This window comes from Camellia sinensis, chromosome 13 (genome assembly GCF_055761805.1).
Source record: "Camellia sinensis isolate YWXY chromosome 13, ASM5576180v1, whole genome shotgun sequence".
Lineage (NCBI taxonomy): Eukaryota > Viridiplantae > Streptophyta > Magnoliopsida > Ericales > Theaceae > Camellia > Camellia sinensis.
The window spans coordinates 59,251,699-59,323,787 of record NC_138973.1 but is presented as its reverse complement, the minus strand read 5'-3'; the positions used below and the strand labels follow the sequence as shown (position 1 = coordinate 59,323,787).

The 72,089-nt window shown below is 37.3% G+C and overlaps 4 protein-coding genes and 1 pseudogene across 7 annotated transcripts; 2 read left to right on the top strand and 3 right to left on the bottom strand.

Moving 5' to 3' along the window:
• Window positions 1-968, bottom strand: part of LOC114266875 (zinc finger protein ZAT3-like) — a 4,171-nt pseudogene extending 3,203 nt beyond the window's left edge.
• Window positions 969-23,955: 22,987 nt separating this feature from the next.
• Window positions 23,956-24,903, top strand: LOC145805420 (uncharacterized). The gene has a single exon (XM_082900553.1). The coding sequence runs from the start codon at window positions 23,956-23,958 to the stop codon at window positions 24,901-24,903; it is 948 nt and encodes a 315-aa protein (XP_082756679.1).
• A 36-nt stretch (window positions 24,904-24,939) lies between these two features.
• Window positions 24,940-32,091, top strand: LOC145805419 (uncharacterized). The gene is made up of 4 exons (XM_082900552.1): window positions 24,940-25,930; window positions 26,029-26,351; window positions 31,074-31,868; window positions 31,951-32,091. The coding sequence occupies exons 1-4, from the start codon at window positions 24,940-24,942 to the stop codon at window positions 32,089-32,091; spliced, it is 2,250 nt and encodes a 749-aa protein (XP_082756678.1).
• Window positions 32,092-49,615: 17,524 nt separating this feature from the next.
• LOC114266869 (protein NONRESPONDING TO OXYLIPINS 2, mitochondrial) lies at window positions 49,616-54,113 on the bottom strand. Of its 4 annotated transcripts, none has more exons than XR_003630794.2 (5): window positions 53,830-54,113; window positions 53,428-53,546; window positions 51,838-51,919; window positions 50,086-50,140; window positions 49,616-49,855 (listed from the first exon to the last, which is right to left on the bottom strand). XR_003630794.2 is itself a non-coding variant. In XM_028207798.2 (5 exons), coding segments are annotated over exons 1-5 (450 nt in total). In that variant the 5' UTR covers window positions 53,994-54,113; the 3' UTR covers window positions 49,616-49,853. The 4 variants fall into 4 exon arrangements, 2 of the variants coding, with proteins under 2 accessions (XP_028063599.2, XP_028063598.2); XM_028207798.2 differs by having other exon boundaries at window positions 53,400-53,546; XR_003630793.2 differs by lacking the exon at window positions 50,086-50,140.
• A 3,593-nt stretch (window positions 54,114-57,706) lies between these two features.
• LOC114266868 (metalloendoproteinase 4-MMP) lies at window positions 57,707-59,006 on the bottom strand. Its single transcript, XM_028207796.2, has one exon. It carries the CDS (start codon window positions 58,870-58,872, stop codon window positions 57,796-57,798), a length of 1,077 nt encoding a protein of 358 aa, XP_028063597.1. The 5' UTR covers window positions 58,873-59,006; the 3' UTR covers window positions 57,707-57,795.
• Between the last annotated feature and the right edge of the window lie 13,083 nt (window positions 59,007-72,089).

Below are 72,089 nucleotides of genomic sequence, written 5' to 3'. Positions count from 1 at the left end.
TTAAAAACCTTTTTACAAGCCTTGCATTGAAACATTCCTTTCACCACCACTTCTTTACCCTTGTCTTCCTCTTCATCCTCATTTTTTCTATTCGATAACATCACCAAACACTTGGTTAGGTCTTCTTCTTCATCCATTGAATCGAAAATTTTATCATACTTTCCCATTATCGTGGAAGGCCTGAACGATCCAACCCTAGTTGGTGACAACAATGGCATGGGAGAGACAGTCCCATCTATCGAATATTTCCCATGTTCGATAAGAGAGTTCAATGTTAGGAAACTTTTTTTACCACATTCTTCACGTGCACGGTAGGTCATGAACCGGTTTGTGGTGGTGGTTCAGAGAAGGTAGGTGCGCTTGGTGTAGTTGTTACTACTTTCGACCTTGTTTTGGAACTCGCTCATGGAAAGTCCTCCATTGTTGCAAGCATTATTGAGATCTTCAATCCCATAGGCTTTCATGTGCCCACCTAGAGCTCCACCACAAGAAAAACCCTTGTTGCAAACTTTGCATAAATGCTTGATTCTTGGTGGTTGATCAGTAACCTTTCAAATTTTTGAATGCATGGACCTTACATCCAACACTGGCTTCCTCGGTAGAGAGCAATTTGGGTGATCTTCAACTGTATGGATCTGCAGGATCCATCATGAATAGGAAATTGCAGTCCCTGAAGTTAGCCCTAAAAAAATGGAATCAAGAGACTTATGGAAATGTTGCAAAAAAATTAGAAGCCTCTGAAACTGCACTGCATGATCTTGATCTAAAAGCTGAAACTAGACCTCTGGATGTAGATGAATTGATGTTGCAAAGAGAGAAAAGGAATGAAATGTGGTCACTAAGCAGGAAGATGGAATGGGAGTGGCTCCAAAAATCTAGATTGAACTGGAATCTGAAAAGGGATAGGAACACCAGGTTTTTCCATGTCATGGCCACTAGTAAACAACCAGGAACACTATTAACTCCATCACAGTTGAGGGTATGAATCTTGAGGACCCAACTTCTATCAAGAATGAGGTTTGGTTTCACTTTGCAAACCTGTTCAAAGATGATTGGAAAATGAAGCCAACTCTGAAAGGTGAATTCAAAAGTATCAAGCTTAGTACCCACTTTCATGTTCTTGAAGCAGACTTTGCTGAAGAAAAAATTTGGGCAGCAGTAAATGATTGTAATGGGAACAAAGCCCCAGGACCAGATGGCTTTAATTTGTTATTTTTTCAGAAATTTTGGAAGGTGCTTAAAGGTGAAGTCCTCAAATTTATGCAAGAGTTTCATGCCAGTGGCAGCTTAATCCCAGGTTTGAATAGCTCATTCATTACTCTTGTCCCTAAGACGGAGAAAGCTCTATCACTAAATGAATTCAGACCTATTAGTCTAATTTGGTCCGTCTACAAAATTCTATCTAAAGTCCTAACAAATAAATTGAAGTTAGTTATGCCTTCGATAATTGGTGATTCACAATCTGCCTTTCTGGGAGGTAGAAACATCTTGGATGGAGTCCTGATTGCAAATGAAGTTGTGGATAGCTGGGTCAAATCCAAGAAAGCCGGATTGCTCTTTAAAATAAATTTCGAGAAGGCTTTCGACTTCATCAACTGGAATTTCCCCTTTTCAATGTTAACAAATTTTGGTCTGGGCGAAAAGTGGATCTCTTGGATACAGGAGTGTGTCTCTACTGCTAGAATTTCTATCCTTGTCAATGGATCTCCAACAAAAGAATTTAATCCCCAAAAAGGGCTCAAGCAAGGTGACCCCTTATCACCATTCTTATTCAATTTGGTTGTTGAGGCATTAAATACTCTCCTTCAGAGAGCTATGGACCTAATATTGATTAAAGGTGTATCTATTGGGGCCAATGATGAGGTGCATTTGTTCACCTTCAATTTGCAGATGATTTCCTCTTTTTCTGTGACGCTGAGTTATCAGAGGTGCTAAATCTGAAAAGAATTCTTAGATGCTTTGAAGTGGCTTCTGGGCTTAAAATCAACTACCACAAAAGTGTGCTTTGTGGGATTGGCATCTCCGGATCTGCCCTTCCTGAGTTCGCTGCCCTCTTGAACTGCAAGACCCAAAATTTACCAATCAAGTATTTAGGTCTGCCCTTGGGTGCAAACCCTAAAAGAAAGAAAACTTGGAAACCTGTAGTTGATAAGGTAAAACTAAGGCTAGCCGGGTGGAAAAGGAAGCTACTATCTTTTGTAGGTAGATTAACCTTGGTGAAAGCAGTGTTATCAAGTATACTTGTATACTACTTATTATTATTTAAGCTTCCTGAGGGGATTACCAAGGAGCTAGACAAAATTCAAGCCTCATTCTTATGGGGTGGGCCAGATCTGAAGCGTAAAATTCATTTAGTGAAATGGTCAGAGGTTACTAAGAGCATAAAGCAAGGTGGTCTGGGTGTTAGAAGAATCAGAGATGTGAATCTGTGTCTACTCCTAAAATGGTGGTGGAGATTTGCTACTGAACCAGAGTCCCTTTGGTATAGGGTATTATGCAGCAAATATCGGTTCCTTGGTGGAAAATGGGTTCCAAACCCAAGTTTAAACACATCATCCTCTTATATTTGAAATGGCATAGTGGCAGTAGGTGAGCAAAATCAGTCTCTATCACTATACTTTGCTAGCAACCTCCAATTAAAGGTGGGCAATGCCTGTTGTATAAGGTTCTAGTTTGACTCCTAGTGTGGAAATGTTTGCCTGAAAGAGGAGTTCCCTAGGCTCTTCAGTATATCTTCATAAAAGGAAGGTCTGCTAAAGGAATTTGTGAAAGTATCTGGCACAACTAAGAACTGGTTATTCACATTTAGGAGGCCTCTATTTATTTGGAAAAAGAATGAACTGCTCAGACTTTATGGCATTGTAGGTTCAGTGCCCTTCTTTCAGTTGGAATCCCAGGATAGTGCAATATGAAGAGCAGCCAAGCCTGGGTAATCTTTTGTGTCCAACCTTTACAATCACACCTGCAGTGTCTATAGAGGTTCTAGTTGTTTCTGTCGTCTGGCGTGGATTAAGTATCTTCCTCCTGAGGTGCAATTCTTCGGTTGGCTCGCTTGGAAGCACAAGATCAAAACCTCTGTATTCTTGCAGCGGATTGGAGTTTTGGATAGTTCTGCTTCTACACTTTGTGTTTTTTGTAAATCTCATCAGGAATCTATCGAGCATGTTCTCATCCTCTGTCCATCTGTTCGGAAAGTCTAGTCTAGTCTGCTACAATGGTGGGGTGTTTCTTGGGCTGTTCCTGATTCTGTCCATGGTCTGCTGCTCTGGTGGTCAAGGTACTTTTGTAGGAAAGTTGAACAGCGGATTTGGCGTGCAATACCCCTGGTAACACTCCGGTTGATCTGGAAACACAGAAATGATTGTTGCTTCAATGCATCTCCCCCTAATTTGCAGGACCTGCAAGAACTGATTCTCATTCGGCTGGCTTTCTGGCTTAAGGCTGCTTCTAAGGAGCTCCATTTTTTGATTTCAGATTTTCTCTACAACATTTCAGGGGTGAGACGTGGTCTGTTGCAGTCTTAACTGTCAATTCTGTGCTACTTACATCTCAGGGTGAGGGTTGGTTCGTGAAGACTGCAGTTTGATCCAGTTGGTGCTTTGTTCCTGTGTGGTGCTCTGTTCCAATTGGTGCTACTGTTGTTTCATCTTCCTTCTTCTCTTTATTTGCTCTTTTGTTAGCTGTGTGATTGGCTTCTCGCCAATCTTGGTTTTTCTTTTTGCTCTACTGGTGTATTTCTGCAATGCCTCTGCTAAATTCATCAATATAGCTTCTCTTTGTTGTTCAAAAAAAAAAAAAAAGATTCAAGTATGCATTATGTTTTGGTTTTGGTTAAGGTTCTACTATGTGTGATTCTAGGCTGATGACAAAGGTTCAAGTATGCATTATGATTTGGTTTTGGTTTTGGAGCTGCTGCAGTGGTGTATGCTGTCTGATGGTAGATTGCTGGTGGACTGATAGTATGGGCTGCTGTTTGTGGCTGAATGAACCCACAGGCTTATCTGCTTTGTGGTATGGACTTTTGTGGTTGTCTCTGTCTTGTGCTATGGGTTGTGGTGTGGTTGAATCTGCTATGGACTCATAGACTTAGGATTATCATTGGCTCATCAGATGCTTGTAGGAATGGTGGATGAATCTGTCTAGTTTTAAGCTCCGAGGAAGCATACTTGGGTGTGGTTGTATCTATCTGGGTCTGCAGCTCTCTGGATTGTTGTCTTTGGTCTGGGATGCTTACTGGGCTGCTATGCTTAGGCTGTTTAGTTATGATCTCCGGTCTGGTGTTGCTGAGATGGCTGTGGGTGGGCTGGTTGATTTCTGGCTGCTGCTGTACTCTGAGGGTGTGTGGGTGACTGTCTGAATTGGTGGATGCTTGTCTGTTGGGTGTATTTCTACTAGTGTATGATGTGTTGTTGTTCTGTTATTGAACTGGTGTATGCTGGTGTGGAGTAGTTCTTAGGCTGCTGAAGGCTACCAAACCTGAGCTAGTTTAGGTTTGGTAAAGTTGATTCTGGTATTGGTTCTGAAGAAGCCAAAGGATTGAGTTGCTACTGAAGCATTGGTGCTTAGGCTGGTCTGCTGTGTTGAAGTAGTCATGGTGTTCTGTCTAAAGGTATTGAAGTAGTCTTGGTGTTCTGTCTTCTGCTCCAGCAGAGGAGTGTTTTGTTGCTTTATTGTTTTTGTTTTGCTTTGTTCCGCTCTGCATGTTGGTTTCTCACCAACTTAAAGCTTCAAGTGTGTGCTAGCAGATGATTTGGTGTGCATCTAGGTGCCAACCTAGTTGGGATCTAAATGTTTCACTATGATGCTTTTTGCACCCTCTTCTCTATTGATGTATGTTATCATACTCGTTATGTTTTTCCATCAACAAAGTTTCTTTTTTGCTGATCAAAAAAAAGGAGGAGGAGGAGGAGGAGGAGGGATGAGAGAGAGAGAGAGTGAGTGAAGAACAATAAGGGGTGTTGTAGTATGTTATGCTTTGCATGGGTCCATTTATATATAGTGCATGTTGCAGCACCTTTTTTACTTTGTGTTGTACAAGGTAAGGAAGTCCTAGTTTTTAGTTGGAGTTTTTGTTGATTGTGGATGGGGGTAGAGAGAGAGGGGAGTTGGTTAGAGTTGTGATTGAGAGAGAGTGAATGACATGTGGAAGGTGTGTTGTTTAATGGTGAAGAGACTATTTTTATTGCATGTGATTAGTGTGACCGACACTCGACTTAATGCAGAATTGTAAATGAGTTAAGTTGAATTTTATGAATTTAGGCTAAGCTATAAGATATATAAGTTTGACTAGCTAACAATAAGTTTAAGCTTGGAATTGACTCATTAAGTATTGAAAAACTCAAGTTTTAAAAGAAAAATAAAACTTAAATTAATACTAATATGAATAAAAATAATTATGAACAATATATATTGCTTATATTACTATCGAATTTTATAAATCAAATATATAAATTTTCACAACCAAATATAAATCGGGATAAAATAAACTAATGAAGATATATTTAGCATTTTTACCGTAATTAAGTATTTATTTATATAGTTGTGTTCACAACCCTAGTTGAGTTGGGTTTGGGTCTACTCAAACTCCATTGAAATAGTAAACAAGTCTACAAATTTTGCTCAAACTATTGTTCATTTAACAAATGAGTTGAACTTAAAATCAATCTCAAATTGTTCATGAACAAATTGATTTATTTACTACTTTACCCCAACCATACGAAGGTTAGATTTTGTACTTGTTCAACATTATTGGGTCCGGATTGATTTTTTATTTTTATTTTTTTCTGGTTTTCTCCAGCCTACCCAAAAGGAATGATACTATCAAACCTATTAACGATCCAATCCCAAGGGATTGGTTTAATAGGTGCAACTTGAGACTTGAGGATGTGCTTCATCTAAGTCTTAAGTTCAACTCCCACTAGGTATTATAAACTCTTTGGGATTACGTCAGCTGGCTCTACCCGAGATTTGTTTGATCCACATGTAAGGGGCACTTTGCATGAGTCCTGAAATTGGTCAAGATACACATAAATCAGCCTAGACACCGATCACTAAAAAAACCTATTAACAACCCTTCATTTCCAAGCCTAGAATATGCAATTTCCTCTCTTTTCTTTTAGCCTTTCCATGGGTTTTATTTATTTAAAAATAAAATAAAATCCCACTTATATTTATTTTTTATGTTAAATCAAATCAAAATTAATACTTGATTTCCTCCTTTCTTTTACGTTTTCCATGGGTTTTATTAATTTAAAAGAAAAAGAAAAAATACCCCACTTAAATTTATTTTTTACGTTAAATCAAATCAAAATTAATGCTTGATTTTGATTAGGAAAGCTTTTGTCACATGTATGCTTGGTATTATTTAAGAGGAATATATTTCTTGTCCTTATTATAAGATGTAAAGAGAGTTGTAGTCCCCACTAGTGTCAAACCCTTTCAAAGTCAGTTCTTTTAACTTCCACTAGAAATTAAAAGTGTAAATTACACTCAACTCCCTAATATTTAGAAAATATAAAGTTAATATCACACTTTTAATATAATTATATTGATTTTTTTTAATTTTAATTTACATAATAATTAAATCATTTTCATTAATAATTTATTAATCATATAAATAAAAAATAATATTGTCATTTCTTATCTATTAAAGTATTTATTTCAATGTTTATGCATCATCTGCTTTAGTTTTAATTGATTTAGTTTTATTAAAAGGAAGATTAGTGCAATTATGTTAAAAGTCTTAGACTAACTATGTTTTTCTTAAAACTTGGGAGAGGTGAGTGTAATTTACCCAAATTTGGAAAAAAAAAAAAAAACATTCTCCTTGACAATCACTTACATAGTGAAATTAACTTAGATTAAAATAATGCTAGAATAATTAAACTTTTAAACCAAATTTACTTATTATATGACATGACATCTTAAATATCATTTATATTTCATTAATAAAAGTTAATATAAGTAGTATTAATTAGTATCAATTAATATAAAAATTGATTCATTTGCTAAAAATGAAATGGAAGTATTATTGTCACAATTATTTTCCATTATAAATTAATTAGTATCAATTAATTGCTTAATTAGTATCAATTAATATTAAAATTATTAATTAATATTAATTAATGGCTTAATTTGTCTCAATTAATATTAAAATTATTAATTAGTATAAATTAATATTGATATTTAATTTTTATTAGTATCAATTAATATTAATAATCAACAATTGTTATTAATTAGTATCAATTAATAATTAATTCATTACAAAAGTATACAATATTAATTTATTAATAATTAATACCAATTAATATTGATTTTTTTCTTTTTCTTCAGAAATATACAAATTTTTATTTTTTAATTAATATAAAAATATAAAATATGAATTTATTAATAATTAATACCAATTAATATTTATTTTTCAATTAATATTGATTTTTTTTCTTTTTCTTCAGAAATATACAATTTTTTATTTTTTAATTAATATTAATATTTGGGTATTGACGAGGGCATTTAAGTAATTTTAGCTCCTCACACCAGCTACGCGCTTAAGTTAAAAATTTAAGCACTCCCTTACCAGCTTTTAAGATAAGCTGAGAAATAGTTTGATTTAAACTATAAACTGGTTAACTTGAACTACACCAAACACAATATTTTAGCTTAAATTAAGCTAAAAACTGAAACAAGCAGCTTATAAACTCTACCAAACAGGCCGATAGTCCTCAATAGACCTTGGGCGTTTCTACAGCATGAGAAAGCTTAACTCTCTTGTTTGGGCACAAATGTTTGTCGGACAATCTTCACTGTATTTAAAAAGATTTAATTCTGTTGTGTACAAAACAACAACAAGAATAAAAGAAATAGAGAAAAGGAGAGAATATGTTTGATTACAAAAATCAAACTTGAAATAAAAATATATAAATAAAAAACAGATTTTATTTTGTTACAAAAACAAAATTAAAATCTGAATAAATAAACAAATAAAAACAACACTGAAAGTAAATTAAATAACTTACTTGATTTAATTTCTTCGAATTATTTTTCTGATCAAGTCTAGTGTTTGACACTGTGTCCTTAAGACAGATTCGTCCTCTCCACGGTGTTTTCAGAATTTGGACGTCTATCTCCCAGGATGAAATGATCTACTACAAACAATAGCAGCACTACTAATTGTTTGCCTTACGAACACACTAAGTGTTTACACTCTTTCTTTTGGAAATAAAATGCAGCAAGATGAAGAATAGAATTAATAGAGGTGAAATACGAAATTTCTGAATGCAAAATATCAAATGAGGATAGTCCTATTTATAGATGTGAAGGTGGCTCTTGGATTTGAATTAAACAGGTATGTAGCTCTTGGTTTTGAATTGAACAGGTATCATACCTGTTGGGTTTTGAATTCAAACAGATTTGAATCAATTCAAACAGATAGTAAAACGAGAAGGGCCCTGTTTGGATGAACAAAAAATCCAAACCAATTTAATTTGAATTATGGATTTTATTTTAATAAAAAATAAAATTAAATTCAAATGTTTTTGGCCCAAAAAGATTAGAAGCCCAACCTAACCACACACCACGCACCCGCGTCCAAGCCTAGGCCCAGCCCAGCTTGCCCGACCGATCGGCGCCGTGTGTGGTGATTTTTGGGTCCAATGGGTCTAGCCCATTTTGCCCATAACCTCTCCCTCTAAAACACTTGGGTACCCCTTGGGGCACACCCCAAGTATCTCACCCTAAGCCTTATAAACCCTTTCAAAACTTCCCACCAAATCAATGTGGGACAAGCCAATTTACAACCTTAAGGAATTTCCACCAAAACTCCATTTCCATGGAGCACACTTTGGCTTCAATTTCCCATTCACTCGGTAATGGTTTTGAGCAACCAAATATACCACGTGAATCACAACGCGGCATAGAACGCGTTACCACTTTGACCCGAGTAAATCGACACTCGGGGCCCACCTAAAAAATAGACCGAACTTTGAGGAAAAATTAACCATTTCCAACAATGTTCTTCCTTGATCTTTCTTTGTAAATATATTTGATCTCAAGATATCCTAGGAGCTGAATTCCATTTCTTGTACAAGAACTCATGATTCAGGTTTGATGAGTTTTTATTATTATTATAATGTTAGCTTTCAAAGGTAGCTGTGAGAATATCTTTATCATGCATTTTAATTCAACCTTTCCTTTTTTGATCTCCAATAACATACTAGTAATCTCAATATCAGTCAAATTTAAATCATACCCATTGAATTTTTTTTTTTTCTCACATCACAAATGCTACTGAACTATTTTTCTGTGTTTGAAGTTGTTCCGCAAGTGAGATTGCATTTTATATGTTTTCTATTGTGTATATTTTTATTTTCATCAGCAAAATAAAGGTTTATTGATGAAATTAAAGGAATTACAAGATTGTCAATAATACGTCAATAGATGAGCTAGAGGGCAACAAAGAGTCAAGTTTATTAATTGCTCCCAACTAGGTTGACACACGAGAGAAAGCCGAGCCTCTGTTTGTGTATATTGTGTGATTTTTTTTTTTTAATTTTTAATTTCCAATTTGAAAGGCATGGGGAAGTGGAAAGGGATGGGGTGTTTGTGTGGTTGTGTTTTTAATTTATTTTATTTTATTTCAGTTTTGACATGCAATGTTTGTTTAACTTTTGGGTATTGGATTCTCTTATTTTGAATGCATGGCGGCAATTCATCAATCCAATTTTATCATTTGTAAGCAAGTTTGAGTCCTCTCTTTTCACTCCGACAAAATAGAATTTGAAGCGCGGACAACATTCTGGTGAATTAATTCTTTATCATTTTGTAATGACTGTGGCTTGATGCAGTACATGTAAGCCATGTTTGTTTGGGTGGACATGAGCTTGGGATTTGATCAATAGTCCAATAAAATTATTAATCCGATATTTGGTTAAACAATTGAAGTAGGGACTAATTATTTTAAACTTGACTATTAGTTAAGATAGGATACATAATCCAACGGATTCGTAGTCCTAGGACTAGTAATCATGGGAATGCTAATCCAGTCCGCCCAAACAAACATGGCGGTATTCCATTATGTCTTTTTCGGATTTAATCCCCAATTTATTTGATTGACTTAAGGCCGCTTACTCAGAAATTTTATTCTTTGACATTAAAAATTGCACTTGATTAAATAAATAAATTTGTATTTTTAGACATTAAACTTGCAATGTTGATTACACTAAATAAATAAATTTGTATTCTTAGACATTTTCCTCTTGTTTTTCTTTGTTCATTGTCTTCTTGTCTTGAGAATACTTAATTTTTTCACAATAGTGAAACTTTTATTTTCATTCATTTATTTACCATTCTGTAATATTTTATTTTAACTAATAAATTATGGACAAGGTTTTCATCCAACCCATTATGGAGGAACTCCTCCATCCCAAGTAATATGACATTTTATAAATGGTTACTTGTTGTACAAATGAAAATCTATTCAATTTCTTAATAGCTTTTTGGTGCTCAATAGAAACATGTATTTAATAATTCTAAATATTTTTAGTAACTTATATAATTTTTTATTAATTTAAATCTTCGTTTAAAATTATATTCCTTAACTTTCCAAAAAAAATTTATTATACTTGGGTTTTGTGGAGAAGTGATTTTGGAATTACTTTTCAGATCCTGAGAGACGCTAGTGATCCTCAGCTAGTCACCTGAAAAGACACAAACACTCCAGTCGGAGGTGCCAGAATTAGCACTCCGACGGACAAGTTAGTTCAGACACTCAGAACAGCTTGTTTTCCAAATTTAGTGAAATGATTCTTACATACCTTTCTAAATCTATGATTCTTGTATTTATACTTGCTTTTTAGGTCTCGAGGCCTGAGCCTACTTTTATCCCATTCCCTTTTTATTCATTCGGAGCCACTGACCTCCGTCTATTCGGCTTTCCTAACGTATTCGGCGTCCTAGTCACGCAATATGAAGCCGGATAGTATCTAATTTCCGGAGTACACATCTTCCGACTCTTCTACTTATTCGGCTCTCACAGTTGCCCCCCAAGCACTTCACCGACGACAGTTGGCTGGAGTGCGTGGTTTTGAATTCCTAAAAGTCGGAGCCAAAATTCGGCGGTTGACCTCATCCTCATGCGGATATCTAAGCGCACCCCTTTCGGTTGTCGTGTCGACTTCTCGCCCCCCTCGTACGTGTCTATTTATTGCGATTTAAAATTTCGACGTCTTTTCAAGTATGTATTTTATGATGCTCATCGTTGGATTGCCTTTTGGATCGTCCCTGAAACTTTTTTTCTCTGATATCCTCTTCGCCCTTTGTAAGTTCTCTCCTCCCTTGCTTCGAGGACTCTTTCTGGTTTATTCCTTCCTTGGCATATTCTCATAGACTGTAGGGTATGGCGAAACATTTAACAGACCTCTTCTCATTAGATCGTATTGCTGGCTTTGAATGCCATTTCTCCATTCCTGATGATGTCCGTCTGTCGCTTGTGGCAGACAGCACTCTTGATATGGAGAGGGAGGACGAAACCACGATTGTCTTTCCTCTTTTGTCAATTGCAGAGGGTAGAGTCCGTTTCCCCCTTCACCCGTTTCTTAGGGCTGTGCTTCGCCATTGGGGTTTAATCCCTTCCCAACCTAATGTGAATTTCTTTAGAATCATAATGGGGGTTATAGCGCTCAACCGTCGCCTAAGAATTAACCTTGGCATTCCAACCATCCAGCATTGTTATGCCTTGGCTAAGTCTTCTGGTCGGCACGGGCGTTTCTTCCTTAGGGCCAAGGATATCGTCCATCAACTGATTACTATGCTTTCCAGTTCTGGAAAACGAGTTGATGATGTTATGGTCGTTGTCCAGGGTAATTGGGAATTTGGCAAAGGGGAGGATCACGTCGACTCTATTCCTAGACAGAGGGGCGAGCCAGGTGGCTGATTGCTTTCTCGCTTTTATTATTTGTTCATTTTTGTTGTAAAGCCTCTTCTTTGAAATGTTACGGCTTGGTTTGTGCAGGGAGAAATTTGAAGAAAGTTCTGTCTTCAACTGACGGCACCGTTCTTTCGGATATCGAAGTCGCGCTCAAATATTTCGGTCGTCGAAGTCTTCAGAAACAAGGTAGGGCGGCCCACATTCTGCTTCGTTACGAGCCAACATATACGACCTTCTCAGCGGCGAAAAATATCTCGGTTCTGGAGGGTGAAGACTCTCTCATCGCTCTTATTTTGTCCGACTTCAAAAACTTGAGGCAGGTTGGTTTTGAAAGGTCAGATTCGGAGCGGGGTGTAGCTAATATTATTGAATCAGATCAGTCCAAAACCGAGTCTGACGCGGTATTGAATTCAGCCGATCCCCCATCCACTTCGGGCCGAAGGGATCTTTCACTTGACGGCGTTTTTCACGACTTAGACGATATTCCCTCCGCAAACCCTGAAAACATGGCCGGGTTAAGCCTGACAAAACTTTCTAGGAAGGCAAATGCGAAAAGGTTGGCCGCGCGGCGAAGAGTGGAGGCCCTTCCGTCTAAAGTACCACCCACCACCGAATCTCAATTCTCCCTGCCTATTAGCGAATCAGAGTCCTTGCGCGTTATTGAGGTAGAGACGGCTGAAAATCGAGATGCCGAATCTACTTTGATCGTGCAGGCCGGCCAAGAAGTTGAGGTAGAGAAACGACCTACCGAGTTTGAAGCCGGCATAGAAGAACATGGCGGCAAACGTCCTCGATTAGAGGGATCGGACGTGATCGTTCCTTTTGTCATTCAGCCAATGATAAAAAAACATGCCGGTTTCTTCTGATGCTTCGGTGCTTAAAGATCCAGAAGTCGCATTCAGCTTGGCTACGTCTGTGTCGTTGCCGTTTGACAAGGAGGCTTTCCGGGTGGAAACGGATCTGAATGCGACAGCACTAGCCACCCAATCGGCACTTTTGGTACATACTCGAACTTAGCTTCACTTAATCCAAATATTGTTGAAGTTATGGTTTTAAATTCTTGTTTTACAGATCGTCGGATGGATAGCCGATATGGGTCGTCGCCATCGCGACGCCGTCAAATAGATTGGTCATTTGCACGAGGAAGTTGAAGGCCAGAGGAGAAAGGCCGAGATCGAAGCTTTGAGGGCGAACAAGGAAGCCTCAAGAGCCAACGCCGAGATCGAGAAGGCTCGTTGCACGGATCAATTGAGGTTGCATACCGAGAAGAAGGCGGACGCGAGCGAAGATGTTCTCAAGTTGGCTCAGAAGGCGATCTCCAAACTGGAGGCTGAGTTGGCTGAAATAAAGGCGGTGAAGGAATCAGCCGACTCGGAGTCTTCCAAAGTATTCGAGGCCGGGAAAAATGCTAGACTCGCCGAGTACGTGGACCAAGTCCCCAAGTTTGAAAATCGGGGATTCAAACACGACTGGCACAAAGCCCTTGCTGCTGCTAACGCTTCATTGATTATGCCAATACCATATGAGCAAGTGGATGTTGAGCTATTGGAGTCTGATTCCGATGGCTGATCCGGTCGACTGATAGTTTTTAGGATGTCGAATGTATTTTTACGGTTTTTAATTTAGTATTTTTCATCTTTTGCTACAGTCATAGTGTTTGTTTTTGCTAGACATTTTTATGCGGGCTTGTAGCTTTTTGTTTGGTAACTTGAGTATATAAAATTTTATGAGTTGTACTCAACTGGCTAAAGAAAATGTTGTTGATGAATGTTATTACTTTCGGTTATGGTTAGATCGGCTGCTTAGCTTAGGTATTTAGCCGATCAGATCTACCATTGCCTTAGCCAGGGCGCGAGCTTAGGAAGCCGAATGGGTGTGATTCGTGGTCTGGCTGAGGCACACATTGATCGGCGCTTGCGCTTGAAAACATGGCCGACCAGATTAGTAAATCTGCCCTTAGCCAGGGCGCGAGCTTGGGAAGCCGAATGGGCCTATCTCGTGGGCTGGCTGAGGCACAGATTGATCGGCGCTTGCGCTTGAAAACATGGCCGACTAGATTAGTAAATCTGCCCTTGCCTTAGCCAAGGCACGAGCTTGGGAAGCCAAATGGGCCTATCTCGTGGGCTGGCTGAGGCACAGATTGATCGGCGCTTGTGCTTGAAAACATGGCCGACCAGATTAGTAAATCTGCCCTTGCCTTAGCCAGGGCGCGAGCTTGGGAAGCCAAATGGGCCTATCTCGTGGGCTGGCTGAGGCACACATTGATCGGCGCTTGCGCTTGAAAACATGGCCAACAAGATTAGTAAATCTGTTATTGCCTTAGCCAGGGCGCGATCTTGGGAAGCCGAATGGGCCTATCTCGTGGGCTGGTTGAGGCACACATTGATCGGCGCTTGCGCTTGAAAACATGGCCGGCCGGATTAATAAAGTAAAACTGCCCTTGCCTTAGTCAGGGCGCGAGCTTAGGAAGCCGAATGGGTTGACGTTTGGGATTACTGACGTTGCCTCGGGAGAGCAGCAAACATTGAAGGATAAATGGGGCGGGTGCACGCCAGAGGCCCTACTTATTTCCATTCAGGCAACTTGGGAGGGACGAAGATTGACTGAATCAGACGCCGCAATGAGTCGTAGTAGTGAGCCTACGCGCAAAGGAAGAAGAACGTCCAAGGATCGGGAAGAAGAACGTCATCGAAGCATATCGCCCCGAAAGGACAGGCAACAACGGGGAAATTCTCCACACCCACGACCGACAATTGAGCCTGATGCGACGCCACGACCGTTGAGTTTTGCGGTTTTTGTGAGGAATAGACCAATGACGGAGGGGGATTCTATCATTAAAGACCCAGATGTGGCAGTCGAGTTCGCTCGACAGATATTCCCGCCGGAAGTCCAACAATCGATGGTCGGACGTCGAGATTTCGAAGTATTTCGAGACGGCATACATGGGGCCGTAAAAAGGCTATATATTGCTTACAAAGTCGGCATGCGTCTGCGGGAAGCGCGACGTGAGAGCGAGAAAAAAGACGAAAGGAATCGCAGTCTGGAGATTCGTGCGGAAAAGGCTGAGCGTGAGCTTCGGGAACTGAAGAATGTTCAAACGAGCACGTCGGTAGCGGCCAGTCAATCTAAATTGGTTGTTGCGGAGAGAGTGACCCAACGGACCTCGAGTTATGAAAAGGGGTTTCAGGACGGCCTAAAGGTCAGGATAGAGAAGACCAAACAGGACCTTGCCGAGGAGGTCTGCCGATGTGAAAATCCTGGATTCAAACACGGCTGGATCAAGGCCCTTCAAACCGAGGAAGCTCTCGAAGCCGTGGGCATTGATTCGGCCTTGCCCCTGTATCATCGCCACTACTTTCCTTATTCCGATTTCAAAATTGAGAAGAGCGACGATGAGGGTGTCGCATGAATAGACTTCGCGCCAAATAAATAGAATTTCTTTTATTTTCAACGTTTGTATTTGGTCTTGAAATGTTATGTGTTTAATTAATCGTATTATTTCAACTTTCTAACAAGTTTTGTGTTGCGTGGCGTAAATGTTTAAACATGTATTGACCAGCTTGAATTAAGAACGATTCTCAGTGAATATTTATTCGGCCAATAAAGTGGTGCGAATGCATCTCAAAAAAGGCCAATCCGGATTCGGAGCCTTAATCAGCCCTAAAGTGTCATGCACCGAAAGGGGCTCCGAATTCGGAGGCTTTATTTGGGCCAATCGTGATATGCACGAAGGGCGCTCCGAATTCAGAGTCTTAATTGGCCTTAATAGGCTTAAACGGCCCTAAGGTGTCATGCACCAAAAGGGGCTCCGAATCCGGAGGCTTTATTTTGGCCAATCGTGATATGCACGAAGGGCGCTCCGAATTCGGAGTCTTAATCGGCCTTAATAGGCTTAATCGGCCCTAAGGTGTCATACACCAAAAGGGGCTCCGAATCCGGAGGCTTTATTTTGGCCAATCGTGATATGCACGAAGGGCGCTCCGAATCCGAAGTCTTAATCGGCCTTAATAGGCTTAATCGGCCCTAAGGTGTCATGCACCGAAAGGGGCTCCGAATCCGGAGGCTTTATTTGGGTCAATTGTGATATCCACGAAGGGCGCTCCGAATCCGGAGTCTTAATCGACCTTAATAGGCTTAATCGGCCCAAAGGTGTCATGCACCGAAAGGGGCTCCGAATCCGGAGGCTTTATTTGGGCCAATCGTGATATGCACGAAGGGCGCTCCGAATCTGGAGCCTTAATCAGCCTTAATAGGCTTAATCGGCCCTAAGGTGTCATGCACCGAAAGGGGCTCCGAATCCGGAGGCTTTATTTGGGCCAATCGTGATATCTACGAAGGGCGCTCTGAATTCGGAGTCTTAATCGGCCTTAGTAGGCTTAATCGGCCCTGAGGTGACCTGCACCAAAGAGGGCTCCGAATCCGGAGACTTAATCGGCCCTAAGGTGACCTGCACCAAAAGGGGGTCCGAATCTGGAGGCTTATTTTGGCCTTAGAAGGCTTAATCGGCCCTTAAAGGCTTGGGGGTGAGCTTGAGAAAACGAGAAGCTTTGTATTGCAACGGTGGAATATGTACAAGTATCAAGCCCACAAGTCGGGTCAATGATAGAATTTACGTAAATGTGTTGAATTCCAAGGTCGTGGCAGGCTTCTTCCTGACATGTCTGAGAGCCGATATGCCCCTGTTCCTGCGATGGATTCTATCTGATAGGGGCCGTCCCAGTTTGGACCCAATTTTCCATCGGCCGGTCTCCAGTCGGCTGGAAGTACCTTCTTCAGGACAAGCTCCCCTGGCGTGTATCGGCGCAACTGAACTCCCTGATTATACGATTTGGCGAGCTGCTGCTGATACCGTGCCATGGATGCCAGGGCACGGTCTTTTCGCTCTTCAATCAGAATCAGATCCAGGGCAAGCATCATGTCGTTTCGGCCCATATCAAAAACTTGCGATTTCAGAGTTGGGAGGTCGATTTCCAAGGGTAAGATTGCCTGGGTTCCAAAGCATAGAGCAAACGACATTTCTCCAGTGGATCTCCTCAGCGTAGTACGATGAGCCCACAATACACTCGGCAATTCTTCGACCCATTTGCCTTTAGCCTTTTCCAATCTCTTTTTGATGCCGTCCAGGATGGATTTATTAAAGGCTTTGGCTTGACCATTGCTTTGGGGGTAGGCCGGTGTCGAGAAGTAAGGCCGAATGCCATATTTGCTGCATAACTCTCGATATACGCCACAATCAAACTGGGTGCCATTGTCTGAGATGAGAGCTCTTGAAATGCCGAATCATGTTATGATGTTTCTCCATACAAAGCGTTTAATGTCGGCATCTCGTATATGTGTTAAAGCCTCCACTTCAACCCATTTTGTGAAGTAGTCTGTCACGACGATTAAGAATCGCTTGTTCCCTGGGGCCCTGGGCAACGGTCCTACGATATCAAGTCCCCACTGAGCAAACGGCCAAGGGCTGGTGATAGAGTTCAACTCTTCAGCAGGCAGATGGGTTAATGGGGAGAACTTTTGGCACTGTTCACATTTTTTTACATAACTCTCCGCGTCAGCTCTCATTGTCGGCTAATAGTATCCCTGCATTATAGCTCGATGGGCCAGGGAGCGTCCGCCAGAATGGGCACCACAACTGCCCTCATGTATCTCTGTCAGAAGCTCCTCCACTTTGTCGGGGTGCACGCATTCCAAATATGGACCAGAGAGGGACTTTTTGTAAAGCCCTCATTGCGGATCCAGATAGTATCGCAGGGCTTTATTTCGCAACTTGTGTGCTTCTTTTTTGTCCTCTGGCAGTTATTCAAAAGAGAGGAATGCAGCAATGGGGTCCATCCAGCTTGGTGCGGATTCTATAACGTTGACGTGGATTTCCTCCGAAGGGCCAATACTCGGCTCTGGGATGAAACCTACTTCGATGGTCCGTTTGATCTCAGAATTGATGGCGGAGGCTAGGCACGCCAAGGCATCCGCGTGTATGTTCTGGTCGCGTGTTATTTGGTTCAGTTCGTAATGGTCAAATTTTGCCAGCAAGGAATTGGCCGTTTTCATGTAGGCCGCCATACGGTCGTTTCTTGCCACGTACTCCCCCTTTAGCTGATTGATTACCAATTTTGAATCACAAAACACAAGTAGACGCCGAGCGCCGAGAAGGTGCACATTCCGCAGATCGGCTAGAAGGGCTTCGTATTCGGCTTCGTTATTTGATGCTTCGAAGCCAAGCTTGACGGCCTGCTCAATTACTGCGCCGTCTGGAGACATGATTACAACTCCGGCACCACTGCCCCTTTGGTTAGATGATCCATCACAATATAATTGCCAAATATCCCCGACATAAATTCTCTAGTTCGGCTTTGGTAGAACTTCAGCCTTTGGTCGAACTTCATCAAGTTTGAGGCTGGCAAGCTCGCCGGTGAATTCGGCAACGAAGTCGACCAACACATGTCCCTTGATTACAATTTTAGGTAAAAATTGAATGTCGTATTGACCGAGTTCAAGAGCCCATTTTGAAACACGTCTTGATGCTTCTGCACTCCGTAGAACTGATCGGAAGGGATAATCTGTTAGCACCCCAATGCTATGTCCCTGGAAGTAATGCATCAGTTTTCTTGCCGCCATGACTAGGGCTAAGATGAGTTTTTCCAGCGGAAGGTAGCGTGTTTCGGCGTCAACCATTGCTTTGCTCACATAATACACTGGTCGTTGCTCCCCCTCCTCCTCTTTTAACAGTACGGCACTGACGGCCCTATCAGAAACTGCCAGATATAGGATGAGTGGATCACCAGCGGCGGGTGTTGTCAAGAGGTATTGAGCGGAGGTAGGTCTTGAGTCCGTTGAAGGCTGATTCGCATTCGGCGGACCATTCAAAAGCCTTACCCTGCCGTAGTGTCTGAAAGAATTGTCGGCAGCGATTTGTAGACCGGCTGATGAACCTGTTGAGTGCAGCGGCCATCCCCATCAACTTTTGGACTTCTTTTACTGAACGGGGGGAGCCGAGTTCCAAGATTGCTGTGACTTGCCTCAGGTTGGCTTCGATTCCTCAGTGATTGACGATGTAACCTAGGAATTTGCCAGAGCCGATCCCGAACGCACACTTGGAAGCGTTCAGTTTCATTCTGTATTTGCGTAAGATGCTGAATGTCTTTTCTAGATCAGCTATATGATTCTGTTCTTCTTTGGACTTGACCACCATATCGTCGATGTATACTTCCATAGTGTGGCCGAGTTGCTCTTTGAACATGGTGGTGACCAATCTTTGGTAGGTTGCCCCTACATTCTTCAGCCTAAAGGGCATAACTTTGTAGCAATAGGCTCCTCTTGGGGTGAGGAAGGCAGTTTTGTCCTGGTCATCCGGATGCATGGCGATTTGATGGTAGCCTCTGTAAGCATCGAGGAAGCTCATGCGTTGATGACGTGCCGTCGCATCGACGAGCTGGTCAATTCTATGTAGAGGAAAACAATCTTTGGGGCAAGCTTTGTTCAGATTCGTGAAGTCGACGCACACTTGCCAAGTCCCATTTTTCTTCTTGACCACCACTGTATTGGAGAGCCACGTAGGGTAAGTGACTTCTCTAATTGCCCCGGCGTCAAGCAGTCTGTCTACCTCCTCAACAACGGCGGCAGTGTGCTCTGCGGCTGACCGTCGGCCTTTCTGAATGATCGGCTTACATTTTGGATCGACATTCAAATGGTGCTGTGAAACTGACGGGTCTATTCCCGGCATTTCGTACGGAGTCCACGCAAAGACGTCAAGGTTGTTGAGTAAGAAAGAGATCAGCTGCTGCCTGTCAGCCTGATTCAAAGAGGCGCCGATCATGAAGAACTTTTCTGGGCTGCCATCAATGTCAACTCGGTCTAAATCTTTCGTGGCCTTCTCATTTGGATACCGCCCAACATCGTCCAGGATCTCCCGATTTGGCACCTCAATGAAGTTTACTTGTAGTTCCTTTGGCGTTCTGCCGGCAAGGAGATAACATGCTTGTGTCGATTTCTGGGATCCGCGGATTTGCTCAATGCTGTGTTCTGTTAGGAAACGTAGCAGTTGATGATAGTTGCTTGGGACAGCCTGCAAGGTATGCAACCACGATCACCCCATGATGAGATTGTACGATGATGGCAGCCTGACGACCAAGAATTCCACGTCCACCGTTCTGAAGCCTGCTCGAACAGGTAAGCTGATCTTTCCCAATGGGTACTCTGGAGTGGCATTAAAGCTGAATAGTGGATAAGGAGACGGAGTCAGGTCTGACTCGCTGAATCCGAGTTTGGTGAAGGTTTTATAATACATAACCTCCGAGGTACTGCCCTGGTCGATAAGAACGCGTTCGACGGTGAACCGGTTTACGCGCAGCTCAACAACCAACGGATCGATGTGAGGGAGTGTTACACCGTTCAAATCAAAATCGTCAAAGGTGATACTTGGCGTTTCTCGGGGCCGCTTTGCTGGCGTGAGTTGCTGTTGGGGGCCTGGATGTGATTGGATCGCATGCACGGCCGGGGCTGCTGGCAGGCTGTATATCATGTGGACGGTGTCAAGTGGAAATGCATCCTTCGGACGGGCAGGTGTTTCGACCACACTCCTCCGGACGCATTAGTGGAGACGTCCATCCTTTACCAACTCCTCAAGATGATCTGTTGAAGCATGGCGGCCGTCAGTTTCTTGCTGCCGAGTCCGAAATCGTCGATCATTTGCCCTCGGGGGTCGCTCAGAAGCCTGGCGCACCGTTTGTTTGGATTTTGCTATTTCCGAGGCTAGATCGCGACGAAGGCGTTCGTTCTCAGCGATGATGTTGTCCAACCTCTGTTTGGTTTGCCTAGCTTGTGCCATGGTTGCTTCTATTGTCTTTTGCATTGGGTTTGGAGATGAACAGAGGTCCGAGGCAAGTCTTGCTGCGATGGTTTTTGGTCCAAGCGAGTTCACTGGAATGAGGTCACCTCTCTGTGCAGTCTCGTCAGTGGCTATCGGAGGATCTTCAGTCACGCCTGCCATGGATGTATTTGAGTATTCCCACAGACGACGCTAGTTGTGGAGAAGTGGTTTTGGAAATACTCTTCAGATCCTGGGAGACGCTAGTGATCCTCAGCTAGTCACCTGAAAAGACACAAACACTCCGGTCGAGGGTGCTGGAATTAGTACTCCGACGGACAAGTTAGTTCAGACACTCAGAACAACTTGTTTTCCAAATTTAGTAAAATGATTCTTAAATACCTTTCTAAATCTATGGTTCTTGTATTTATACTTGCTTTTTGGGCCTCGGGGCCTGAGCCTACTTTTATCCCATTCCCCTTTTATTCATTCGGAGCCACTGACCTCCGTCTATTCGGCTTTCCTAACGTATTCGGCGTCCTAGTCACGCAATATAAAGGCGTATAGTATCTAATTTCCGGAGTACGCATCTTCTGACTCTTCTACTTATTCGGCTCCCACAGGTTTCTAAAATTCTTAATGTATTTATCTTTACTCCGGTTGAAAAATTACGTGGTGGATTTTTTTGTTATTATGAAACTCAATTTTCAAAAAAAATTCTACTCTTTTAAAGTTTTTTTTTTTGTTTCCAAAAACTTGTTATCGTCTCTAGATTATGAAACTAATTTAAATATAATAAAGTTAATTTTTTTATATGTCATGTTATACAATAGGTAACATCTTGTAGTTCTCCGCTTATTACTTTAGTACCAATTATATTTCCTGTGAAACAAAGACCAATGGGTGCTAAATAGCTTCTTGATTCTAATGAAATATTTTCAACAAAAATAAATAAATTCTAATGTAATATTTTTCATTATAATCATTGGACAAATTATTTTTCTTGAATAATTGAATTATTATGGTTGCAACAATGTGATGGTAGCGGATTTTAGAGAGATAAAAAGTTGAATAAAGTATTTTAATGACTTTATTTCACTTGAAATCATTTCCTTTTTTTTAATTATTTTTTTGTTTATTTATTTAGATAGAGTTTATTTATTTATTTTATAGGATCAAATTTTGCGACAATTGAACTACACAATTAGTCCTAGTTAATTGACACAATATAATCAAATTCTATTAAAAAGTTAAAGAATATATTAATAGAAAAAGATTTAAATTAAAATATATATATGCATAAGTTATCTAAAATATTTAAGACTCCTAAACACATGTCTTTTAACATTAATATTAAGATTAATCACAAAAAGGTTGTTAAGAGATTAAATAATTTTTTATTTGAGTAATAAGTGGCCAATTATAAATTGCCGTATTGCTTGGGATGTAGGAACTCCTACATAAAGGGTTGGAGGAAAATCTTTTCCATAAATTTTTACAGCCTTTGTCAATTGAAAAAAAAAAAAAAATTTGTTGGATTTCGATCTCTGTGTTATTTTGGTTATTTTATTTTTAATTTTTGTAGTGCTCTCATAAATGATTAATGTGAAGTTTTTCAACATAATATAAAATTATTGAGAATTTAAAGAAACATTTTCCTATTTATATTATTCTTTTATATAAGATGAATTTAGATGTTTAGATCACTATTTTATAGGTAGGTCTCATAAAAATCAAATAAAATGTCACTTTTGATTTCAATCAACTATGCAGTGCAATAAAAACTCTTCATTATTTGTTTACAAATGTTTATCATCATTAAAATATGTTTATATACTTATAGGTCATGTTTGTTTGGGCGGACTGGATTAGCATTCCCATGACTAATAGTCCTAGGACTACCAATCCGTTGGATTATGTATCCTATCTTAACTAATAGTCAAGTTTAAAATAATTAATCCGTACTTTAATTGTTTAACCAAACATCGGATTAATAATTTTATTGGACTATTAGTCCAATCCCAAGCTCATGTCCACCCAAACAAACATGGCCATAGTGTTATTTGTTAATGGTGAAGTGCAGCCCATTGCTGAACCCAGATTAGAGAAAGATGAAGCCGAGCTGGCAGATGTGGTGGATGATGATGTGGGATTAACCAATGAGTTAGTTGAAGGAAATTTGCCAACTAGAGGGAAGGGAGGAGATGAGATGGTTGCGGAAGGTAACTGGCTGATGGCCTCAATAGTTGAAGAAACTACAGATTACATGGAGAAATCAAATGAAGCTGCCAAAAGTAGATGTACAGTTGGCATTGGGAAGGCAATTGAAGAGGGCACACGTGAAGCAGAGACAATGATGAAAGGAAAAGGAGGACTAAAGCGGGGGTGTAATGATGAGACACTAAAAGTAGGTGGTCAACCTCATACATCAGGTTCTGTGAGAAGTTTGAGTGAGGCTTCGAGGGCCAGACCAGGTATTAACTTGGAGGTCTTACTGGGCCAGAAGCAGTGCATTAACAAGACCATTGGGCCAGGTATTATTCATCCGTATAATTCTAGTTCTAGCCAGTCCAATGTATGGGCTGAGCATGGGCCTATTTTGATGGGTTCTAAGTCCAGTGAGTGTAATAATATTGGTGTATCCATATGTAAAGCTGTGTCGAACAAGATGAAGTTTAGAAATAAAAAAGAGAAAAGAAAAGTGGGTGCTAGAAACTCCATGGCAGTAGGTGGATTTTCTGGTTTTGCAAGAAGGCTAGGACATGGAGGGGCTGGATCAAGTAAAGGCAATCACAAAAGAGTGGTTGTTAGGTCGGCAACTGCCGCAATGCTGAAGTCTGTATCAGATAAATCGCAGCACAGTTGCTCCGAAGGAAAATTACATGAAGCTCAATTAACTCTTCTTTTGGGTAAAAGGTTGGGGGTTGACTGTCTGGGCCAAGATAAAGCAGTGATTCAAAACCTTGTTCGGATGGAGGAGGTGGACAAAGAAAGGATTGGTGAAGGAGTAGAAGGGGCAAATTAATGAGCCCCTACCAGGTGATATAAAAGAATACAAATATGTTAATATGAAGTGGTTAAGACGGAATACAGAAGGATTGGTAGGTTTGAGAATATGAGAAAAATTAGGAGGGTCTTGGTTGATAAGAAAATAGATTTGGCATTTTTTTAAGAAACAAAGAAGGCAGGTTTTTCATCTGTGGATGTTAAAAGAGTGTGGCCTAGAGATAAAATGGAGTTCATGGTTGTTGATGCTGAGGGTAGGGCTTGGGGGTTGCTATGCATATGGGATCCTGAGGTGTTTCAACTATCAGATTGTTGCAGCAATAGGCATTTCATTATGCTTACAGGTACAGTCCTTAACTCTTTTGATTGTGTTATCATTAATGTGTATGCTCCTAATGATTCTGTGAGGAGAAGTAAATTATGGGAGACTCTGGTAAGGTTGAAAGTAAGTTTTACTAAACCTTGGTGCATAGGTAGAGACTTCAATGAAATTAGATCAGTGGATGAAAGAGTGGGTTGTTCAAGGAGGGAAAGAGGTATAAAAGACTTCAACGACTTTATAGATAGGTGTGAGTTGACTGTGTTACAAATGTTGGGTAGGAAATATACCAGGTGTAATGCAATTGATGGTAATAAATTGAGCAAAATTGATAGATTCCTACTGAGTCTTGAGTGGATCGAAAAATTTAAGTTCAAACTGTGGGGTTTGCCGAGACTCATTTCTAATCATTGCCCTTTACTCTTAATGGAGGATATAAGGGATTGGGGGCCCAAACCCTTCAAGTTTTATTATGCTTGGTTGTTGCATCCCAACTTTGCTTCATTCTTGGAGAATGTTTGGTTAAAGTTTCAGCTAAATGGAAGTGCAGGTGTAATATTGCAAAGGAAATTACAGAACTTGAAGCTAGCATTGAAGAAATGGAGCAAAGAAGTGTTTGGTAATGTCTCAGAGAAAATTAAAGAAGCTGAAAGTCAGCTTCACTCTTTGGATTTGTTGGCTGAAGTCAGACCTTTGGTGGAAGCAGAGCTGATGCTCAAAAGAGAATCAAGTAGTGAACTGTGGAGGCTCAGTAGAATGTTGGAATGGTCTTGGCTGCAAAAGTCAAGATTGGAGTGGAACTTAAAAGGGGATAGAAATACTCGATTTTTTCATGTGATGGCTAGTAGTATGTAGAATAGGAATGCTCTGAACTTTATTCTGGTGGAGGGGATGGTGGTTGAGGATCCACAGCAGGTGAAGGATGTGGTATGGGCTCACTTTAACAGGCACTTTTCAGAAGCATGGAGGGATAGACCTGCCTTATCTGGTAATTTTACGAGCATCAGTGGTGGTGTGTGGTTTCAACAGTTGGAAGCAAAGTTTTCGGAAGATGAGCTATGGGCAACAGTCAAAGAGTGCAATGGAAATAAAGCACCAGGTCCCAATGGCTTTAATTTAATGTGTATACAAAAGAATTGGAAGGTGTTTAAAGAAGATGTGATGTTGTTCATGAAAGAATTCCACAGTTTGGGTAAATTGGCTTATGGCTTGAACAGCTCATTCATCACTTTAATTCCAAAAAAGGTCAAGGCAGTCAATCTTAAGGACTATAGACCGATAAGCTTGATTGGTTCGATGTACAAGATTTTGTCTAAGGTTCTGACCAATAGACTCAAGCTAGTTATGCCAGAAGTTATAAGTGAAACCCAATCAGCTTTTTTGAGAGGAAGAAATATCCTGGATGGGGTTTTGATCGCAAACGAAATTGTGGATGGGTGGAAGAAAGCTAAAAAGAAGGGGGTGTTGCTCAAACTCGATTTTGAAAAAGCTTATGATTCCATCAACTGGGGTTATTTGCTTTCCATGCTGTCAAATTTTGGTTTTGGATCTAAATGGATTAATTGGATGAAGAAGTGTATTTTATCTACTAGAATCTCTGTTCTTGTGAATGGGTCACCAACCAATGAGTTTAGCCCTCAAAAAGGGCTAAGACAAGGTGATCCATTATCACCCTTTCTGTTCAATTTGGCTGTAGAAGGGCTTAGTGTTCTACTGCTCAAAGCAAAGGAATTGGGTCTGATTAAAGGGGTGCAGATTGGAGTTAATGGGGTGATTGTTTCACACCTTCAATTTGATGATGATTCTTTACTCTTCTGTGAAGCTGATATGGAGGAGGTAATGAATCTTAAAAGAATTTTAAGGTGCTTTGAAATGGTTTCAGGTCTTAAGATCAATTTCCACAAGAGTGTGGTTTGTGGGGTTGGAACTTCAGTCAACACTCTTAAGGATTTCACTTCTGTGCTTAATTGTAAACCTCAGAACATGCCGCTGGAATTTCTGGGTTTACCTCTGGGTTCTTCTCCAAGTATGAGGAAATTTTGGCAACCTATTTTAGACAAGATAAAAGGCAGACTTACTGGATGGAAAAGGAGACTCTTCTCATTTGCTGGAAGGTTGACCCTCATCAAATCAGCCTGTCCCTCTTCAGGTTGCCAGAAGGAGTGGCCAAGGAACTAGATAGAATTCAAGCAGCTTTCTTATGGGGAGGCACAGAATTGAAAAGAAAAATTCACCTAGTGCAGTGGAAGGATGTAACCAAGAGCATTAATCAAGGTGGGTTGGGTATTAGGAGAATAAGAGAGGTAAGTTCTTGCTTATTATTGAAGTAGTGGTAGAGATTTGCCAATGAAGATCAAGCATTATGGAAAAAGGTGATTTGTCATAAGTATAAAATTAAAGTTGGAGCTCGGTTCCCAAATCAAATTGGTGGCATTAGATGGTCGAAGTTATGGGGTGATATCATTACAGTGGCAGAGCATAGTATTGTAGACGTCCCCGAACGTCCCGGGAGGATGAGTCCCCCGTTTTGTTCATTGAGCTCACTACAGTTCAGGACTCAAAGTCATGGTCTTGTATCTAATCTCGCAGAGTACAATGCAAGACCGATGAATCGTCAAAGAGTCCAAATCCGGCAAATCGTTTTTGAAAACAGATTTTTTTGAAAGAAGTGCCAAACATGGACTGCTTTGCCAGATACAGAGTCGCCACCTAAATATTTTATTTTGAGAAATTTAGGAAACCCTGACTCATTGCCTAAGGCCACGTGTCCGTCATCACCAAAGTTGCCTCGGCTCGGGAACTTGGGTACGATTGGGGAAGGTCACTTCGTGAGCACCCCCGCTCGCCCGATCAAAGATCAGCCTCTACTAACCATGATATCTAGTTTTGAAAACATTATGCGTTCCTATTCCGATTAATTAGCAAGAATTACTATGTGATGCGCACAGCATACAAGTATAGACTAGATCGCCTAATTTGGAACAAAGCATTGCATATCCGTTTGTTTGGAAATGTTTGAAGTTTGCTACTCGCAAGTAGGCTAAAATGCGGATTTTAATGAATTATCCCAATTCAAGTAATCCAACCTTCACCCACAAACATTCAGGTAGGTATATTACATAAGTATATAGCCACATGGTAAGCATGCTTTCATGCTAACAATCACACTCATGCGAGATGCTAAAGCATAAATGCTTACATCGTACTCCGGGCCAAAACAGAGAACTCGTTAGCAATCATGCATGATCCAAGTCCATGTTAAGTGCCTAATGTATTGCATACAAAATGCAGTCTAGAATAGGCTCGGCTAATCCTAGGACTGCATGTGAACTGCAACCGATAACACGTATTCAAGTTAGATTTGAAATACTATGCAGTTAGTATGATGCGCCGAGCCCGGTGCATGCAATACAGATAAATGAATGCACGCATACATAGCATAAGGTATGCTAATTGAAATATGCCCTAAATCTAACCATCATAAGCGGGTAAATAAAAGGGAGAAAGAAATGGGGTTGGAAGACATGCACACACGCACTCACACTTATTACAAATTTGCCCTCACTCGGAGGGACCGAATAAATAATACAAACCACCTAATTTACTAACTCACAAGCTAATTAATTATTACAGAACCAAATTGAATAACTAGCTACAACTAATTATTACACAACTTAATTAATTAATGAATCAATTAACTAATTAATGAATGACAACAAGCAGGTAGGGAAAGCAGTAAACAGTGCTATTCCAGCTCTGTTTGAAGAAGGGAGGCATGCATGCTCGCTTCGGTTCTTCGCCTCGAAACGCCTTCTGGTTGCTCTTTAGAGGCTCTGTTTGCAGGGTGTCTTCCAGCGCTTGTTGCTGGACCTTACCAAAACACTGCAGGGGAAGTCACCAGTGGCCTGCCGGCCATGGAAGGATCACTGCTAGCCAAAGGTGGTCCATTGCCAGCCAAGGGTGGCACACTGCCGGCCATCAGTGACAGGCTGCCGGCCACTGGTGTGCTGTGACACCAAACTACAACGAAGCACAAAATAGAGAAAATGGAGGGTTTCCCAAGGACATGTACGCACCATGGCACTCCAAATCACCTCAAAACATCAAGGGAGAGGCCTAGTCAGATCCACGACCATCAATCACGCATCCTGATGCATGATGGCCAAAGATCCAACTTGTGCAAATCAATATGAAAATGAATGCACAAATAAAGCAAGTAAAGCCTAGAACTCTATCATGAATCATCAAGAGCTTCAGCGACCGAGAATTGAAACACGTTCCATCACTCAGAGTATGAAACACCCATCGTTCCTTGTGCTCGGATTAACACTTAATCCAAGCAATGCAACACATAAGCATGGCAAACATGCAACATGACCTAAATGTGCAAACATGCAACTAAACCAAGCATGCAACAAGCATATAAGCATGATGTGAGGTGATGACCTTGGACAACATGACAAAATGCAACATGAACATGTGAGCATGCAAGGTATGCAAAGTTAAACAAGTATGCGACAACATACGAAATGAAACAAGCATGCGACAACATGGTAAGATGGTCTTACACCAAAGATGGACGGCTCTCCACTAGGTCCAAATCAGTAGCCAAAGCGATGAATTAAGCCATACAACACACTCAAGCATGCGAAATGCGAAAGGTTCATCAAAGGGGCCTAAAAGGGCAACTCTCAAAAGTGCCTAAGAAGTGACAAATGTGCAAGCGTGTAACAACACTATATGCACTGAAATGAGATGATATATGATGCCAAATCATTTAAATAGCTCAAGGATAGCATGCGCGAATCACCGAAACACGAAACTTGCAAGGCCAATTATACTACAGCTACACAAAGCATGAAGGATATGGCAAGGGCAACCTAAAACAGTCCTAGTACATGTTGATATGAGACTAAAACATGCAAGGAAGTAAGCCAAAGCAAGCTAGCATACAATGCTAAAACATAGGACATGCAAGGCTACAAAAGAGGCGATGCACTGCACCTATTAGAACCAATCATGGCATGACTTGGACAACCAAAAACAGAGTTACATCATGGTATATTAGGACCCAAAATGTACTGAAATGATGAGCCAAAGGCTTAGGCTAAGTGGCATGCGCAAAAGTCCATTCTTGAGGCATAAAGCACAAGCTATACAAAGCATTCAAGGCATGTCAAATGCAAGTGTATGACAACATTTCATGGACTGAAATAGTATGTGGAATGAGGGCAAGGCATGCAAACATCACATGTATGGCATGGTAGGGGCCTCAAAACCCAAAACTAGCCTAAGCATTTACACTATAGCTATACAAAGCATGAGTGATATGGCCATGGTAGCCCAAAAAAGTCCTAGAACACTTCAAAATAAGCACAAAATCAAGTTTGAGCAAAGCCAAAATATGCTAGTATGATGAGTCAAAACATCATGCACAAAGGGCGAGTACACGTGATTTGTTCTACACCTATATGGAGCATGCAAAGGATGATTAAACCAACTATGGATAGGGTCATATCATGCCAAATGATGACCAAATACATGCTGGAACGTAAGCCAAACAAGCTAAAATGACATGGCGTGGCATGGATCATATGAAGCTAGTTTAGGAGATTTACATTACAAGTGCATCATGCAAGCATGGAGTGACAAAACCGACCCAAAACAGGTTCATGGCATGGTAAAACATCACCAAAAACCCACTGAAATGGGCTCAACACAAGCTAAGCACACATGCTATTTTGATGAGCTGTGGATGGAGTTACACTACACATACTATATGCATGCAAGACATGACCAAACCAGCCATGGAAAGGGCCAAGGCAGGTCCTAAAAGTCACAAAAATAGGCCTGAACCAAGCCTCAAAGATGCATGGAGGGATGGTCCTTTGGAAGGCCAAAAGTGCAAGCAAAGAGGAACACAAAGAGAGGGGACTACCCCCTGTGATTTAGGACCTCAAAACCACACCTTTACCACTGAAAATCCATTGGATTTCAGTGGTAGGAAGGCCAAACCAAGGCTAGCTCGGGGGCTCCAAGATATGGCTTAAAACAAAGCCAAACAAAGCAAGAAAGGGGGTTACACACCCTTAACAGCAAAGTGACCTTAACCAAACTTAAAAAGCACTTAAAAACAAAACTTTTTTCAGTTATAAGCAAAGCCTAAATCAATATGCAAAGAGGGCTAAAGCAAGGTGCAAGAAAGTGCAAAAATGAAGGAAATGCTCACCCTTGAAGACCCTCTTCGAAACCAGCAATTTCAGGGGGTGGAAGCTTGCTTTCAGACCTCAAGAAGACCTCCCAAGAATCTTGGTTCAATGGTGGTGGTGTGTCTCTATGTGTTGTAGTGTAAAAGTGCAAGGAAATCCAATTTCTAAGCACTAAACTCAAGCAATATAGAGAGAAATGGAGTCTTTCCTCTTCAAAAGTTCAGAACCCTGTCTAAGGAAGAAGCCTCTTCCTAATATAGAGGAATGAAAAGCCAAAGCTTCTTCAAGAAGCTTTGCAAGGCCTTCATCCCTCCATACACGTGTATGGAGGGGAGCAAATAAAAAACCAGCTAGCTCAAAAGATTTGGAGGAAAACCAGCTGAGACAGGGGGGGTGCCGGCCATCATCAATGGCCCGTAGTGGCTCATTGATGGCCGGCAGGGCCTCATCAATGGCTGGCAGGAACAAGTCCATGGCCGGCAGTGCCATGACATGGCCGGCAGTGCACCACAGGGTCCACTCTAACAGGACCTAGTCAAGGTCCAAAAATGGGGCAGAAAGGATACAAAGTCCGGGAAGCTCGAACCGGTGACGTTCCGTCGCGACAGTCGAGTACTCAGCGAGCAATCGAACTAGTTGTTGGGTGTACCTGCAAGCACAACTAAGTCCCAAGTCCCGAGGACGGTCAAAAATGGGGTGTCTACAAGTATCACTCTATTTCAATTTTTTGCCAACAATTTTCAAATTAAAGTGGGTAATGGGAATAGAGTGAGATTTTGGCATGATTTGTGGTGTGGTGGTACTTGTTTTAAAGAGGTTTTCCCTAGATTGTTTTCACTCTCTACAGAGAAGAATGGTTCTTTAAAGTTTTTTGTTGACAGAAAAGGAATCTCTGGGGCTTGGGATCTTTGTTTAAGAAGGCCTTTAAGGCAGTGGGAGGTTGAGGAGGTATCCAGGCTCACTGAAATGTTAAGAGCAGCTCCTATGTTAAGTTTGGGGGTTAAAGATAATCCAAGATGGTTGGCTTGTAAACCAGGTCAACCCTTTGTTGCTTCTCTTTACAGGAATTGTGAAATGGGTTTTAGTGAAGCTGCAAGTACTTGTAGACTGGTGTGGATTAATTATATTCCACCCAAAGTTCAATTTTTTGGTTGGTTAGCTTGGAAACACAAGATCAAAACTTCTGCTTTCCTGCAAAGGGTTGGAGTTCTGGGTGAGGAAGCCTCAACTAAGTGTATTTTCTGTAAATCAGAGGTAGAGTCTGCTTCACATGTCCTCATTTCTTGTCCTCTGATCTGGAAGGTGTGGTCTAGTTTAGTGCAGTGGTGGGGTTTGGTTTGGGTTGTGCCTGGTTCTGTTGAATGCTTGTTGCATTGGTGGGATGGCACCTGTCTCATGAAAGCTGAAAGGAGAATATGGCTTGCTATCCCTCTAGTTGCCCTGTGGTCTATTTGGAAACATCAGAATGATTGCTTGTTCAATAGTGTTCAACCGGATATGGAGGAGCTTAAGGAGTCTATTATTATCAGGTTAGCTATTTGGCTGAAGGCTTCTTCTAAGGACTTTCAATTCTCCATTAATGATTTTCTTTATAATATCAGCCAGATTCGAGTTTGTTTAGGTGGTCGGGGTTGAGTGTATTTGCAGCAGCAACAGTGCTTTGGCTTTTATTCTACTATCTTCTGGTGTGCAGCAGCAGCATATGTGGGTTGGTCTCTGTGTGTATGTGGGTTGGTTTCTGGTGCTGTGTGGTGTTTCAACTCTGTTTCAGACCTGGAGGTGTCTCTGTTCCTCTTCTATGCTGCAGTTTGGTCACTCTGTTACATTGCAGTAGTTGTTAATCTTTCCTGCTGTCTGCTGGTTCTTTTGTTGGTTGTTTTGATTGGTTTCTCACCAATCTTGTTTAGCTTTGTTGCTATTGTTTTTCCCGCTTTGTTGATGTATTTTCCAAGTCCTTATTTTTTCATCAGTAAAGCTCTTTTTTGCCGTTCAAAAAAAATGTCATCATTAACACAGATACAGACATTAGTTATCGTGATCTTTTTTGATAAGATGAGTCACCACTCTAAATCTCTCAACTTATAGTGCCAAGCTCCATGTGGTCATAAAAAAATATTTCTCAATTAAATACAATATTTCAATAACACTTGTATATTATAGTGACAAAAGTTGTATCGATTTGCTGTTACTAAATGGCTTCGTTTGGGAAGTTGGATTAACTTTTTAGTTTTTTTGTTTTTTGACTATTTTAATTCAGGTTAAAAAGTTCGTTCGGGTTAGTTTTTTTAACTTTTGTAAGAAAAAAAAATGAAATTATTATGATTTGAATGTAACATTTTGTCTATTGACTTTTTAATCTATTTTATTTTTTTGTGACTAATTTAATCATAAAGTCAACCAAAACCAATTGCCAAATGACACCAATGGGTTATTCTTTTGTGACAGAGATCATCATTAAAAGAGAGAGATTTAGTGATGACGCACAAATTTCACCATTGATGACCTTCTGGTGAATTTTTTTTTGTCACTAAAACTTTATGACAATTTTTGATGTGTTAAGGATAGCTTTCATCGCCAAAATAACTCAATTTCTTGTAGTAATTTATATGTGTGTGTATATATATATATGTATATATTATTTAAGAATGAGATTTTTATTGATAAATCCCATTTAGAAGTGTTTTAATCCAAAAAATCCATGAAGAAATTTATTAACCCATTTAGTCTCATCTATGTATAGTTTTATTCCATAAAATCCTTTTTCTTAATTTACACTCTTTTTTTAGACTCTTATGCCCTTATATTTAATTTTGATACCCTTACAAATATTTTTTGAACGGTTAGCAATTTTATGATGTAAATATTCATATTTTAACATTCACATCGGTAAGAATGTAAAATTGGCCCATGGCCCGTGGGCGGTCCGAAGATCGCCCTCGGGCCGGGGGCGGGCCCGGTCCGTTGACAATGTGAATATTCACATTGACATGTTAACATTCACATTGACAGAAGTGTAAAATTCTCGTGGGCGGCCTAAAACCCGTCCGTGGCCCGTGGGCTGTCCGGGGCGGGCCCGGCCCGACCCGTTAACAATGTGAATATTCACATTAACATATTAACAGTCACGTTGATAGGAGTGTAAAATTGACCCGTGGTCCGTAAGCGGCCCGAAACCCGCCCGCGGGCCCGACCCGGCCCGTTTACAATGTGAATATTCACATTGACATGTTAACATTCACATTGATAGGAATGTAAAATTGGCCCGCGGCCCGTGGACGGCCCGAAGCCCGCCCGTTGCCCGGGACGGGACGGGCAGTAAATATTCATATTTTAACATTTACATTGGTAAAAATGTAAAATTGGCCCGTGGCCCGTGGGCGGTCCGAAGATCGCCCCCGGGCCGAGGCGGGCCCAGTCCGTTGACAATGTGAATATTCACATTGACATGTTAACATTCACATTGATAGAAGTGTAAAATTGACCCGCGGTCCATGGGCTGCCGGGGTGGGCCCGTCCCGGCCCGTTGACAATGTGAATATTCACATTAATATATTAACATTCACGTTGATAGGAGTGTAAAATTGACCCACGGCCCCGAACCCGCCTGCGGGCCTAGCCCGGCCCGTTTGCAATGTGAATATTCACATTGACATGTTAACATTCACAATGATAGGATTGTAAAATTGGCCCGCGGGCCGTGGGCGGCCCGAAGCCCGCCAGTTGCCCGGGGCGGGGCGGGCTGTAAATATTCATATTTTAACATTCACATTAGTAAGAATGTAAAATTGGCCCGTGGCCTGTGGGCGGTCCGAAGCTCCCCCCTAGGCCGAGACGGGCCCAGGCCGTTGACAATGTGAATATTCACATTAACATATTAAGATTCACGTTAATAGGAGTGTAAAATTGACCCGCGACCCGTAGGTGGCCCGAAACCCGACCGCGAGCCCGGCCCGGTCCGGCCCGTTTACAATGTGAATATTCACATTGACATATTAACATTAACATTGATAGGAGTATAAAATTGGCCCGCGGCCCGGAGCGGGTTCGACTTGTTAACAATGTGAATATTCACATTGACATGTTAATATTCACATTAATAGAAGTGTAAAATTGGCCCGCAGCCCGTGGGCCACCCGAAGCCCTCCCGCGGCCCGAGGCAAGCTCGTTTGGGGTCGGGCCCGAGCCCAGCCTGAGAACTTGGGCTAGGACTTGGGCCATCACTTTGAAGCTCGGCTTGCATAAGGCCCATTTAAGGCTCGGCCCGAGGCCGGGCCCGCCAGAGGCCCGGTGTCTTTTTTGTGGAAAATAATAAAATTTTGAGAGAAAAAATTAAAAAGAATTAAAAAAAATGGCGACGCTCACCCAAGCCCAAGTCTAGGCCCAAGCCCCTTGGCTCGACCCACCGGGGCACCCAAAGCCTGAATACCTTTATGCCAGGGCTAGGGCCTAGGCCTAATTTTTTGGCCCATGGACCGGTCCGGCCCGAATTTTGGCAAGCACCCACGAGGCTTTACATGGGTTGGCCCCGGCCTGGGCTGGGCCGAGCCCCTACTCATTGATGATATGAACATTCACATTAGGAGTATTTTGGTAAGTATGTCACCCATAGGATGTGAACATTCACATTAGGGGTATTTTGGTAATTATGTCACCCATAGGACTTATTGAAACATAAGAAAATAATGTGAACTAAATGGAGCATAAGTAGATGAAAAAGGTATTTTGGTCTTCTTACCTCAAATAGGAACATTCACATTGACGGTGTGAACATTCACATTGACAGTGTGAACATTCACATTGACGATGTGAACATTCACATTAGGGGTATTTTGGTAATTATGTCACCCATAGGATGTGAACATTCACATTAGGGGTATTTTGGTAATTATGTCACCCATAGGACTTATTAAAACATAAGAAAATAATGTAGACTAAATGGAACATAAGTAGATGAAAATGGTATTTCGGTCTTCTTATCTCAAATTGGAACATTCACATTGACGGTGTGAACATTCACATTGACGATGTGAACATTCACATTAGGGGTATTTTGGTAATTATGTCACCCGTAGGACTTATTGAAATATAAGAAAATAATGTGGACTAAATGGAACATAAGTAGATGAAAATGGTATTTTGGTCTTCTTACCTCAAATAAGATCTAATGGAATAGTAAAAAAGAATATGGGTTGGATGGAATAAAACTCTTAGAAAAAATGATTTATCAAAAAAGCTCCCTTTAAGAATTTATATAACAATATTCCCTTGTAACGCAACAAAAATTGATTGTGAGTACAATTAGATCAGGAAAAATATTGTTCAAATTAACAAATTAATTTAGCGGATCTACGCGCAGATAGTATTAATAAGCCAACTTATTGTCTATTAGGTCCTATGATAATTAATGGTATTTTTTATTAACTACTATTTAGAAAGTCACTAATTATTAATTTTTAGTAACAATTTAAAATTTTTGTCACAAAAAATTTCACTAATTATAAATTTTAGCAATGATTTTAAAAAATTGTTACAAAAAACGTCACTAGTTTTTATATTTCAACAACAGTTTGAAAAATTCATCACAGAAAAATGTCACTAATTATAAATTTTAGCGACAATTTATAAAAATCATAACAAAAAAGTCACTAATTGAAGGGGCAAAATATAAACGGTTCGGATCCAAACCTTGGGCCGGCCCAATCCACTAAAACCCAAACCCAAGTAGGCCATGCGAACGTGTGGGTCAACCAACTAAGCCCATCTCCATGAAGAATGGCTCTCCCAAGTCCTCAAGAACTTGGGCACAATATGCAGTGGAAAGACCAATTCAGTTGCGATGTTGGGTTGGGCTGAGCTGTCAAGCCTAATCCATAGATCGAACTGATGAGCCGAACCCATTATCAGAACCGAAATGGGCCAAGCCCACACAAAGATATCCAAGTGGACCAGCCATCCCAGCAGATTATCTTACAAAAGGCCGAACTAAGGCACCTCAGTACCGAACTGAAGAAGCCCCTCAAACAACCGTAGATGCTATGAATACATGCAAAAGCAGACTGCCACCTTAGCTGGTTCCCCTGCCGCTAAGGTTACGGGGGCACTTAGCAAAGAGAATATGATCTTTTGTATGTATAGTTACAATGAGCACATAGATCTATAGTCAACCACCTTGAGATCCCCCACCTTGAGCAATGTTAAGGGAAGTTTGGAGGCACCAAAGCTCCATGAAATCATCTTGGGCAACAAGCAAAGTATTCTATATAAACTTCACTCTCTTGACATTGAAGGTAACTTAACTCAACTAAACAAAACTTAGCTCCATTTACTTAAACACTTCTCTCGCTATCAAGAGAGAATTCAACATTTTCTCCAACCACTCATTCTCAAGCGAAGGGATTTTCTGGCCAACCCCGGCTAAACAACTCTAACGATGCATTGTGTTGCAGGCTCCCAGTTCCAGGATAGTCCACTTCAATTGCAGAGCTCCGATCCATTTTCATCTAATGCAAAATCTGGTACGCACACTAATTATCAATTTTTAGCGACATATGTAAAAAATCGTCACAAAAATTATTTTTAGTGACGATTTTAATAGGACTTATTTTTAATAAGATTTTATGAAAATTAAGTCCAATTATTAAGATATATTGGTAATTTAACCATTACTATACTTACAAATGTGATTCAATAATAAAACTTTAAAGGTTGCTTTCAATCCATTTAGCATTTGAATGTAAGTTTGAGACCTCCTTGTACACTGACAAATGGAATTCAAAGCTCCACATTGCGGCGCATTGAATTTCTCTGTCATTTTGTTGTGGTTGTGGCTTGATGCCTTGTACCATTAAATGTTCATTTGGGTTTTGATCCCAAATTCATTGATTGACTTTGGGCAGTGATTTTTTCCACGTATTTTACATATTCATAATCTTCTTATCTTATGCTGCCCAAAAAAAGATAGGAATCGTATAACCCACTCATAATGATGTAACAAAAGAATTAGAGAAATCTAGCCATTCTCTCTCTTTCTAAGAAATTCTAAGGGAGAGGGGGTGGTGTTTCTAGCCATTCTCTCCCCTTCACTTCTTCTCTTATAGTTTATATCCAATTTTATTTCGTGTTCGTCATTATGTTAGCCACTACCACTACTCTCATCTACATCATCGGTTTGTCACCAGAAAACTTTTAGATCTTTACTCATATTTGATTCTTGACCAAGATCCGACGCTGTTAAACTTGCTTTTATTTACTAGGCAACCATCTTAGATCTATAATGTTTTATTTTGTAATTTAGATATAGGAATTAAGATATCATAGTTACCGATTGTGACGATGAACCGATCGTGAAAGTGATTGGTAATATTTGTTTTGTGTTTATTTTTTTCTCTCAATAATATCTCTCTATATAGAGGTTTTCTCCTCCCTACATGGAAGTTTATTTTTCTCTTTATGTGAAGACTCGTATCATCCCTACGTGGAGATTCTCTTTATCCTTTTTGAAATTTATTTTATACTCTGATGTACTTTAATTGACAACTTATTATCGAATGTGCAATATATTAAGTCTTGTGTTTTTCAAAAAAAAAAAAAAAAATCTTCTTGTCTTGGGTATACATAATATTTGCACAATAGTATAGATTGAGACACTCTTAATTAATTTCATATTAACAAACTTTTATTACCGTGAATTTAAGTAGACAAATGGAATTATGATGATTAGTAGGTAACTTTAAGGCTCCATTTATTTTTAAAGGTAGAATGAAGGAGATTCATAATAAGGAGATTAAATAAAAGTGTGTTTATTTTGATGATAGTTGTTGGTGTAGGGATTGTTAAATTATTTTTATATAAAATAATAAAACAAATAAAAAATACAAAAATATTAAACATTAATATTCAAAAAAAAATGCCCAATACATAAAAAATTAAAATAAAAAAAAATAGTCTGATGGACTATTTTTCTAATGCCAAGTGCTGGAAGTCCATCCGAATCCCCTCCCCAAGGGGATTCATAATCCGGAGAGGATTACTTATCTCCCTCTCCATCTCTCAAAACAAACACAAAAATAATAGGTCTTACATCACTATCAATCTCAATCCTCTCTCTCTAACCCCAAACAAACGAGGCCTAAATTTTTATAATTCCATCTTCTTATGCTATTTTGGCTATCTCAAAGTTGGATTTCAATCTCTATTTTATTTTAGTTGTTTTCAACATTTTAGATGTATCATATATGGATATGACAAGTATACCAATATTTTCGTATGAAGATTTTTTTCTTTTTTTGTAGAACTCTTAAATTGTTAATGTGAACTTTTTTCAAGAACTATTTCAATTAATTGAAATTTGAAGAAACATTTTCCTATATATATGATGAGTTTAAATGTTGGGATGGGATCACTATTTTATTCACTTCATAGTAGGTAAGCCTCATAAAAATAAAACAAAATGTTACTTTTGATTTCAATCAATCGTACGTTTGGACAACAATTCGTCATTATTTGGTTACAGAAGTACAGTAACAACATTCATATCGTCAATAAAGCAGGTATATACATTAATGGTGCCATTAATGTTATCAGTAACATAGATGTAGACTTTAGTTACTGCGATATTTTATGCTAGAAAAAGTTAACTTTTACTAGTAAACTCCATGTAGTCATAAAAATAATATTTCTTATTTAGATTTTTTTTTTAAAAATATTTAGTGACACTTGCATAGTAATGACAATAAGGTCAGCCGTTTGTGGTGACAAATATCATCAGATGTTCTATATATACTCTTGCGGCAAAGAGTTTTTTGTCACCAACAGAGAAACATTTAGTGATGATGCACAAGTTTCATCTTTGAATACTTTTAGCAACACACTATTGTGATGACCTTATGGTGAGTTTTTTCATCACCTAAACAAGTAATGACAAATTTTGATATAATAAGAATACCCGCAAAACGAATCATTTTCTTATATTAATTTTTATATATAAGAACTTGTATAAAAAGAGACATTATTAAAAAAAAAACCTCAAAATCAAACCATTGTAACAAATTAAATCTTGAATTAACCTAGTTCTTTGGACTTGATAACAATTCCAAAATATGTCCATCATGTTAACTTATCTAATGGAAAAATTTCTACATGCAACACTTTTTCACATGTCCTTTCAACTTGATGATAATCTTTTCTTTAAACTTGAACACACCAAATCATCATCACTGTTTATGAACAATCCACAAGATCATACCCACCATGAAATGGGATCAAACATACCACTCATTCCCTTCTCATGTCACCTCTGTAAACATAAATTTCAGAACATGAAACTTCATGTTTCGGATCATCTACCATGTATATCATCAAGAAAACAAGATTAAAACGACATACCTGAATCCATCGATGAACGGTTAAACGGAAGCGTCTGATTGTCAATAAAACCTTTGATATTGACTATGTTATTGCCTTCTAATCCTTTCCCCTTTGGTGCCTTATGTTTCTCCTTGAGAGGATTTAGAAAAACAAAACAGTGTTCTTATCTTTCACCTTAGGAAGGAATAGGGACCATAACCTTTTAAAGGTTGTAATTGGTTTTCATAACTGAAAGGTAATGAAAACCAATAAATTAACCATTATTGGTTTAAAACTGAAAGGTAATGAAAACCAATAAATTAACCATTATTGGTTTTAAAACTGAAAGGTAATGAAAACCAACTTTAACCAATATGTTTTAATTTCTATTTCTGCCCCTCATAGAAATAGAAATTATACAACTAGTATCTACACATTAGGTCCATAACACATATACCCTTAAGCCTATTAACTAAATTGAATCACTTAAATTGTAGGCTTCTTATAAATGATAACACCACATTTAATTATGTGGTCCCATTGAGACATTATCTAACAATCTCCCACTAGACCACATATGTATCTTGAAAAATGTGCTTAACTTTAGTGAACTCAGAAATTTGTTATCATAACTTGAGGGTATCCAAACAATCTTGTCCATTAACTATATTAATATAGGATCAAAGCGGTCTTCGTTACATCAATCGTAACTCGACCCACCAATGGTCACGTATACAAATATAGCTAAATGACATAGATCAATCATGGATGCGTAGCATGGAAATTACATGTGATGTGATCCATACATGCCTATGTCCAACTGGTCCTACTTAACTTTATTGAGATCAATACTTCACAATACATAACAGAGCGTAATAAACTGAATACTTCATTTCTGCAGAAATTAATCTAATTACATAGATAAAACTCAAGGCTGACATAAAGCAGTAATATAAATACAAACTCCCACTAAACCAGAATGTTCTCAAATAGAACAACACCCATATGAGCAGTGTGCTGATGAAAGACCTTGGGTGGTAGTTTCTTCGTAAGTGGATCCGCTATCATGGAGTTTGTCCCAATGTGCTCTATGGAAATCTGTCCACTCTGCACTCTTTCTTTTACAACTAGGAACTTGATATCAATATGCTTTGATTTTGTCGAGCTCCTGTTGTTATTGGAATATAAAACTGCAGACTTATTGTCACAATATATCTTAAGTGGTCTTTCAGTGCCTTCCAAAATACGCAACCCAGTGACAAAATTTCGCAACCATATCCCTTGGTTTGATGCCTCATAACATGCTACAAACTCTGCAGCCATGGTGGATGAAGCTATGAGCGTCTGCTTTGCAGACCTCCAAGAAATTGCTCCGCCAGCTAACAGATAAATATAGCCTGATGTGGATTTCCTACTGTCTTGGCATCCAGCAAAATCGGAGTCGGAATATCCAATGACCTCTAACTTATCCGATCTCCTATATGTGAGCATATATTCCTTTGTTCTCTGTAAATATCGCATAACACGCTTGACTGCTTTCCAATGATCCATGCTAGGATTACTTAAATATCTGCCTAACATGCCAACTATAAACGCAATATCCGGACGCGTACATACTTGAGCATACATTAGACTCCCTACAGCTGAGGCATAAGGAATCTTCTGCATTTCTTGAATTTCAAGACTGTTCTTCGGGCATTGCCTGAGACTAAACTTGTCTCCCTTAGCAACCGGGGTTTCAACTGATTTACAATTTTGCATGCCAAATCTAATGAGTATTTTTTCGATATAGCTCCTTTGTGATAATCCCAGAATACCCCGAGAACGATCTCGGAGTATTTCGATTCCTAATACAAAGGAAGCATCACCAAGATCTTTCATTTCAAAATTCTTAGATAGAAATCTCTTGGTGTCATGCAATAAGTTTATATCGTTTGTGGCAAGCAATATGTCGTCAACATATAAAACCAAAAATATGTGTTTACTCCCACTGAACTTGTGATACACACATTCATCAACAACGTTAGTTTCAAAACCATACGAAGTGAGAACTTGATGAAATTTGAAGTACCACTGACGAGAAGCTTGTTTGAGTCCATAGATGGATTTAGTCAATTTGCAAACCATATTCTTTGGGTCTCCTGACACAAAGTTTTCTGGCTGCACCATATAAATTGTTTCTTTAATGTCACCATTAAGAAAAGCTGTTTTGACATCCATCTGATGCAACTCAAGATCAAAATATGCAACAAGCGCCATAATTGTCCTAAAAGAATCTTTCGAAGAAACTGGAGAGAAAGTTTCTTTAAAGTCAATTCCTTCTTTTTGAGTAAAGCCTTTGGCTACAAGACGTGCCTTATACCTCTCCACATTACCATTTGAATCCCTTTTGGTTTTAAATATCCATTTACAACCTACGGGCTTCGCACCAACTGGTAATGAGACAAGTTCCCAAACTTTATTGTCTTGCATAGACTTATATTCTTCATTCATGGCTTCTATCCACTTATGAGAGTTGGAACTTTCCATGGCTTGACGAAAGTTGATTGGATCATCTTTCGACATTCCATTTTTTACCTCATGTTCCTGGAGATATACAATATAATCATCTGAAAATGCAAATCTCCTTTCTCTGGTGGATCGCCTTAATGGCACAGATTCTTGAGGTTGAGGTTGTAGAGTTTGTTCCTCAGGAACAATTACCTCATCTTAAATGGGGGTTTGAACTATATTATCTTGAACAACATTGTCTGGTTGAGGATTCGAAATTACTTCTCGAGCAATGACAGGTATAGGAACCTGTGATTGGTCAAAAGTAGTAGTAGGAAGTGGGATTACTCCTGCTTCCTCCTCAAAGACAATGTCTCTAACTGGATTTCTCCCCCCAAACTCAACATCCTCAAAAAATGTTGCAATTCCCATCTCAAATATTGACCTATTTGTGGGATCATAAAACTTGTAACCCCGTGATCGTTCGGCATAGCCAATAAAATAGCTGCTAATGGTTTTAGAGTCCAATTTTCGTTCATGAGGTTTATAAGGCCTCGCCTCAGCAGGACACCCCCACACATGCAAATGTTTTAGACTAGGCTTTCGCCCAACCCAAAGCTCATAAGGTGTTTTTGCAGCTGCTTTAGTTGGCACCCGATTTAAGATATAAGTTGCTGTCTTTAGAGCCTCACCCCAGAGGGACTCTGGTAAAGTAGAATGACTGATCATACTTCTTACCATATCCTTAAGAGTCCGGTTTCGTCTCTCAGATACACCATTCATGCTAGGTGATCCTGGCATGGTGTATTGTGGGACGATTCCACATTCCTCCAGGTATTTTGCAAACGGTCCTGGACGTTGTTCACCTGATCCATCATATCTGCCATAGTATTCACCACCACGGTCAGACCTGACACTTTTAATCCGTTTGTTGAGTTGTAACTCAACTTCGGCGTTAAATCTTTTGAATACGTCCAAAGACTGTGATTTCTCATGGATAAGAAATAGATACCCATATCTGGAATAATCGTCTATGAATGTGATAAAATATTGTTGACCATTCCAAGACGCCATAGGGAATGGGCCACAAATGTCCGTATGAATTAGTTCTAAGACATCTGTAGTCCTATGGGCACCATATTTCTTTATTTTGGTCTGTTTTCCCTTGATACACTCAACACAGACATCAAAATCTGAAAAATCAAGAGAGTCCAAAATTCCATCAGACACAAGGCGCTCAACTCTAGATTTAGAGATGTGACCTAGGCGTTTGTGCCATAATGAGGCTGAATTTTCCTTAGTTAATTTACGCTTTGTACCTCGTGATTCCACGTGCAAGGTTGCATTATAAGATGCAATAGTTTCGAGCAAATATAGATTATCAAACACATTAAGTAAACCAGTACCAATAACATTGGAATTAATAGACATACTAAACTTCATATTTCCAAAAGAACAATAATATCCCAATTTGTCCAATACAGAAACAGAAATTAAATTCCGTCTAAAGGACGGTACAACAAAAGTGTCTAATAAATCCAAATAATAACCAGTTTTCAGTAATAATCTAAAGTGCGCTATTGCCTGCACTTCTATTGACTTGTCATCACCCACAAAGATGTATCTTTCAGCATCAGTTGGCTTTCGGTAGTTCAGGCAACCCTGCATAGAAACACATATGTGAGTAGTAGCACCAGAATCTACCCACCAAGTGTTTCTTGGTACTGAAGCTAAATTTATTTCAGAACAGACCAAAACATGAAATGGACCTTTCTTTATACGCCAGGCGACGTATTTGGCACAATCCTTCTTTCTGTGTCCGGGCTTGCCACAAAAGAAACAACCATCCTACGTTTTCTGTTTATTTGGTTCCGGACCCTGAGGAATAGCAACTTCCTTTCCCTTATGCGTTCTTTTGCCCGTATGCTTGGAGGTGCTTGCTAGATGAGCACTTTCAGTCCTTTCTTGCTTCAATCTCTCTTCCTCTTGCACACAAAATGAAATGAGCTCATTGAGAGTCCATTTCTCCTTCTGGCAGTTATAACTGACCTTAAATTGGTTAAATTGTGCAGGAAGAGAGATGAGAACTAAATGCACGAGCAAATCATCTGATAGGTCGAGCTTTAGTGCCTTAAGTTTTGAAGCAAGATGAGACATTTCCATGATGTACTCGCGAACATTACCCTTGCCTTTATACTTTATTGAAATCAAGCTTGCTAAAAGCGTGCTTGTTTCAGCCTTACCGTTTTTAGCAAAACGCTTTTGAATTTCTAAAAGAAATTCACCGGCAACGGTAACATCCTCTGTTATTGCACCCCGAAAAACTTCTGGAATCCCACGCTTCATGATCATAAGACTTAGCCTGTTAGAACGATCCCACTTTTCAAAGTACACAGTTTCCTCAAGAGTACTTTGTGTAGTGAGAGCATTCGGTTTTGGCATCCTTAATGCCAAGTCTATGTCCATGCAGCCGAGAACAATCAATATGTTCTCTTTCCAGTCCTTAAAGTTTGTTCCATTTAACATTGAAACATTGTTCATGTTGGCAGAGATTGAAGTAGTCAACATTAAAGCTGAATCGAAAAGAAAATAAAAGGAATAAAAAATTATACTCACATTAAGTTACCAAACAGATAATCTCTAAATAAATTAATTTAATGACAACATCTCAAGATACCTAGCACAACATTAATACCAAGCCTTTGGGTAGTGATATTAACTGTAAGTGGTATTCTTGTTGTAATGATCAAACATTGACAATAAGTTATGTCAAATAACAAATCTATCTTTTGATGGATTTATTATTCACATTAGTATTGTGCGATAAACGAATACCTACTAGACTCAAAGGTAAGTTTTATAGAACGGCTATTAGACCAGCTATGTTGTATGGGACGGAGTGTTGGGCAACTAAGAAACAACATGTAGATAAGATGAGTGTGGCTGAGATGAGGATGCTAAGGTGGATGTGTGGTAAGACTAGACAGGACAGGATTAGGAATGAGTGTATTCGGGAATGGGTAAGAGTAGCACCGATAGAAGATAAGTTGAGAGAGAATCGTTTGAGATGGTTTGGTCATATTCAACGGAGACCAACAGAGGCAGTAGTGAAGAGATGCGATGCTGTAACGGTAGATGGAAGTGTTAGGGGACAAGGTAGGCCTAGATTAACGTTGACTAGCGTTATAAATAGAGATATGAATCTACTTAATTTGACCGATGAAATGGCCTTTGATAGGGCCGCGTGGAGAAGAAGGATTCATGTAGCCGACCCCATTTGATGGGACTTAAGGCTTCGTTTGGTTTGGTTTGGTATTATTCACATTAGGTTTCCTTGACAATTGGCACATGTTTATCACCACAAAATGTGTGTGTAATTCTGCCAAGTCTTAATCATGTCTTTGGACCGATAAATACCCGCATGAGATACATAGACATGAATTTCAAAACATTCCATATAAAACAATCTAGACAAGAGAGATCACTTTTGTGACATCTTGTTTGAATTGACTTATATTTAGAACATTAGAAAATTAAATTTCCGTAGACGTTGTATGAAATTACATTAAATTTAAAGATTTCTAAATTTGTTACCCCGTATATGTTATATAATCTGCAGCAATCCCAATTATATACATATATATATATAAATGCATGATGTTCACCATTTGAAAAATGAACCGCCCATCCGAATTATGTTCCATTTCCAGAAAACAAAACAGAATTTGCAGCAGAGGGAAAAACAGAAATACAAAAACAGAATCTGATTCCAAGAAACTAAATAGGATGAATAAAAGTATATCTATTTTGATAATACACATGATATAACCGCTCTGATACCACTTGTAAACATAAATTTCAGAACATGAAACTTCATGTTTCGAATCATCTACCATGTATATCATCAAGAAAACAAGACTAAAACGACATACCTGAATCCATCGATGAACGATTAAACGGAAGCGTCTGATTGTCAATAAAACCTTTGATATTGACTATGTTATTGCCTTCTAATCCTTTCCCCTTTGGTGCCTTATGTTTCTCCTTGAGAGGATTTAGAAAAACAAAACAGTGTTCTTATCTTTCACCTTAGGAAGGAATAGGGACCATAACCTTTTAAAGGTTGTAATTGGTTTTCATAACTGAAAGGTAATAAAAACCAATAAATTAACCATTATTGGTTTAAAACTGAAAGGTAATGAAAACCAATAAATTAACCATTATTAGTTTTAAAACTGAAAGGTAATGAAAACCAACTTTAACCAATATGTTTTAATTTCTATTTCTGCCCCTCATAGAAATAGAAATTATACAACTAGTATCTACACATTAGGTCCATAACACATATACCCTTAAGCCTATTAACTAAATTGAATCACTTAAATTGTAGGCTTTTTATAAATGATAACACCACATTTAATTATGTGGTCCCATTGAGACATTATCTAACAACCTCCGCCGCTAATTCTCACCAATTGTCAACCTTCATTTGTTGATTCTTTACCAAACATATAAATCAACTTAGGGAGCAAAATTTCTTCCTCGTTGATTACCCTAACTTTCCCATCAACAAAAGCTTCAATTCATTGATTCAACCATTCAACATTTGAATGGATAACACCATCTTTGTAGCATCACACAAATCGTCTCAACCAATAAACTACGAATTTTTTTTTTTTTTTAATTTAAATTCCCCTCCTTAGCACCACTATCTGGAACTTCATCTTTGTAATTCAAAGCCTCATCATTGACTGTCGCGACAACTCTCTTTACAGCGAGGTTTGCATATGTAAACCTTCTGCAAAAGACAAGAACGTGACGGATGCTAAGGTTGCGATTAAGGCAGAGTGATCTGATTGGATGAGGTGGAGTTGATGACATTAGGATTCATCCTTCCTCATCTTGAAGGAGACTAAGTTCAACGAGAAGTCGTCATTGTCAATGGGACAACAATCATCTTATTTTCATTTTGAAGAGATGTGATTGTGGTGTTGATGGATGCAATTGATTGAAGTCTCCACAAGAGACATTAAGGGATCTCATTGATAATGGAATATGGCCCAAGTGTAAGTCCATGGAATCGACAAAATCTCAAAAATCAAAACCCTAACCGTGTAAAGAACATGAAATCAAGAACAAGAAGAGAGAATGAATAAAAATGTTGCGAAAATAGTTGTGAGAAGAGTATTGAGACATCACTATCTCCTCCTCACTCTTCCCAATTTCTGTGATCTTGAAATCTACATGTGTTTTTCTTTTAAAGTTTTAGTCGAGTCTAAACAGTACTTTCCAAAAGAGTTGGAGTTGCAATGGTAGATAGGGGAGGGATGGTTGTATTTCCACTTTGATCACTTGTGATGATGAAGTTGTGGTGGCGATGGTGGTGGAAGAGTGGTTGCCTATTTATAAGCTTATTTGTTAGTTTTGAATGGCTAAAATTGAATTGAGAGTTTAATTATTGTCTTTATGGTTTTAGTTTTGTTTTTTGGTGTGATTTGTTCTCTTTTTTGTTATGCTCTCAACAACACTGATTGTGAGTACAATACAACTACATTAAGGAAAATATTATACAAATTAACAAATTTTACCAACTAACAAATGTAATATGCAATAATAAAACTTTAGTTAATATGTGACACAAGACCTATTAGACTAACAACACGTTAATTTGTATGACATTACTCTTATTGTGTATAACACTACTCTACAATATTAAGTTGCTGATAGTTTATGTAACTTAAGCAAAATAGAAAATGAGCCCACATATCTAATTTAAGGGTTTGATATGCAATTTTCTCTAAATTAAGATTTAATTTACTTACAATTTCTACCGTTATTCTTTTATAATCTCTATGTAAGATCGATATTCCAAGTCAAAAATAATGCCTTTTGATATAGAGATTGTGTGTTCAGCCGCATACCATAAAGCTTTGTGGTGGTGAAATACGGACCACCTAACCAATTGGAAAGACAAGGAGATTTGTTTTGTTATTTCGGCGATTTTAGAGTAATGTTTTAACCAATAAAAAATAAGTTAGACCATGGTCCTCACTTTCTAATGCATCGCTATCTTCATCTTTAATGCAAAATTGATTTTAGTTTTACTTATACAAAAATTAATCATGGAATCAAATATAATGTTCTTATCCAAATAAGATCCACAAAATATCGATTTTATGTGTTCTTAATCATGGAATCAAATGTTTTTTTGCATAAAGCTTTGGACCCCCAGTGGGGGTACTGGGGGTCCCTTCCCATTGGTCCAAAAAAACAGTTTTTTTTTTTTTTTTGAGTTTTCAGCCAACCCCAGGCTGACACGTGGCACTAGGGGGGGTGTTTGGTTGTGGTTCACTGGGTCTGTAGCATTGCTGTGTTTTCTTGCCCTTTAGCCTGCATACAGCAATAGAGACCGATGGACATGAGAAACACACCAGCTATACCGCATTAATTGAGGGAGGGACTGGTGAGAATTTAAAAGAATTCATGAATGCACATACATTCCTGATATACATGTTTTCAACGACATAGATTTCTCTCAAATTCAAATCTCTTTACTTGAAAAGAATTTGCAAGATTCATTTTTTTTTTTTTTTTAACAGCAAAGAAAAGAAAACTTTATTGATGATGATAAAAGGTGAAAGATAGAAGAGGGAGGAAACAAGATAGACAGCAACCAAGATAGATTCATAAGTTCCAATCTCTTTACTGCAAAGAATTTGAGAGATTCATGAAATCCATTACAGGTTTCGTTTTGATAATCTGAATTATTCATTTTGTAAAGATCTCCGTGTATATCATTTATAAAAATAAAAAATAAAAAAATAATAGTAATAAAAATTAAATCGATCCAATAATTGTAAACTTTTCATTTTATCGCATTTTTCTCTTAAAAAAATAGACAATAAATATTCTTTTAAAAATATATCATACATTTTATTTTTATTTTTTTGAGACAAACACAATAAAAAGAAAAAAAAAATTACAATTATTAAATTGACCTAATTTGTTTCATATCAAATTCATTTATTTTGTAGATTTTAGTATTAATAATATATGAAAAAAAATCATAACGATCCAAAAAACATAATTACATCATTTTATTATATTTGTCTTTAAAAAATAAGTCATTCATTTATTTGAAGATACATGTGATAAAGGTCATATGAGTTAATGAATCAATCTTCTTCTTCTTTTTCCCATTAATAATATACACTACAATTACATGATGCGATTAACTGTGGTAAATATAAAAACAAAAAAAATCAAATATCAAGCACAAGAATTGAAAGAAAATCATGAAGGCCACTTCAAAAGGTAAAAGAGCAATGATTGAGACCCCACCTCCACAAGATTCCCACAAATTTGGACCACTCATAAGTGAGCCCCACACATATATGAGTGAGCCCTACACATACATGAATGGGTCTCACACATACATAGAGGACTAGGATCACTTTGAGAGTGTGGAGGTCATCCAAAGGGGGCCCAAACATTTTCCATGGTAGAAATCAAGCAAATGAGAATTTCAGATTAGAATGTAGACCACTTTATCACATAAAAATTGTAGCTGATCAATGCTTACTACATCGTAAAAAATCAGCAGTAGTTTTACAGCTATATAAAGTTGAAGCAAAATTTTCAAATTGATAGAAGTTTTGGCTGGATGAACTACAAAACCTTGCCATTCCAATCGCTTGAAGACAACATTTTCTGGTTGTGAGATGGTCTGCTAACAAATCACCTCGGCACTGATTGACCAAGCTCTAATTCAACAAACAGCAAAACAAACTATGTCAGAAACCAAAAGTAACAATCACACTAATTAAAAATAATAATATAATTGTTATCTGACACTAAAAGAATTGAAAGAGCCAAAAAAAATAAAGAAGAGGTTAGGCCCACTCCCATTTCATTGGCATTGGTATAAATGGTTAGACCAGTATTCTATTAACAATATATCACAAAGATATGGTCTATGAGTAACGGGCCATACATGAAGGAGGCCACCTCCAGAAACAGCAGAATATGTCACGTTCCATCAATTTCATCTGGGAAAAGGAGCAGTCTCATTACCATGGTATTCTTTAACTGCATATGATTACTCAATGCAACACATTCAAACTAAAACAGAGACGTTCAAATATCTAGTTTTTGGATTGTCTCTCATTCAGTTTTTCACTAGACGCTGTCCTTTTCCATAAAAATGAAAATGCTGTAACAGTATCGAAGGACTAAAGAGGAATTCTGGAATGATAAAAGGAACATCATTCATGTGAACTAGGTGAATATAAGCAATTACAGTCTTTAAATAGGAACAATGTTGAATTCCTCACATCAAATGTATATATACAGTAGTAGAAGAGTATTCATACAATCATATTGAACAACCACAATGATAATATTTTTCAGTAGCACTGAAGTCAACAGGGTATCATCTTATGTTGAATTTATTGTCATGCTGGGGACCTCACTGTCACCCATTGTAACTCTGTTGAATAAAAAATTGCTTGGTGTCTTGAAGAGTAGCATCAAGTTACTAACTCAATTGTGAAAATATTTGCGACATATTGTTGAATTGTTACGTGCTTCCCCTCAAATGCAGGAAAAGCACAGTTTCAGGAAACTTTAGAGCCACATTAGATATTGTATGAACTTCAGGAAATAAGAAGAAAAGTTCATGAAACAAACATAAATTTCAGAAACAGAAGCACAGATTGTATAATAGTGCAAAATATAGAACAGGCTTGAAAATGCATCACAAGTCTAACCACTATACCTCCCTACAACCTTGAGGAAGAAATGATAAGGAAAATGTGAAAAAAAAAAATAAGCTTATATTTCATTTACATTTTCCTTCCCATTTTTTTCCCTCCACAAATCCCTCCCCAAATCTAAGATCCAATATGGATTGAGAATCACAACTTGAGTTACTTATTACAAGTCTTCAAATGACTTTGCTACTTTCTCTTCTCTACATGTATATGTATGTTTAACAGGGCCAATCCACAACCCTCACATAATTGCAGCCAAGAATTTCACCCTCAAGTAGGGCTGCAAGATTTTGGCACATTTTTGTAAAAGAAACCCGTAGTGGACTCCACCCGGAGCTGCTAAACACTAATATCACACAGGTAACAACGGTTTTAAAAAACCAGCTAGATTGGGTTTCCAACCAAACTAAGCATAAGATTGTTTTAACCTAGAGCTATATGCCACAAAAGTTGGGTGCACAAAGTGACATTAATTGTAAAATATATGTATATATACATTATTCTGACATCAAAATTTATTGTACCACTATGAGTTTGAATATTTCAGACAATCTGGATTAGTGCACACCGAGAGAGTACGTTAAAGAATAGGCACTCCACAAAACGATACTACTTAAACAATGTCTGTCTATGGATAATGTAGAAGCTAGGGCATATAAAGAAAGGGGTCAATCAGAAACTAAAACCCAAGAGCTACTCCTAAAAGGCATCATCATTAAGTAACAGAAATCAGATTGTCCAAACAATAAAGATAATAAAGTTGCAATCCTAACAAAATTGTATCTCTTCCAATAGAGCGAAGGAAATTAAGGTCTTACAATTGATGGATGCCTGGTTAACTTCCAAACAAGATTATGTGGTCATATAAAACAAATGATACAGAAAAATGAAAACTCTACTTGAATTCTTCTTCTTCTTTAGTCTACCCATCATATACCTAAACATTTTTAAGACTTTTAACAGAACATTCGTACTTGAGAATGATGCAGTGAATCATAATTGGCAGGTCTTGTAAAATCCCAGTATATATCTTTCAAGCAATGGAAACTCATGTGCCTGCAGGAATCAAATATTCCAGTCAGTTACCTGAACAATGCACTTTCACCCCAGAATATTCTCAATTTGTTTACTAGGGAAGTTTTTGAAGAGATTGGACTATAGCAATCTACGAAAGGAAAATATGAGTATGCAACAAAAAATTATAGCGTCTCGCAGGAGTATCAAACGTTCTTGACTTCAACTTCATCTACAGTCCCTTTAGAGAAGCAACTATCAGAAATATTAACAAAAACTCAAGCTCAAGAAAAATTTAATCAGAAAATGTCATTAAAATCATGATTGTAGAAACAGAGAATCCACAATGGCATGGATCACATTCTGACCTAATGACACTCAAATTTCTAGTAATCTAGATCAATTTGGTTATTTTGCCCACCCACCCGCCCACCCCCTCTTTATGTATATACATATACATGTATGCATACGTACTTCACAAAATCAGTTCCACACCCAAGTTAGAGAACATTTATCAAGGGGCTCTATTTCTACGTGAAAAGAAGTAGGAAAGCACAACAAAAGTCTCACAACTGGAGATGAAACACAGCAAAACTTTCTGTGTATCTTCCTTCCACATCAATACGTTCGGCGTATACGCCAACACATCTTAGTTCAATATCCTCAAATAGTGAATCATGGATTTCCATTCCGTCTTTTTGCAGAATAACATAGAAAAGTTCAGACCAACTAATATTTAGTTTTCTTGTTTTATGGTTATCAATTGCTGACTTCTTTCCTGTTATTTAATTTCTATTATAACTAGAGATGTTTATATCTTTCCCTCCATTTTTGCTTTGCCAAACAATTACTAGAGACAATTTCCTCTGCAACGCTGCTTCTGGCAATGTCTGAAATTTTCATCTGGCAGTAAAATAAAAATGTGAGCATTGATTTAAAGGAAAACTTTGCCCCCACCTACCCTCCTCTTTTTCTGTGTGCGTTTGGAGTAAATATGACTCAATCATCAAGTCCAAACATGCCATGTGTTTGATGCATCTGATAACAACACAGCAAATTCATTCGCAACAAAGTGGTTGCATTGATAGGGTCATCCAATTTCATAATTTGATACACATATCAACCATAAAACAATGTGTTGGATGAATGGTCTGAGGTATCAACCAATGCAGTTCTCCACAACTGACAGAAATAGATGAAACTGAAACCACTGGATTCCAATTATTCCGCTCATTTTGAAATGTAAAGTCAGTTGCTTGATCAGAAGAGGAAAAGACGAAACTTAAGAATGCCACCACGTGCAGTCAATGTTTAGTAACGGTGGACACTCCAACAACAAATGTTCTTTTATTAAATGATTAAAATCTCATTCAGTAGCATGATAGACCAAGGCTATAATCCTATGATGCCTTTAACTTAAACACAGAAGACACAGATAAAACGGTAAGCCGAAAAAACAAAGGAACAACAATAGATTAATTGAGAAGTGCAACTCACAATCAAACAACAAAAAACATATTACAGGCCGGGAGAGGTACGGCAGAGTGTACCCTGAGAGAGAGCTCTGCAACTCCTTGAAGACGAGCTCAGGCACGATGTCATCCTTGCAGAAGCTACTGCACTGTGGAGAGGCAACAGAGACTGCACGCATCCAAGCTCCGACGGAGATCTATTACACACAATTGAACTATAATTCAGAAATTCCTATCAAAGCAATACAATAACGTACGAGAGATTTTGTATGTGTTGTGGTGTGTGTTCAGATTGAGTAAACATAAAATATCATGATTATATTCGCAGAAATCAAATAGCAACTGAGTTCATCAAATTGAGAGTCAGAAAATTGTATACAAAAACAAAATACAAAGTTATGTACAATTGCATAGATATATATATAGAGAGAGACAGAGAGAGAGACAGAGAGACAGAGAGAGAGAGATTTGAATTGAGACCTGGAGAGGGAGAATCGTGGAAGTGGTGAGGAAGTGGATCTGGTTGGAAGAGGGAATCTTGAAGACGAAGAAGACGCGGAAGCTGTTTGAAGATTGGATTTAATGGCGGACTTGAGAGATGATATGGATGTTCTGTTGATGAATCTGTTGCATCTGGAAGCCATCACAAGAGCTTCAGAGAACAAGAATGAGTGGTCTTGCTCTCTCGCAGCTTTCGCTCAAGCCAAATCGTCCAAGGGTTTAGGGTTCTAGCTTTTTTTTTTTCTTTTTGTGCACACATTTGTGGTGTTTGGGAAGCAAGTTCCCAAATTTTTTTCTCATTTTTTTCACTAAAAGACAAAAGTTTTGCAAAACTAAAAAAAACACATCCAAACAAAATATCACATCCAACCCCATAATCATTTCACTTTTTCTCTCACAAACATCACATCCAACCACATAAAAACCCAACTATCTTCCCAAACACCAAAAATTTTTTATCTCATAAAAACCTACATCTACTAAAATCTACATAAAAACTCACTTCCCAAACACCATCATTATTTATATAATTACATTTGACTTTACCGAAACTAATATAAATAGTTTAAAGGCACGTGATAAATAAATAAAAATTATGGTGACTTAAATCTCATTTGGCGAGTATTTTAATTTAAAAATTAAAAAATTATTAAAAAAATTAAAAAATTTATAACTTATATCAAAAAGTTAAAAATTTTATTTTCTTTCTATTTTTTTACATCTTTTCGTAAAAAATTAAAAAGTCATTTCAAACTTATTAATTTTTTAACTCATATTTTAGTCAAAAAATCAAAAAAATATTAAAATAGCTCATTTTCAAACGAGGCCTTATGCATATCCAAAGACACATGGATAAATAAATGAAAATAATTAATTTAAATTATTTTTTGTTATGGACTGAGATTGTAACAGCCCCCCAAAAAAAAAAATTTACAAGGATTATAACAACCATGACTCTTAAGAAAAAACCTAAATAATCCCCAACACCTTCCATTACATGATCCCTATGTTTATACAAAATAATCTCATATGCAATTATACATTCAAGGAATTCTAGCACATGAATCTATAGCATATAAACTATTCCATCAAAATAAATAAATGCCTTTGAGGGCTTACAGGTTCTAAGGCTTAAGTCTGATTATACAAAAGGTGGTTTCTCGAACCCACGCATATATAGCCCTTGGCTTACAAAAATATGGTCTCAACAAAATAGAGCTTCATGCTCTCAATATATGCATCCACGCCCTAATTTGGCAGGTTCACTAAAATTTCATAGGGTAAGCATAAAGCCCAGTAAAGAATTCTTAACAAAGTATATACATTTTATACAAGTTTCTCAAATTGAAATGCACATGCCATGCTATGTTTTTTTGAATGGAAAATCACCTTTTTCACTTTTTGAAACCATCATGCTCAAAGACAAATTAAAATCTCAACATTTTACAAATTTATCCATTTAATTCAACAGGACAGTAAATATAACTTAGGTAATCCCTAAGTTGGTATTTGCAAGTAGACATAATTAGAACTACCAAAATCCCACTTTACCAGTTGCTAACCAGAAAGGAAATGGAACCTCCTCCGCGCGTGTTTTCGGTCTTTCATCCCGGACACTAAGGCGAACTTAATCAATTTTATCTACACCTTCTATCCAGACTTACCAACGCATTTATCCCAAAACATTTCAATAAATTCATTCGCAAACTTGCCTTTCTCAAGGCAAAAGTTTCTTAAGCTCAATTTTAAAATGTATAATAATCAATTGAATGAATATGCAATGCAATAATCATCATCACTACATAACATTTCTCTATCATCAAATATCTCAACGATAATTCATCATAATCAAACTTTCCACTCCTCTTTCAACACTATCTAGTATGATAACCATATTTTCGTTTAAATTCATCAACAAATGAATACTTTTCACATTTCATGTTAAACCATCAATTTGTTACTTCATAACTTTATCTACAATTTCAACTACAAATTTCCATCTCTATATTTCACACATTCCATGAAATTCATCATTTCTACAATGGCAAAAGATATTTTCTATTTCATTCTTCCATTGTGACATATCAACAAATTGACTAATTTTATAGACCCTCAACCCATTTCAAAAATCCAAAATTTGGGTCTTTGGCTAAGATTAGGTATCTGTTCACATTTTTAAAAGGACACACACACACACACACACACACAAAACATCTTTTTCTCACACAATGAAAGTGAAACCCTCAAGGATTAACTTAGAAAAATTTGAGATTTAAACCCACTTTTGAAAATTCCTACATTCTTGAGCCAAAAATCAAAATTTTTATAATATCTTCAAGAAAACTTCAAAATCAACATCAGCCTTGCAAAAACATGTATGTATAATTCAAAGAAGTCCTTACCTTAATCTTGTTGAAGAGATGAGATGTGACCCTAAAATCAAATGTGTAGAACTTCGATCTCCACTACACAAAGTGAAGTTCTTGCTTTGTTCTCCAAAACTTGTGAAAGATGATGGATCAAAACCCAATGGATTGAAAGAAATCAAGGGTTTTTGGTGTTTGGTGAGGGTTTTTAGAGAGAAGGGGGAGCAAAAATGCTTTTAGAGTGAGAAAGGAGTGTTTAAAAATGATATACACTCTGCCAAAAAGAAAGAAAAAACAGAGTTTTCGAACTCAGATCCGTCCCACACGTGCGGCGCCCCTTCCCGTACGTGCGGCAACCCCCCTTCGCACATGCAGCTTTCACCCCCGCACATGCGGTGCTCTCTCTCCGCACCTGCCTCTGCACCTGCATATAATACAGTGCTACATCTTGGATCTCCCCTGCTCTCCGCACGTGCGGCCCCTCTCCAGCACGTGCGGCCCAAGGCCCCATACGTGCGGCTCTTCTATCCTGCCTAGAAATTTTCCAGCTCACCAGAAAAACACACCAAGCCAACCTCGCACCTTCCAAAACACATGAAATTCGGGATAGCAATAAATAAGAATGAGAATTTTAGAGGAGGAGTTTTCAAAACAACAACCCAACAGCCAAACTAATACCTCACACTAAAACCCGACGCTATAATAGTAAACCCAAGTTAAGCAAAGAGGAACGAAATAAATAACATGCCTGGTCATCACGGAGGTAATGAAACTAATTTCAATTTGTTTTGAGGTAATAGTTTCAAACTTTAATTTTAGAGCCAAATGAGCAAAAAAGTTTGGAAGATTGTGTTATTTCTATTTATTTGTCTATCTGTTTATCGTCAATTTATTTATTCACATCGCTTTCACTAATTATTCACTTATCACTTATATATCTACTTAATTTGTGTATCTATCTATCTTTATCATCACCATCACCGCCACTAATTGCGACCATTGATGGTCACCTCCAAATACTTTTATAGTTACTAATTGACAACAATCTAACAATAATAGGATAAAAATATAAAACAATAAGCCTTTCTTTCCTTCTTTTTTTTTTTTTTTTTTTAAATCTTGAAGTTAGATAGGTAGAGACACGACAATTTGCAACCTCTATCACAAGTGACTATTTTTGGAGCTCAAATCACTCTCCCAATCTTTTTGGTGATAATTAAATCATTAATTTGGTAACTTTATAATAAAAATGCTACATATTTAGCAGAAGGGGGAAAAAAAGTAAATACTCAAAAAAATGTTCAGAAAATAAGATACCAAATTCATTATGATTATAACTTACACTTTACATTTCATTTTCTCAACAATTTTTAAGGTAATTTTCTAAGTAGGTAACTTTTTTCATCTTAAAAATCATACAACAGTTTCACTTCTAACAACTACTCCAAAACCAGGAAAGAGAAAAAATCGAATTATGAAGAAATTGCAAATTGAGAGAAATTCTTGAATTCTTGTGAATATCATGTACAAATTAAAAAGTGTGACAAAGTATGAGAGACCAACAAAAAAAAATAGGGGGTCATAAACACAAACTCAATGTTAAAAAAGCTACCATGACCCAAGCCCACATAGACAGCCTTATATCCAATCTAACGGCCCAACTCACAGAAGTATCAGAAGCCAACAAAGAGCTGAACTTGAAATTCGGGTTCGACCCATACAAAGACTGGACCCCTTCCACGTCATCAAGCCTGAGGTCCACTTTCTTGGTCCGTGGGCTCAAGCTTGGGTACATGACCGCTTGCTTAACCGAAGAATGGGCCAGCCCAAGTATATGCCCAATCTCATGGGTCACCACAGATTCCAAATCAACGGCCACTTTTGATTTCTCTGAACCAAAATCAACGGCCCAAGTCTCCGCCGCATCCAAATGAAACCTCCCATTTTCCGGCGAGAAAGCATGGGCTAGTATACCCAAAACGCCGTCGAAGGCCTCTCCGTCGCCGTGATCGCCATGATAAAACCCAATTTTGATATCGGCAGCCCAATAATTATTGGCCTCGGTGAAGTTTACAGGAATCACCGCCGACCACCGCGAAAAAGCCCGCTCAAAAACCGCTTTCAAATCGGATTGGGATACGTAATGGATTATATTTACCGGCGAAAAAGCGTACGTTAATGTCATCGGTGACGAACGGGCCCACCTTGGTTGCCCGTGGAAGTACGCATAGTGACGCGACACGTGTAACTTGTGTGGGGCTGGGGCGGCGTCATCGCTGACGCCGCACCTCGGGGAGATGATTTGAGTAACTGTGTCGGTATCGAGTTTTCCCGTGACGGCGAGGCCGAGGTTTTTCTGATACGTGATGACCGCTGACTCGAAACGGTCGTCAAACGTATCGGTCAGGCTAGTTTCGGGTACCGTGTCGAGGTATCCGAAACGCTGGAAGTACTTTTTCAGCTCTGACATGCCGGTGACGTGGCTTCCCTTCCCGGCATCAAGGAACTTGACGAAGTGGCGCCACGTGTTGTTGTTTCGGGAGTCGACAACAGTTAATTCTGGTAAGGTTCTGGCTGGAAAGCGAGGGGGGAGGGAAAGGAAGAGAAAGAGGAGGAAGAAGAAGGGAATGGATTTATAACTGAAAAATGAAGACATGGTTCTGTTAGTTATTTTTTGGGGATTAGAGCTTTTGGAATTGCAGTGTTGGAGGCAGCTTTATTAGGACTTTGAAAACATTGTTTAATACGAATTTGACATATATATATATATATAGAGAGAGAGAGAGAGAGAGGGGTATCCAAAGATATGAATAAATAATGATTTGTTAAGTTAGTTATAAGATGATATCGAAGCAGAGAAGAAATGTCGGGGCGGGAAAGTTAGGAAGGTTCTTTCGTGTGAGCCTTTTCATTTTAGATTCTGGGCTTTGATGGTGTAATGGTGGATCAACCATTGCCGTTTTTCTCAATTTTCCCTCAATTTTATTTCTTGGTTATGGTAAGGACTCCAAATGAATTATCAAATATTCTATTAAATTTCTTGTATAGGTGTGAAATTTACACAAATCACATGAGTGTGGGTCCACACCCATGTAAAAGATTTACTATAATATTTGATAATTTATTTAAAATCTATAAGATTTTCCTTTCTTATAACTTCATTTGGTTTGCATTTAGACGGTTTTCGTTGCATTTAGACGGTTTGTATTTCAAAAAAAAAAAAAAAATTACAATATGAAAAACATTTACGAAAAATTAACAAAAATCTGCTAAATAATACATAGTTTTTTTTTTCAATTTTTGTTTGTTTTTAGTATTTTTTAAATATTTTAATCAATTTATTTCATTTTTCAGATATATTTTGATTAAGTACATCTAAAAACTATTTTTAAAAAATCATTAAAAATAAATAAAAATTCATTTAAAAATAATTTTTAAAAGATCAGACCAAACAGACGCTCTTAAACGTGTAAATTAGGTGTTCAGAGACCTACGACTATGAACCATGCAAACAAGAGAATTGAACTTTCGACTTTTGGTATCGGTCCGAACCATCCCATTTTACAAACAAATATGAAGTACAACAATATTATTACACTCACAAATATTATAAGTAAATAAAATAAATAAATAGAGTTTCAAGTCTACTTTCGATCCACATATTCAAGATTTGAACAAAATATGACATGCAGTCTTTTTTACTATGATAATTATTGGCAAAAATTTGATTTAGACCCAATCAACAGTAATTGATCGACAAGTTTAAATAAATTTTAATAAACACAAAAAAATCAGATTTTACGGTTGAATTATATACCTTAAACAAATTAAGAATTTCCCTGTAGGTAATTAAGTAAATAATGATTTGAACAAAAAATAATATGTATTTATTCAATTAAATTGTCACTTGCTATCAGTTACAAGAATTTAAATAAGAACAAAGAAATGAAAAATACAGCAATCGGCAGAAAAAAAAAAAAAAGAAGTGGAGATTGTAAAAAATTATTACTAATCTACTCCTAACAATTGCTAAGTTTAAACTACTCCTAGATAAATATCACTTTTTATGAATGGTGGTTGAAATTAATTGATTGATGCCTCTTTGTGTCTCTCTTGGCCTATTTATAGACTCAGCCACGCATAAGGATCCATTGTCCCCAAATATTCCTGTCCCCAAATATCCAATGGTTGTGAGTGAATTGGGACAGGCGAACAAGAATATTTTGGGACAGAAGATCTTTGCTAGCTCAACCACATGAGAGAAAAAGATAACTTAAGCCCACAATTTCCTCAACAAGCCCATGATTTCCTCAACATGATACATATCCCATCTTTTACAGGAATCATTTTGCAGATTTGGTACTTGATTTGATTTTGGCTCATTGATCTCAACAATTAACTTTTAAATTGTTCAATTGCTAACTTTTTGGCCCTCCAGCTAACATGTCATCATGCCACGTCTTTAATACATCTATCATGCCACATTAGCATGCTTGTTAACAGAAATAATAATAATAATAACAAATGTGGTCAAAGTTATTCTTTGAAAATAGTTTATGATTTCAATCGACAGACCATAATCGAACTTGGTTATAATTAATAAGCCACAATCGACAGAAAAATAAATATGGTACAAACAATGCCCCCTCATTTAAATGTGTTGAAAAATGAAATCCAATTAAATGATTTATAAAACGGTTTACTTCAATCGATAGAAAATATTTTATAGTGCAAATAATTTAAATTCTTGAAAAGTTATATTACACCCATAGTAATTTTTAATCTATCACTGTCGATTGGCGAACACTCCATCTTTGGCTCTATTAAGTGACATAATAAAGAGTCACATCCCTTATTTTTAAAATAAAACAATTCTCTGTTAGTCACATTTTGGCTAATTCAAAAAAATTCACTACATATAACATTTTTCAACCATTGTTATTTTTCAAACCATATCATGAAAATTAATTTTTGGTGTGATCTACAAATCAAAAGTGGATGTTGGATCCCAAAACTCACATAATTAAATATTATGAAAAATTCATAAATTTTGACACTTCGAATAATGCCAAAAATTCACATTCAACAAACGTGGATTCATAATTTTCAACCATCTTTATCTTAAAATCATATCCCCCAAGTTCATAATTTTCAGCCTTCTTTGACTTAAAATCATGCCCGCAAGTGAATTTTTAACATAATTTTGTGATGATTTTTTATCATTTTTTGAGATAAGGTATTGTTCTTCTTTTTTAACCATTAATGGCTTGTCACTTTTGGCCACGTTTGGAAAAATATCATGCCTCCCAAGTGAACTTTTATCATCAAAATTCTCAATATTTTTTTAGAGAAGGGGCTGTTTTTTAATTTTAGCCATTAATGACCTATGAAAATTTTCTAAAGTCATATTATTTTCATGACTTGGTGTGCTAATCCTTCGAGACACATACCTTGGCTCTTCATGAATGATTGACTCTTCAAAAATATGTATATTAATCGTATGAATCACATTATTTTCATATCTTAATTTTTCATTGGCTATTACGCCTTCTAATTTTTGTTTCTTATATAGAATTTATTCATCAATTAGAAAAATTTGGCCTTTAAGTCGATAAATTTTTCCATCACAGTAATTTAAGTCTCTTTGCGTCAAATAATACAGAGATGACAAATTTTTTGCCTACAAAGATAATTAATTTCTTTTTTTAAGGCTAAAATTTCACTCTCGCACCATTAAATTTTATCCTCACAATGCCAAATCATTCTTTTCACATCATTTGTCACGTCATTATGTTGACAATAAGTGGTAGAACATGAGTCCGGATTCTCGGCCGCCCTTTCCGGCGGCCGTTCCATCAGCCCCCAAAAACGACGTCGTTTTGGGGGTTTTTTGATTTTTTTTTTTTTTTCTTTCTTCTTCTTCGTTTTTTTGACAGAACCAGAGGGAGGGGAGGGGAGGGAGAGAGAGAGAGGGAGGGGAGGGGAAGGAGAGAGAGGAAGGGAGAAGAAGAGGGAGCACCGGACTGGAGGGGGCCTAAATCACCGGGGGAGGAGGAGGAGGAGGCGGAGGCGGGCCGGACGCGGAGGCGACGGCAGATCGGGCGACGATCGGACGGCTGGCGAGCTCGACGACCTGCGACGGCGAATCCGGACCCCTCCCCTCCGGCGAGCTCCCCTCCCCTCCCCTCCCCTCTGCTGCTCTGGTTCTGCGAAAAAAAAAAAAAAAAAACGAAAAAACCCCCCAAAACGACGTCGTTTTGGGGGGGCTGCTGGAACTGCCGCCCAAAAGGGCGGCCGAGGATCCAAATTCGTAGAACATCTACCATAACACTGGCAATTTTCAATATATGAAGCATTCCACTGATAATTTGTATCCATAGGAACACTGCCACTCCATTGGCGGTTTGTATCCATGGTGCACAATATGTAAGCATACTTGTTGAAGGCATGATAAGTCTGCTTCTTCATCATCATCACTCCAAGTTAGAATGGTTCCACTGGGCATGCCAATTTATGTTAACAAAAATTTGATTTAGGCCCAATCGACAGTGATTGATTGACAGGTTTAATCAAATTTTAATAATCACAAAAAGATTTTGTGGTTGAATTAATTCTATACTTTAAATAGATTAAGGATTTCCCTGGAGGTAATTAAGTAAATAATGATTTGAACAAAAAAAGAATATGTATTTATTCAATTAAATTATCACTTGTTATCAGTTACAAGAACTCAAACTAAAATAAAGAAATAAAAAATACAACAATCGACAGCAAGAAGAGAAGTAAAGATTGGAAAAAGATTATTACTAATTTACTCCTAACAATTGCTAAGTTAAACTACTCCTAGATAAATCACGTTTTGTGAATGGTGGTTGAGATTGATTGATTGATTGATGTATCTTTGTATCTCTCTTGGCCTATTTATAGACCCAGCCACATGAGAAAAAGAGATAGTTTAAGTCCACAATTTCCTCAACAAGCCCATGATTTCCTCAATATGATACATTCTCATCTTTGATAAGAACGATTTTGCAGATTTAATATTTGATTTAATTTTGGCTCTTTAATCTCAACAACTAACTTTCAAATTGCTCAATTGTTAACTTTCTGACCCTCCATTTGACATGTAACACATCTATCATGCCATTTTAACATGCATGTTGATAAAAATAATAATAATAAAAACAAATGTGGTCAAGATTATTCTTTGAAAATAGTTTATGATTTTAATCGACAGCCTATAATCAAACTTAGCCATAATTAATAGGTTACAATCAATAGCAAAATAAAATAAGGTATAAACAATAATATTTATTTCTTCACACATTTAGTTGTTTCAACAATATCACGTAATAATACTGTTGCACCAATATATATATATATATATATATACTCAAGGTTTACATGTCTATTTTTTTTTAGTTGAAAATAAAATGAATACGTCTGACACAAGCTTTTGCTTACATAATCCAAGTTTAGTTGGGATTTTGCATTGTTAGTTGACCAAATTAAGTGATTTTAACTCACCGTTTGGGAAGGTAGGTTGGAAACTTTTTTGACTATTTTAGTCATAAAAAATAAAATATGTTATTTTAGTCACAATAGACAAAATATCACATCAAACCTATAATCATTACACTCCTTTATCACAAAAAAAGTTAAAGAGTCAAAAAGCCTTTCTCAAACTAAACTTTTTAACCTAAGTTAAAATAGTCAAAAAAATTAAAAAGTCAACTCACTTTCCAAACGACACTATATGTTACGAGTCTAGCTTGTTGTAACAAGACAATATTATCATATGTGAGTAACTGTTAAGAAATGGAACCATTTGCTCACCCATATAATATGTAAAATAAGATGGGACTTGATGGAGTGATAAATTAATAACATATGAACAACAGAGACAATACCGGTCTAAGTCATCTTTAGGCCTAGTTTGGGAAGACTAAATAAGTGTATTTTTTGACTTTTTATGAAATATGGGTTGGGTTTGGATTGGGTTTGAAGTGATGTGTTAAAGAGGTGATGTGACTTAAATAAGATGATGTGACTTAAATAGGATAGTGACTTTTTGACTTTTTATCTTTTTTCAATCATGCCAAACTTCCTTAGTTTCCCTTTCATGATCCACCAAAGTTATTTCTTTGACGCAACTACCATTTCATTTCATTTGTTGTCTCTGTCATAATTCTAATATCAAAACTTTTTTTTAAAAAAATTTATCCCGAGTTGTAGACTCAAATTGTTTCATTTCATTTGTTGTCTCTCATAATTCTAAAATCAAAATTTAATATATATATGTATCCCGAGTTGTAGACTCGAATTGAGTGTGGTTTAAATTACATTGGAATAAATCTAGTCGAGGCATTTTTTCGCATTAATTTTTGAAATATCTTTTTATGGTTTGAATAAAATATTCTCTCTCTCAATTGTAAAATCAATATTGCAAAAAAATTATATATCCTAAAAAAAGTATCTTAAAAATGAAATGCATGTTGTAGATTCAAATTTGTTGTGATACGACTATATATTTAGAATAAATCTGATTTATATATATTTTTTGCAATAATTTTCAAAATATTTTTATCTCAGTGCGTAGTATTACTCAAAAAATTTCCAACTATTTGACTTTGTTTTAACAAAAAGCTCATTTGAAGGGTCACCTTGGATTATATCCTCAATTGAATATAAAAATTAAGGGAGGTTGGTAACAAAACTTTGGATACTAAAGTCTGTTTGGGAACAAGAAAACAGCCAGCTGCCAATTACCTTAATCCAAAACAAAGTTGTTAACAATGCCACATTAAAAAAATTGACCCTTGTTTAATTTACAAATAACGATAAAAACAATGATAAAATTTAGTAAGAAAAAAATAAAAGTAAAAAGGGATCACCAACAAAACTAAGGCGGCTCGGGCTTGGCTTTAGTGACAATTGGTTAAATTTTTGTTTGAAAAACCAGCTAATTACATTTCTCCAAACAGGACTCGAAATAATGAACAATTAGTTAATTTGAGCCTTTTTTAAAATTTTATTTAGAGTAAACACAATTTATATGAAAGAAAAAGATGTTGAGTTTTTCTAGTTTAACAATTTTGATCAATACAAAAATAGACTATTAAAACTATCAGAGAGTCTTTTTGTCTAATTGATTGCTTTAGTATTAAATAAAAAATAAAAAATAAAAAGCTTTGTTATGCGCAATGCAATTTTAATTTTAATTTTTTTTTTTGACAAATAAGCAAATATTATATAAAAAGATCAAAAATAATATACAACTTGCAGGGCATACTCGAATCACTACAAGGGTGGAAACACTGATGCAAATTTGTTTGGTATTGTTTTTAAAATTTTCATTTTCGTGTTTTTGAAAATAAAATCAATGAAAAGTTTAAAAACAACATCATTTTCATATCATTTCTATTTTCAATAATGTAGACAATAACAATTAAAACAACTTCATAAAAATTAAGTACTTTCGAATAAAATAAAATAGTTTGCCAAAACAAATTTTTGTTTCAGTTTTTAATTTTTTTAGTTTTCTGTTTTCAAGAACATAAAATAGTTTTTGAAAATGAAACCAACAAATGAGAATTTTCGACACAGAAAATTTTATACAATTTTTTTTATAAGAATAATGTAATAATGGTATTTTAAAAAATATAAGTTATCTTAATGAGTTTTTTTATTTAAAATAATAAATTCAAAAATCATCACATCATTATGTATTTATTTCATATATAATTTTTATGCTTCTAATATGTGACTACACTTTTGACAGAAAAGTAGCAACAATAGTTGTAGATAATAACAATTCTCAGCACATAATTGCCTAATTGTTGCTAAACTCCTCTGCTAATTACACTTAAAAAGGGGACAAATGAAAGAATCAAAATTATCAAAATAGTGCACCTGCGTAGGACAAAAGTGGTCCTTTGGTGGGAACATTGTGCAAGCAATGTATGAAAACATTTTCACACTTTTAGTATATCTAGGGTGCAATTTGGGCGAACTTAATTTGAGTTTTTGAATTTTTTTAGAGTTTGGGTAAAATATTTTTGAATTTAGCATGAGTATGAACAAAAATTTAAAAGTCTGAATTAAAATTAGTCAGGTTTGGGTAAATATATCAAACAATCCGAATAACCTGAAATTCAAATTATATATAAATATATTAAAATATTAAAATACATATAAATTATTAGCCATTTGATTATATTAAAGTAATTTAGATCGTTAGATCATATTGAATTTATATTATATATACAAGTAACATAATACAATTTTTTTTTCTCTCTCATAAATTAAATTGTAAAGACCATCATAGCAGCATCTCTCTTACATTGTATAAATTATTTATTTTAATGTTATTAATGATTTTATTAAAAAATATATATAAATGGAGTCTAATTTTAATAAATTAATTAACTTAAATGCACTAAAAAAATAAAAAAAAAATGAAATTTATGTACAATTCGGATAGTTTGGGCAACTAGGGTGTAACTCGGGTCAAATTTGAGTACATAATGTCTCAAATCACTTATAGTTATTAAATCATGCTAGAATCTTAAAATGTAAAAACTTCAAACATTTAAGATTTTTTTTTTTTTATTTTAAAAAAGAACTAGCCTTTCAACTTTTCAAGCTCAATCCTCTCATTTCTTGCCATGTCAAGATCAGAGCATGTACATTTTTATATGCAAAAATGCTACAGGTCTTAAAAAATCTAACAAAAAAATTATGCAATACTCGTATGGGTGTTATTCAAAAAAATATTTGCACCCAAATCTGATGGGAAGTAAGTGTAATTTATCCAAAAAAAAAAATAATATTTCAAACATCTATTTGATGAACTTTGTTTGGGTCATGACAAACTCTATTGCCGTTTGGCAAGTGAGTTAGGATTGAGTTGGGACTAAAAAAGTACAAAAAAAATAAAATAGGCTAAATAAGTTAATCAGATAAAATGTCACATATAAACCATAATCATTTTACTTTTTCTCTCACAAAAAAGTCAAAAAGTCAAAAAAAACCAAAAAATTGTTTCCAAACAGAGCTAATTTAGCCAGGCTAAATTAACCAAAAAATTTAAAAAAATCAAACTAAAAAAATTCCTCCTAAACGAACCCTCTATTAAACTAAAACCATCTATTTGAAAGAACTTTTGTTTGGGCCCACTAATGCTAGGGCCTAAGATTTTAATATCTCATGTCCACCAATCGACTCACTAGGTGACATTCCATCTGAATTTTTGGATCCCATGGTGGGCCTTTCAACTGCAACAGAGAGAACATGGCTGGGTCCAAGAATGGGCCAACATGGGCTGGATCAACAGCATGGGTTTTACCAAAGCCTAGACCATGTGCTCACATAGAGATTGATGAGTTTTTTTTAGTAATTTACACCCAAAGAAGTTTAAGAAAACATATTAGACGTAGAATTTATATGAATTGATAAGATTTTTTAAAAGTAAGTTTTACGAATAAATTTTATAAAATTTCATTCATTCATGTGTATTTTAGTTTTAGTAGGACTACAAATCCAAAAAATTCATTGACAAATTTATCTAGAAATACCAATATATAATTCAAATTTATTTTATATATAAACCCATAATACACTAATTAAATTTTAACCGCACTCATAAATTCATGATAAATTTTTTTTTTGGGGGGGAACAAAAAAATTTCCATTCTAGTTTAGTTTAATTTATATATATATATATATATATATATTATATATAAATCGTAGACTTCATCTAAAATGAATGTTAAAAAAACTTTTTCTAATGCTTTACACTTTCACGGGTAGGGCAGCCCTCCAAGTCAAGGGTCGCAACATCCACCACTCTACGCTAAGGGGAGCAGTGGATATATTGATCCGTCAAAATTGATCAAATCAAATCGATCCGTCGCATTTTGGACGGATGCGTGATGACGAGCGAACGGTTACGGATTGATTTTCTCCAATCCGCCAATCCAGCGGACGGATGGCGGATTTGAGATTCCTTTGGCCGCAACCGAACCGCCAAACCGCGAGCACCCCTAATAATTCGCGAGCACCCCTAGTAATTTATAAGATTTTGTGTTATCAGTTTGTTTAAATATTCTGTTTGTGTTTTCAATTAAAAAAGAATTTAATATTCTGTTGAAAAAATTTTTCAACTTGACTATCTTTTTTTAATTGAAAAAAATAAACGTATTATTTATCTATATTTTTGGTTTTGAAATCTATCTCTAAAAATAATAAATAAAAAATATGATATATGCTGGTTGGTTTTTGTTTTCAAAAACAAATATAGATGTAACAATACAGTGACATAAAATCTCTGTTACTGCTCTATTTATGGTTTTGGTGGTTTGACTTGTTTTTATATTTTAAGAACCACATATTGTAATACTTTATGTGGATGAGGCATGATGTGATTGTGATATTCTAAAGTTTCAAACTTTCTTACTTTGGATGAGGCATGCAGTGATTGTAATATTTTTTTAAGTCATTGACTGTAATACTTTCTTTTTTTTTGAGGAAGTGCACAAGCTAAATTATGTTAAAAATTTATAAAATTTTAAACCGCTAAACTGATTCGCATCTATCCGTCAAACCACCAATCTGCTCAATCCACATCCGCTGGATTGGCGGATAGATGCGGATTGATTTTTTTCAATCCACCAATCTGACGGATAGATGATGAATTAGAGGTTCTATGACCGTAACCGACCTGCGCCCACCGTTACTCTGCACAACATGTTCTAATTTCAAGAGAGCATAAACTAATAATTACATGTCAAAACATGCTTGCTTTTTATGCTCTATAAATCATTACTTTTAATAACAGAAAGAAAAAGAATGATCCATACCACGATGACATTGCTCACTTTTGAAGCTTTTTTGACCATTAGCCACATTATTTATTTAATTTTTTTTTTCCAAATTGGTTTGCCTCTAAAATCTGAGTATAGTGCAGTGTATGTAAAAGATCCAAGTCACTTTGACAAATGTGGAGCTGGAGGGGTTTGCTCTTGATGTTGGTTTTTGTGTGGACATTGTCAGTGAGTTGTGAAAGTGTACATGTGAATGAATGTGCATGTGTATTAACTATGAGGAAGTGAGCATTTCCAGTACTGAGTCTGACTTATCAGAGTGTTTGAGCGCCTTTAATACTCTCATCAGTACATGCCACCCACCTCATCAACTAATATAGTTATTTCCTGGTACTGCCACAAATTGATAAAGTGTTTCAATTAAATTTTTGTTAGTTAAAATAGTAGGATATGTTTTTTAAAAATAACATGACAAATGTCAAATGTTATTTTAAGGTGGCCAAATGACTCCTATGATGAATTCATATCCTCTATATTACGATTTTTGCAGTACAACTTGTATTACTTTAAAATTGTAAGAATAGTAGAGAAAGAAAAAATAATATGTATTGTATTAAATGATTTATTGAATCTATTGTCCTATATAATAGAAAGCTTGTAGAAAGAGTATCCTACTAAAAATAGAGTATCCTATAAGAGACCTAACTATAATCATACCTAACACATCTAGGAAATCAATACCTAATATATGTAGGAATATATACCATATATACATTAACATCCCCCTCAAACTCAAGGAGGATAAACATCTTGAGTTTGGAGAGAGAAACTAAAATATGAAATAAAACTAATAAAATAAAAGGCAAATAGATTGCAAAATCCAAACAAGAGCGTAAGGGCACTTGAAATAGATCAGAGGCTAGAACTAAAACCGAGAGACAGTTTATAGCTGTGTCGGACCATTGTAAGAACTGGCTGAAAGGGGTGGGCAACGGTTTATCCGAACCACTCAAACCGCCCAATCCGCCCAACCCGCATATAAATGGGCGGTTTCGCAAACATAATGCGGGCGGTTGCGGTTTGAAATATAACAATTTTGCGGGTTGCGGGCGGGTCGCGGTTTAAACCCGCAACCCGCAAAAACCGCCCGCACTTTAATTATTATTATTATTATTCTTTATATATCAACTCTGTAACTTTTACAGGAGTACTATTATATTCTCTATGACACTAGGATCCTTATTTTTAAGTATTTCTCAACTTTCTTAATGCCGTAGAATTATAAAGTCCTAAACTTGGTTTCTTCTTTGATTTTCATTGGTGATTCATTCACTTTTTCCTAATAAAATTTTCTTTTTAATGGTCGATGGAACTTATAGTTTGATTATTGATTACTGAACTGGCAATTTTAATTGAGTACAACCTTTAATGCATTGATATACATTTTTTTCATAGCAAAAATGCTAGTGTAGGGTCTCTTTGTTTTGGGTACTTTCATTTAATGCATTAATATTCAATTTTTATTTGTAAACTCATCAAAAAATTGTTATCACAAATATATAAAATGAATCTGATGCCTAGATTCGCTGGGAAAAAAAACTTGAAAATTAACTTTTAAAGAAAAAAGTGTAAACCGCAAACCGCCCGCAACCGCCCGCACATTTGCAAACCCTATCCGCACAAACCGCAAACCGCACTGCGGGCGGTTGCGGGTTGACTTTTTCCCAAACCGCATAGATGCGGGCGGGTCAAAACCAAACCGCAAACCGCACAAAACCGATCCGCGAACACCCCTAGCTGAAACTAATGTTAGGACAATTTAAGGTCGTGCCGAACTGATATAAAAGCTGGCTGGAACTAATGCCGAGAGACAGTTTATGGTCATATCTGACCATTGTAGAAACTGGCTGAAACTAATGCCAGGACAATTTAAAGGGGTCATGTTGGACCGATGTAGGAGCTAACTGAAATCAATGTCGGGACAGTTTACGGGGTCATGCCGGACCGTTGTAGAGACTAAATGTTGAACTAGCAAGCGTGGGACACACATAACTTATGACGTGGTCCTCAACGATGATGGCAACAGATGACCGAGTGCAGCAGGAGGCGACTTGGATGGTGTCACGACTCAAACCCGCCCCTATAGGTTTAGCATCGTAACAGGCCAGTAATCTTGGGATTACCGAAGGCCTCTGAGACAATTTAACTGTTGGAACAATCTTCTGTGTAAATAAAATAACTTGAAATAAATTCAAACAAAATAAATAAATAACATACCGGATTTATTTATCGAACCGAATTAAAATTAAGACCAAATCGAGTGTGTGACACTTTGTCCTTAAGACAGATTCGCCCTGCTACGGTGCTTACGGTTGAGTGACGTCTATCTCCCACGATACAATGATCTTCACAAATTTATAGAAGCACTTCAAATAAATTTGTTCGACGAATTAAAACCTGTGTTCTATACTCTCTTTGTAATTTTCCTAAAACTAGAATGAAGGAAAATCCCCTAAATAAAAGTTGGATAGTAATATAAATAATGCAGACTAAATCTCGGGGTCCTTGACTGCTAGAATAAAGGCTATATATATATGCAAAAATCTCAGCCCGAATAGGTTCCAAAACAAAATGAAAAGGTGCTACCACTATTCAAACATTTCTTTGACCGTTGCTAAGAACCAACTTTCAAACAATTTTGAATAAGGATTTGTTGGTGAACAGTTTTTAAACTATTAGACCTTTATCATTTAAACCATTTGACCTTTATTATTTAAACTATTTGAAACATATATATATATATATATATTAAACTATTTGAATAGTTTAATAAATAAAGGAAGAGGTACAAACTTTAGGAAACCACTCAAGAATCCAAAATTTGAATTTAGAATCAAATTAAATTCCCACAATTACAAATTTTAGGAAACCACTTAGGAATCCAAAATTTGAATTTTGAATTAAATTAAATTAAATTCCCACAATAATTTTTTATTGAAAAAATTCAAATGAATTTTATTTAAAAAATTAATGTTAGACCCGAAAACGA

What these genes read in the sequence shown, in the direction of transcription:
- LOC145805419 (XM_082900552.1), top strand. Translation starts at nt 24,940, where the DNA reads ATGGTGGTTGAGGATCCACAGCAGGTGAAGGATGTGGTATGGGCTCAC. An exon ending in GTGCTTTGAAATGGTTTCAG is followed by an intron (nt 25,931 to 26,028) that starts GTCTTAAGATCA and finishes TGTAAACCTCAG; the next exon opens with AACATGCCGCTGGAATTTCT. An exon ending in GTATTAGGAGAATAAGAGAG is followed by an intron (nt 26,352 to 31,073) that starts GTAAGTTCTTGC and finishes TGTTTTAAAGAG; the next exon opens with GTTTTCCCTAGATTGTTTTC.
- LOC145805420 (XM_082900553.1), top strand. Translation starts at nt 23,956, where the DNA reads ATGGAGTTCATGGTTGTTGATGCTGAGGGTAGGGCTTGGGGGTTGCTA.
- LOC114266868 (XM_028207796.2), bottom strand. Translation starts at nt 58,872, where the DNA reads ATGTCTTCATTTTTCAGTTATAAATCCATTCCCTTCTTCTTCCTCCTC.
- LOC114266869 (XM_028207797.2), bottom strand. Translation starts at nt 53,993, where the DNA reads ATGGCTTCCAGATGCAACAGATTCATCAACAGAACATCCATATCATCT. An exon ending in CCACGATTCTCCCTCTCCAG is followed by an intron (nt 53,547 to 53,829) that starts GTCTCAATTCAA and finishes TGTGTGTAATAG; the next exon opens with ATCTCCGTCGGAGCTTGGAT. An exon ending in ATTCACTGCATCATTCTCAA is followed by an intron (nt 49,856 to 51,837) that starts GTACGAATGTTC and finishes TTGTTGAATTAG; the next exon opens with AGCTTGGTCAATCAGTGCCG.